Below are 72,089 nucleotides of genomic sequence, written 5' to 3' on the forward strand. Positions count from 1 at the left end.
TAATTTCCACGATGAGGCGACCATCAACCAACTCGCAGAATTTGTAATTATACGCACTTCTTTTTAAACAAATATTAATTGAGCTAAATGTTCACCTGTGGAAGTGTGTCCAACAGTCCGCGGTGACAGCCACATGAAGAAGAGTTTGAAAAGTTGATCGTAAGTTTTCTTTCATCGTGTGGAGGCGCGCATGGAGACGAGTCATGAGCTTGGCACGCGTAAGGACTCTTCTTCCTGGGGTAGTTGCTGTGATGAGTTTTACAAATGATGGCTCTTCTACAACCGAAAAGGGCTGCGTTGCGCTGATGAACCAGCCCGTCAAGCCTCTCTTGCGTCACTGACTGGTGACTGAAGTCCAGCGTTCCCTGTCGCTGATGCTTGGGCGCATTTTGTTCTCGATTATCTATTTCTTCGCAGTATCTCCTTTTTTTTGCGAGCATCTCAAACTCAGGAAGCATCTGCCTGTGCAGTTTCTATAAAATAAATAATAAGCAGTCATTAGAAAAGTCGAAAGGTCAACACCGGAAATTCAACACCGCAAACTAAAATCGAAAAGGCGAATTCGAAAGACACGCTTACCTTCACATGTTTCTTCAAGTTAGAGTTCGAGCACTTTCCACAGCTCAGCAGCTTCAGTTTTGGCAGGCAAAGAAGGCACTTGAAAGTGAAGTTCTCATCTTTGATATTTTCAACAATAAAAAATTTGCTCAATGCAGGCCACGCCGAAGGGGGCAAAGTTGTCGCGGCCATCTTTCGAAGGTACACGAAGGTCCGAGGTGGGCAGACTGCATGCACTCCCTGATGTTGCCCCTGCGTTTTATATTCTTCCAACCCTCGCCCACTTGCTTCCCTCCTCGCAAGTTATTACTTTTTTTTTATTAAAGAGCGTGTTTCCTATTGTCCCCGAGTCGTCTCTTGCTTTCGGGAATAGCTGTACCTGTAACCGTATTTAGCCTAGCCACGGTTACGGCTGTTCGTGTGACAGCTGTATTAGTGGGCTTTGGTTGAAGTAGAGGGACGACAACCAAGCTACTGAGTAAAAAGAAATATTTCACGTTACAAGACCAAAATCCGACGTTTTGCATCCCACTCGCATTCTTTATCACGGTTGGCACTGCAGAGAATACAAAAAAAAAAACACGATTCTTTTGCTACTGCCGTGGGGTCACGTCTCTTGTCCACGACGTGCCGAATTCCGTTGAGGCAGACGCTCGATCGTCAGCGCACCTGCAGACCGGCTGGCGTTACCCGCTGTCGCCTCAATGTGCCAGCATTCCACAAAAATCCGCTTATAATAATTGGCCTCTAAGTCGATGCGGTCGTCCATCACCCCGCTGTGTTTAGCGTGTGCACTCCTCTGTCACTCGAACTTGCGGACGTGTTTTTTATGTTGTCGCAGCCTTTCGGGGAAGTACTGCAGAGTGGGCAAGTTGGTGCATTACAATATCGTACTGGTATAGCGCAGCTCAGTTTGAGCATGAAAGAAAGAGGCAACAGCGGAGAAGGAAACACAGACAACAGGATTAGCGCTCATCCTGTTGATTGTGTTTCCTTCTCCGCTGTTGCCTCTTTCCTTCATGCTCAAACTGAGCTGCGCTATATCAGTACGACTTTCGGGGAAGTCCTTTGCTTCCCCCAGGTACGAAGATTCACATTCAGCACGTGGTATGGAGTAGACCAGTGCTCACGCTTTCTCTTCGGGCGGCCAGTCTTTAGGGCACGGAAAGGCGCAGGTGCCAGCAATCCACCTGCTACAGCCCACTTCCACGAAAATCATGTCCGTACAGTCTCTCATTGAGGAATCCGCGGCTTTCACAGCTTTGTGGGGCGATGGTCAAACTCTCCGCACAGGAAATCGGTGCGTCCTAAAGGCCCGAACACACGTACGCGTTGCAGCGCGTCAACGCGTGACTTTTTGACGCGGCGTCGCGTCCTCTCCCTGTGGAGAGGGAGGGCGCGCAGCTTCGCGTAGCCACGCGCCCTCTCTCCCCATAGGGAGAGGGCACGACGCCGCGTCAAAAAGTCACGCGTTGACGCGCTGCAACGCGTACGTGTGTTCGGGCCTTAAGAAGTTTTCCCCCCATATTTCCACAAACAAAAGCGATTCCACCCGCGCTTTCTTTGTCAATGCCTGGCAGGCCGACAGCAGTCTGACACTGCGACAAAAGAATTCGTCGGGGCGAGCTCTGGGAAACTGGCACCTGCAGGATGAGAAAGTAACGAGTAACGTGACACCTCACGTTACCGAAAAATGTTAACGTAAGTACGTTACCCGTTACAGTTCTGAAATTGTAACGAGTACGTTACTAAGTTACCGAAAAAAGTAACGCGTTACCGGTAACGCCGTTACTTGTAACGCGTTACCGCCAACACTGTATATAAAGGTCCACAATGTTCCCATTTCTTTCCGTTTGTCGAAAATATCGGTCGACTTATAATGGAATATTTTTTTCTTATTTCTCCCAGAGCACACTGTGTAGAGGTCGACCTATATCCGCGTTGAACTTCTCGAGTCAATACAGTAAGCACTTATCGGTCACTTATAGGTAAGCTTATTATGGAAGACGCCTTATATAGCTCATCAGCTGAAACATTGGGCGTCCGGCGGGCTGAACAAGAACGGTAAACAAAGGTGGGCCAATCGCTCGGGTGCTGCAGCACCGGCTGAGCTGAGCAAGAGTGCGCCAAGCGATTGGAAGTCGTAATTAGTACGAGAGAAATCAAACGTGAATGTAGCTGAATTAAATGGAAAGAAAGATGAGTGAAAGGTGAATTACATGTAAAAACAGTAAATTAAAGATAATCCAAATGCGAAAGAAAGCCAATGCATGTACTAGTACTAGTAGCAGTATGAAAAAAGATGAAATCTTTTTCAAAAAAGTGAACGAAACGCTAGAGTGAATTTAACTTAACCAAGTGTAATTTAAGCAGCTTCTCGTGAGAGCATAGGGCTTCGTGTGAGCACTCTATCAGTATGGTGTACTAGAATTGGTTAGTGTCATCTTCGCAGCAAACCAAAGGGAAAACTGTAATAGAATGAGCGCAAACGGACGGGACGCAAGAAGACAAGACCGACTACACTAGCGCTCGTGTAGTCGTCTCGTCTTCTTGTGTCTCGTCCGTTTGCGCTCAATCTATTACAGAATGAACCAACGTGCCCAACAAAGCATTTACAAAGGGAAAACGGTGGTCCCTTTTACGATGATGCCGCCAGGAGGGCGCCATAATCGAACGGTGTGCCCGGCGCGCGAAATTTAAATAGGCATTACTAAAATTCCTGCCGTTCTTGAGTAAAATGTTCACGTAACACGATTGAAACTAAATATATTTGCAAGATTTAAACACTAAAACACATTTGGATGCAATAATGCAATAAATAAAGATTCTTCTGCGTCGTCTGAGCTTGCACAATTACTGTCGCAGAGCAGCGTCCCGGATTGTCTGCATGCTTACTGTTTTGATTCCAAAGGCATAAAAAGCCCATAGCTGATCATTCCATGCATATGTACGTCTGTCTAGCTATCACAGTAATTTGAAGTTATGCGAGGAAACGCACGAGGAGGTCAGGAAGCATAACATTAACAACAACGGGTGAGTTGCATGACCAACCGTCACCTGCATCAACCACGAGAGCAGTCGCAAGGCTTTGGACAGAAAAAATAGAACGCTGAATCACGAATGCTACTCCGTTTCTTTAGAGATTTTACTCCTCAAATGGGCGCCAAAGCGCAGGAATGCAGCTAAATGCACCGCGATATATTCGGTGTGTTGGATTTATCGCATGTGAATAAGCTCGTAGATCCAATCGGTCTGCAAAAACTAGAATGCATCAGCTTCCTGAGTCTGCCATGCACACGAAAAAAATCGCTAACGCGTCATGAAAAACAGAAGGGAACAATCAACAAGTTTCCCACGTGCACGCACGACCCGCGCCGCAACTACAACTACCGATCTCTGAGGCCTTGTATCTCAGCTTATCATAAATTACTTCAGGTGGCGGCTACAGATGGCGACACAGTAGTACGGTGTGCTCTGGCGCCAGAGGCCATCATCACAAAAAGAGCCACGTTTTCGGCGCCAGACGGCGCACTACCCCATTCCAGTACACCATACTATCAGCGTTGGCTGAGCGACTGGGGATTTAGTTCGATATTTTGAAGTGTAAGGCGCTATGCGAGCAGAGACAGAGGGACATGCAACACACACACGGGGCACGAGTCCGTTCTCCCTCTGTTTGATGTTGTCGTTGCGCCTACCATTTCAAAATATGGAGAAGCAACGCGCCCAGTCTTCCACTCTTACATTGTTTTGGTACTGTTGTATCAGTGCATCCGCTTTCAGTTCCTTTTAACCTCCAGTTCTTTACCAGCTCTTTAAAAGCTGTGTATGAAATGTTGAAGTCACCACACCAAGATGACTGCGATGCTTTCTCGCACCCCCAATAGCATCCGCAACCATTCTTTAGGATCAATTTGGTTCTTTAACTGCATATAAGAAGAACAATGACGTATGCGGACTGCAGGACCTGTCAAACTGCATTACTTTTTTTATAATGTCTGTTAATAATCAGATGTGCCCATTTGCTACAACCATCAATCACCCATATTTTTAATTTCGAACGCTGTGTCACCCATTCGATCGCTGCTTCTGCGTTTCTTCGATTCCACAGTAGAACTCCTTGCATAATGATATTCATGAACATTGTGCAAAGATTTACACTGCCAACCAGCTGGGTTGGCAATACCACCAACGCGAATGTATATGCAGTGGTTCCCCTCTCGGGTTTTGCGATGTAGAGATAAATCTGGGAAGGACAACTTGAAAGAGAGATAGCGCGAAAATTTCTATTTAGAGATACGAATACAAAATTTATGCGACTTCAAGCTATTCATCTTGAAAAGCTTTCAGCGCAAAAAAGACAGGGACACAGAGGGAGGGAACAATACCAGCGCTAACTATCAACTGAAGGCTTTATTAGGCCAGAAGAAAACATATATACTCGGACTACGTCACCCGCGGCACATGCGCACGGTCAACGGTGCAAACCAAGGCACTATCTCTCCATACCTATCGTTAACCCCTTTTCTTTAGGAGCGAAACTTCTTTGTTAGAAATCGTTACTGACGGGTGACTGATGCAAGATGATCCCCTGATGTGTATGCGCTAAAAACTTTTCAAGATGAATTTGTACCAACTAGCTCGACTTTCGGTCTTACTTCAAGCTATTGTTGAATAAATAAACAACATAAATTCAATACACCCCAAAACGCGCAGCTCAATTAGCGTAATAGAGTGAACAAAGTCCCATTGTCGTTGTGTATTCTTCAGGAACTGTAATACATCGCTATTAACCTTGTTACTTAAATAAGGTAGGTTCTTTAGCCAACATTTGTTATGCAGTATTGTGCTTTTAACGATTTCATGCGTATTTCAAGGCAGCAATTTCTGCGATCTTGGGCAAGCAACATTTGTATTCAGATTTCATAGCACGAATATATCCGCACGAAAATACATGATTGTAAAGAATCTTGATTTTAGTAATACAATACAATTCAATACAATTCAGCTTTATTTCAGGTATTTCCGGAGGAGACAGAGGCTAAAGGCTTTAGTCGCCTGACGGTGGCCTCTGCACCCCGGGGTTCGCAACAGGTGCAGCACAGAAAGCAAAACAGTAAACCTATACGTTTCCAGAAAATAATTGTATACAAAATGGAATAGTAATGAAATGATACACCGGTAGTAATTACAATGATGCAAAGTGTTGACCACAGTTGAAAAAAAAACAAAAGAAAAAAAAGAAACAAAAAACACTTGCGCGCACACACAAAAGAAACATTTTGTCACATGAAAAATGTTGTTTCAAGACAATTGTCTATGTTCTGCTCATATTCCTTCGCCGCTGCTCATATTTATTAGCAAAAGAGATATATGATGTACTCAACATTCCAGGAGAAGTTTTTAGAACGGGCCATTTTATGGTCACTTCATGAAACATACTGAACTAACAAGAGTTATAGTTTTAAAGTGCTATGGAACACAAGAAGTAATACCTACGAATTTCTAACTTGGAGACAGTACAGAGACCGTTAAGCACCGACTTCAGAAGTTAAGAGATGTGTCCTGAATATATGGTTCGTTTTTTTGCTGAATCAGTCCAGCTGACTATGCCTTCGTATTTATTCAGGAAATGCGCGATTTGATAATGTATTGTCTGTTTTCCGTAATTTGTCCTGACTTTAGGTAGTCAACGTTCAACTTTCCTGAATTTATATCTGTCTCTTTTGGTAGGAGTGTTTTGTTTAAAAGCATTTGTTTTGTGTATATACAGCAATAGCTTAAATAAATAGATCTGATTGGGTTTCAATATGCTATGTTTATAGAACAATTCTCGTGTGTGTAAGTCGCGTATGTCTCCTACATAATTTTCAAATGGTCGCAGTACCCTTTTCTGTAAAACTAATAACCTATTGTACTTGGAGTCCGTAGTTGTTCCCCAGACTAAAATACAGTATGTAAGTTTTGAATACACCAATGAGTAATAAAGCTTTCTTTTTAGCCACAGTGGTATTAACGAATGAATTCTACGAATGCAACCTATGGTTTTGGCTATGTCTGCCGTCAAATGTAGAATGTGTGTATTCCATGGCATGTTATCATGGAACCATACTCCCAAAAATGTCTGCTCCTTTGTTCGTGTTATTTGTGCGCATCCATAATTAATTACTAGACCACCTGCGTCCCGCTTGTTTGGCGGTGCGAATAATATATACTGCGTTTTATTGGCATTTAAGTGTAACTTATTCTGATATAGCCATATAGTTAATTCTTTAGATAAGAGTTTGCCATTGCTTCTAGTGAGTTTATATCTTCTGCCTTGAAAAATACGCTGATGTCATCTGCATACATTACGACGTCTTGTTTATTACCTATATCCGCTATATCATTGATGTAAAGCAGGAATAATGTTGGCTAGAGTATCGAGCCTTGTGGTACTCCGGTTGTGACTTTTAATCGGCTAGAGCAAAAGTTATTCATTGCTGTAAATTGATACCGATGACGTAAATAATTTGTAATGAGTTCTAGTGGAATGCCCCTTATGCCATATTGTTGAAGCTTCAACACAGCACTTCATGACTGACGGAATCAAATGCTTTTCGTAAGTCTAAAAATAAACCCAGCGTGTAATACTTTTGCTCAATTCCTTGAATAACTTTCTACTTCACATGGAGCAATGCCTGCTCCGTGGACTTTTGTTTTAAAAAACCGTACAGGGAGTTGGATATTATGTTGTATTTATATAAAAATTTCATGAATCTTTCATTTATGGCCCATTCAAATATTTTTGAGAACAGTGGTAACACTGAAATAGGTCTCTAATTGCCAAGTTGATTCTTGTTTCCTCCCTTGTAGATAGGAGTTACCCTTGCTATCTTTAGGCAATCTGGTAATGTGCCTTTTTGAAACATTAAGTTCATTATGTAAGTAAGAATCGGTGCTATGACGCTGGCGACATGCTTCACTCGTTCCGCTTTTATTTCATCGTATCCTGCCTAAACGTCATTTGACAGTTTACTAAGCAGCAGCTCCGTCTCTTGCGTGGTGACTGCCTCAAGAAAGAGAAGAAATAATAGAGAAGGAAAGGCAGGGAGGTTAACCAGTAAAGGACAACCGGTTTGCTACCCTAGTCTTACAAGTATTGCTCAGCACGGGCAGGCTATATTTAAGAAACTCGAGAAAGAGCGCTCTGTAGAGTTCCAGCATTGCGTCTACTGACATCCCCCACGTCTTTCATACCAAGAACTTGAGCAAATGGGAAATTGCTGTCATGCACTGCTTCAGGTAGGCCACGTGCGGGCTCCAACAGAGGTCCCTGTCAATGATGACGCCAAGAAACCTGTAAGTTCTGGCATAAGGAATGGGCAGCCCGTTGATTGAGATGACATAAGGTTTCATAAGTTTCCGAGTGAATGTCCCCAGTGCGCATTTTTCTGGTAATATGCTAAGACCTTGTTTACAAAAGTAGCTAGCTGTCAATGTTGTTGCTCTTTGAAGCCGCGCACGTATCTGAGGACGTGTGACTTCCGAAGACCAGACACAGATGTCGTCAGCGTATATTGAAACCTTGATGGTAGTTGGCAAGTAGTCAACTGCCTCAAAAAATATAGTATTTGACAAGGAATTAAAGGCCTGCACTGACAATTCACTATCTACATTTCCACTATCATGTTTTTCCACATTCACGAAATATTCATTTACTGTATCGACTAAAGCTTCGCCTGTTATGACGCAATTATTAGCCACTAGTTCTTCAAGAACCGTAGGAGCTGTAGTTCTTTAGGCGATTTCATTGACAGATTGCCACACATATTAGAGCACTGCACCCGTTCGGGCCTACCCAAAAACCCGAGCCCGGCCCGACCCGTGGACCACGCCGGGCCAAGTAAAGTAGCTTTCATGGCGGGCTCGGGTCGGGCCGGGCTTCGACATTGCTCACTTCCCAAGATTGTTCCACGTACGTTGTACATACATATATGTTCCCATACTGAATCTCAAAAGCACGTTTTTTTACGTGGGACAAGCTATTTGGATAAGTTTTATGAGAAACAAGTACTGAACTTTAGTTGCTTCTTGCATATGGGGCTACTTGACAGTCTAGGCGCTTATATAGTTAAAATCTCACTATTCTCTGTAGTCATGTTTTTCCCAACTAAACTGTTCAGTGCTTTATTACATTCGCTATTATTTTATATCATAAATGTTATTTCGTAATAGCAGCCGTAAGTGTAATATCATAAATTTATGTAATAATGTTGTATCTATAACTTTTCATCGAAAGAGCGATCAGAGAGCTCCAAAGCAGGGCAACGTTCTTGAAAATGTCAGCTAATGCTGCCATTTGAAAGACGCGCCTTTCCCATATCTCATATATGAGTCATTTTGAAGGGTATTTGGCGGCAGGATTCCAACAACATATCATTCATCATCATCAGCCTGACTACGCCCACTGCAGGGCAAAGGCCTCTCCCGATGTTCCGCTAATCAACCCGGTCCTGCGCTTGCTCCTGCCACGTTATACACGCAAACTTCTGAATCTCATCTGCCCACCTAATTTTCTGTCTACCTCTCACTAGTTTTGCTTCTTTTGGAATCCAGTCAGTTACTCTTATGACCAGCGGTTACCCTGCCTACACGCTACATGCCCTGCCCATTTTCATTTCTTCTTGATTTCTACTAAGATGTCCTTAACACCCATTAAACAAGGCATGGGGGAAAATATATTCGCTTAACGAAATATCTGGCTTGAAAAATGACAATTACGAATTCGGTGCCTGGTGTTGTCTCCCCTTATCTCGAACCATATGAATCCAATGCGTAAGCGGCTACAACCTTATTCGCGCCTTTACTACCAAACTGAAACGAATGCCGAAAATAGATCCAAATCCCTTCGTCCATCTCCTGCCAGTCCTACCCGCGTATTCCAATGACCCACTTCTACCACTACGTCATCCTTAGGAAAGCATACACCACTATATTAGGGAAAAAAGAGCATGGTGCAAGCCGTGCATAACATGCTTTAAATTTCAATAGAGCGCATTAAAAACAAAGTGAAGCGAGCGTCCTCTTCTCCGTCTCCTCTGTTTTATTGCGCTCCCTATTGAAACTGAACATATGCTGCAAATCACTTTCCTTGCTAAATCTCCTACAAGACGCTCTTGACGATCCCCATTGTACATGCAGCAAAAATAGGTGCAGTATATCACTGCCGAACAAACATTGTAGCCAGTATGTCCACTCAACTGCTTCCACCGTGAGCCCCTTTTTTAAACGAAATTACGGTAGATTAAAGTAATATTTTTAGCGAAACATGCGCCAACGAAGCGTAAATATTTGCCACTTAAAACACCCTGCTGTCGATGTTCGGGTAACACCACCTAAATGATTGGATCGGGCCCCTTTTGGACCCGATCTGCGGTGGGGCCGGGCCGGGCCGGGTGCGAGGTAGGCAATATTATTGCCTACCTGGGTCTGGCTTTGAGTCACCGGGCCGGGTTCGGGCGGGGAAACTTGAACGAGTTCCTGGCCTGGGCAGGGCCCGGGCCGAAAATCACGGCTTGTGCAGTGCTCTAATTGAGATACACAGATATGACCACTGTCTTAACACATTTAAGTGATGTATAAGGCAATAAAAGAACAGCAGTTGCATGTTTCTCAGGGCGTCGCCATCTGTCGTTTCACTCATATTATAAGAGAAAAACGCCAAGCCTGCGCGGAAAGCGCAAGCACAGTCACAGCGAAAGCTGGAAAAGCGGAATTTCTAGAGCCCGTTGTAAACTCTCTTGGGGCTACCAATACCACTACACTAGCAAGGTACCCACTACGCTATAAATCACACTACTTGTGAAGTTGGGAAGCACCTACAACGCCATTATTCATCATTGTGCGCAGAAGCGAGGTTCCAGCTACACATATGTAAGGCATTATGTGCACTTTGTTTACGTGACGGCTGATGACGATGAAGAATTGTGGCTCAGCTCTTGTAATGGGTTCGAAGCTTTAAACGGCTCACCAGTTACGTAATTCGCATTATGTGACGCCCGGTTGCTATTTCACTCTCCCACCATGCAATATAACATACGTTGACGTGAGAAAGAGAAACAGAGAGAGGAGGGAAGAACTTTATTGAGATCCTGAGGAAATAGATGATGGGCTTATGGGCTTCCTTGGCAACCAATGCAAGTGCACTTGCGAGGAACCCACTACGCTATAACTCATCATAATTTCTGTGAAGTAGGGAAACAGCCACCATGCCATTTTTCGTCATTCAACGGAGAGCCGTGATAACAGCCACCATGCCATTTTTCGTCATTCAACGGAGAGCCGTGGTACCCGCTAAAAACATGTAAGGCATTATGCGCACATTGTTGGTGTTGTGCCTGATGACGATGAAGAATTATTGCAGAGCCCCTTGTAATGGGTTGGAAGCATCCAACAGCCCACTTGTTGTGCAATGCGCATTGTGTGACGCCTGGTTACAGAATTCGCGTTGTGTGGTGCGTGGTTGTTATTTCTCTCTTCTACCACACTAAATTACGTATGTTAATGTGGTTCCTTCTGGACATGAAGCCTGTGTAGCGTCTTCTTGCAAGGCAGTTCCAAGTACCGGCATGGCTCTGAGGTACAGCACTGGGCGTCCACGCAGAGGGCCCAGGTTCGAATCCAGTTCCGTCCTGGAAATTTTTTCTTATTTCGTTTTTTTTTTTCTTATTTCGAGCGATAGTGGTTACGGACACCGGCGGCGGTGGCGGACAACTACGGCGCCAAAAACGGCCGTTGAAGTGATCTCATAACAGCTTTCCCTGTGAAAAAGCTTTTGAGAAATATCTGAAGTCATGTTGCACTCTGCAGTGAAGTACCGCCGCGTACTTCTCCAAAGTGGTGGCGCGTATCAAGTGAGCAAGACCAGGACTGCCGCAGTAATAAATGATGACCGTTGTTTACCCTGTATATCTTTTATGCCCGTTTTAGCGCGTCTCTACGTAATCCTTGGAGGACCACGTGGGATTTACAAAATCACGGTTTGCCCGTCACTCAAAACATATTGACGCACACAGTTACGTTTGAATTCTGCACAAAAGTTCCGCATGCATGTACAAGCCGTACGCAGCCCAGTGCCACTAGCCTTAGTCTAACGTGGCTTGAAGCAAAGAGCGTGGTTTTGTCAATATAAAATCGTTATTCAGCTTCTCTGAAATCTAATGCACAGATCTGATAAGTTCAGTGGACAGTGAGCGTCGGGGCCAATGTACTATGACTGCCTTGCTTCATCATATTTTTGTATAGAGCAGGACATGCGCACATACACACGTCAGCTATTGCTTCCTCGGAATTTCTATTTCGGCATTTAATCCAATCTCTTTTCGGCGACCTTTCAAGATCTAGCACCGCTTTCATCAATTTTCGGTGCTTCAAAAACTCTGTGCCTTCTTGTTCCCGTATGCAAATTTTAGACCAATTCCAAAAGAAATTTGTTTCTCATAGTTTCCAGCTTGTTCATTGGTGACAGAAGAACTATGCTGAAGAGTGTGTAGACTCCCAAAAGGGCATTGCGACGGACAATACGCGATGCCCTACTTAGAAACGCACCGTTAGGGTAGTTGTCTCTCAGCCGTTTAAGCGCGACATCGTTAAAGACCTCGTTTCTCAGAAATTCCGGTGTCGGCACCCGCGTCGTAGGTTCTAAGAGAAAAAATAAGCGTTGGCCATGAGAGAAAATTTCAGATAGATGCAAATAAATAAATAATAGAAATCTTAAGTTCGGGTGAGAATCAAGCCCCGGCCTTCTACGTGGCAAGCACGTGTTCTACCACAGAATCACACCAGTGCTTGAAACTGCTCTCTAATAAAAAAACGCCATTAGAAACTGATGTACTGGGAGTAGTGTTCTTAACGCATGTTAAATGCGTGGCATAATCGTAGAATCGCACCAGACGCCAAAACATGTGAATTGTACAATGAGTGTCTGGTTTAAAACGGCCCAGTCGTTGCAAAGTGTGCAGCATGGCAGGTGTGCGTGGCACCTCACGGACGCGTAGTGGGCACTTCGGCAGTTTGAAAAGGGAAGAATTATATCGTAGTCGGCACTTCGCAACTACACTTGCAGTATATATTCTAGAATAGCTTGAAACGGACATTGTTACGAGCACAAACGGTCATCTGCTTGGGGTGCAGTTGAAGGCGATGCGCACGGGGTCCGATTACGCTATTGCGTTCTACTCTTCAAGGCGAAGCTCAAGCGTTCGACAAGCTTTTTTTCACTCTTTCTGCGTATCTGAAAAAAAGAAACGCACTCAATTTTCAGTCGTGAGCCAATTTACGTAGCACCTCCAAGGGCGCCTAACACGTCTGTTACGCACAGCTGTGTTTAGGAGTAGAACGGAACAGTTTAAACGTAAGCCATTTCCGTAGCAGTTTTATAGTCGGCGTCTCATAATCATATCGGGGTTTTGGGACGTTAAACCCCAGATATTTTTATTGCCACCGTAGCTCAGTTGGTAGAGCGTCGGACGCCTTATTCGAGGGCTGCAGGTTCGGTCCATGCCGGCGGCAAGTTGTTTTTTCGTCCAGTTCCGTTCCTTCAAATTTATTTCATAATTACTCCAAATAGCGTCCGTTATGCTTTCGTTGGCTTGGTTGTCTGTTGGTTGTCATGCACTTCGTATAGCGATTCAAGTGTTTACTGCGGAGATCCTTCTGGAGACGACCCTGATAATTTCATATGGATGACCCTATTGAGCTGAATGACCCTATTTAAACCAAAATTCACAGGTGACATTCAGAATACACTCCTTTCCTTCTGCTCAGCAACGCTAGAGTGCGTAGCGAGAGAGGTATTAGGTCAGAGCAATAGCACCGGCAAAGCACCTTTCAATAAATGGCTGCGCCTGTAATTCTTAAGGATCACTAAATCAGCATCAGTGAGAAGAGAACAATAGATGCCTCAGCTGAAGACACATGATGTTATGACCGTGAGTTGCCTTTTCCACTGTATGAAAGATGTCTGCCGAAACGTTCACTGTAATCTATCTTTCGTTTCTCCTCTGTTGTCTGCTTCAAGACTTCAATTTCTGCTGATATTTTTGCATTGAAGACCAGTAACTATAGGAGTGAAAGACATTCGCCTCTATAAGGCGCGTTTGCGCAGTAATATATCTCCATAGGTTTTAGAGCGTTAACCTTCCCGAAAGCACTGTGTATTTTAATTTCATTCGTCACGGTCGCTCTAGCTCACTGATCTGAATAATATAGTCCCAACTTTATCGCTTTTTTCTTCACATGAACACGATGATATTGCTACTTCAAATTTGAAACAAATGTACTACTGGGTTTTTAGACTTTGTGAGTCAAGCAGGCGTTTTGCTTTAACAGCGAAGCTGTTGTAGCTCGGTGTAAAATGTCGCGACCCAAAATTATCATCATCATGATCCGCCCCGTGCTCTCATCATCCTCTTCATCATCTGCTTCGCTCCCAGAACACGTGCTCCCATTTGTCCGGCGTGTACCAAGGAGGAAGCTTAAAGCCAAGGAGAGATGTGAGCGTGAGGAGGAGGGCAGAGTGAGAAAGGGTGAAATAAATGGAGAGACAGAAAGAAAGAAAGATAAAAAAAGAAAACCTTGGCGAAAAAACCCGCGCACCCAGGACCCGAAGGCGAGCGTCTTAGCCACTGGGCAATCCTTCTTTTTTCTTTCAAGGTATTTATCACAATGAGTATTACAGTGCACAATACGAGCACAAATAAAGCACACAAAAGTACAATCACATAGCGACAATAAGCGCTCAAGCGCTACTAAGGGCACACTCGATGGCTAACACAACGTGCAGTAGAACGGTGAGAGTTCTTCACATCGTGTTATACTGGAAAGGTGGTGAGGCCGAGCACCTCACCAACAGGGGGTACCAGTCCGGTCTAAAGTCCAGGTCGTCATAAATGTGCTTTAGCTGAATAGTCATGCGAATGAAGTGCATGCTTGAAGAAATGGCGGTTTCTGCGTTACGGTCCTGCATACGTGTCATCCATAAGCTATGCATGCCCTTGATGAAGTGCCATATGATATGTTTTTAAAGACGATAGTCTTTCTTGGGATACTTAAACGGAGAAATTTTGGTCTGTCTGTCTTTCTGTTTGTCGGCACGTCACTCGATTCAGCCACTCGGCCAAAGTTGAACCACTTGGCCAAGGGCCAGCCATCTTGAACTGGTACGGCTGTTCATACTTGTGAACGCTGTCGATCAAAAAGTAAATATCACGCATATCTGAGGCACAACATCACTAGGTAAGTATTAGTTGGTGTGTTCCTTTAATAGAAAATGCATACATACGTTGTTCTAAAAACCCTATAGTTTCTTAAGCTGCGCTGAAAATGCGACTGCGCTGAAACTTGCCTTCCTCCGTGCCATCTGCACGAGCTCATTGTTGTGTTTCGGTTTTGGTTCTGTATTGCACTGTACGAATGCCATGAGGCGCCGCTCTGGCATTCCTGTTTTACCCAAGTCGACGTGTAAATAAAAGAGTGTGTGGAGAGTACTAGTTGAGTGCGGACGTTTCTTCTGCTTCAGCGCTTCGCGCCAAACCGCGTGTTCGGGCTGGCTGGCGTCCCCGCCGGTCGCGTTGGTCACCGCCGGTCTTTGCCTGCTGCTGCGCCGGGACTACCAGCCCGCAACACAGCAGTCATGTTTCCCGACGTATTGCCAGATGGCGTCCATATCTCACGCAGCGTCTCTTCTATCGTCTTTAGACGACATTTGCAGCGAAGCACGCAGATACGCGGCCAATTTTTTTCTCCTGGGCAATCCATGCACGCTGACAGAGCATAGCATAGCCTTGTATATTATCGTGAAGCAGGGGTGCAGAAAAAGGAAGGAAATGGTGAGGACGAGACATGTGGGGGTGAGGAAGATGGAATAAAGAGGGGAGAGAGTAAAGCATCGCATATAAAGAATGAGGAAGATAGAAATAAAGACAAACAAATGCAGAAAAAGAAAGAGACAAAATGAAAGAAAGAGAAAGAAAGAAAGAAAGAGAGAGAAAAATATAGAGAGTGAGACAATGATAGGAAAGAAAGTAAAAGGAGAATAAACACCTATAGAAAAAGATAAAAAGAAGAGAGACAGAGAAATAAATAAATTGTAATAAACAGAGAAAAAAGCCAGAAAGAACGGAAAGAAGACAGAAGAAAAGAAGAGCGAGAAAGAAAGAGAAAACTAAAGAGAAGCAAAAAGGGCCGCCCACCTTTATAGAGAAACATAAAGAAACAGGTTGCCCAGCGAACTGCGATGAGCCCGTGCTTCGCTGTGCCAAGCTTTGTGCTACTTAGTGTAAACTTCCCGAATTTCTTTATTATAGTTCGCACGTTCGCCTCATTTGGTGGGAAAATTCGATTTGAGCGATATGACTGCTGAACTTATCATGACTTAGAAGAGTGTCAGTTGTTCTATCATTGCATTTTTTTTTGTTCGACATCGATTGCAACGTTACCTATATACTTCTTCATTCTGCGTTCATCCTAAGAGGACCAGTATTCATATAAATCGCGCAAAAATTGGTGAATCTTGCACTAAACCGCACAAGGCTTGACAGAACGAAACTGGACCATTCTTAAGACTAATCCGGTTCCTTCTAGGTTGTTTGTAGGCCCTAGCTAGGTGATGAGGGTTCTTTCTAGGTTGCTTCAAAGTTGTTACGAGGCTTCAGCTAGGTGATGCTAAGTTTTTTTTCACGTGATTCTCAGCGCAGCGAGGTTTGAGTTAATCTACAGACAGTCAGAGACACGAAACGGATGTCCAACCTCCAGAGACAGAAAATCGTGCTGAAACCAAGCGTTCGCATCTGTTATACATCTATGGGCAGGCTCTCGTTGGCATACGCCTTCCATCGCTTCGGGGTCTTTCCTGTTCTCTAGTGTTGGGCTAACTGTAGCCTTCTTGTTTTTAGGGCACCAGTGGTGAGTGCTGAGATTTACCCAATTTCTGTGGCACATACCCGTTTGTAATGATGATAGCTTTCTGATAAGGCGCACAAATTTTTGTGGCACATACCCGTTTGTTGGGCTAACTGTTGCTTTCTTCATTTTTAGTGGACAGTGGTGAGTAGTGGGACTTACCCTTTTTCTGTGGCAAATACCTGATAGGCCACAAAGGACAGGTCGTACAGAATAGGCGCCACAAATTACAGCTGCGTTAAACAGCTTTGCTTTTAAAATATTTGAATACTCGTGTAACCAGCACACAAGCAAACTTGAATATCTGTGCGTTCACTTTGACGTGATTTAACATGTGCATGCTATGACAGTTAAGCAACGCTACGTTTTGAAGTCCAAATTGTGCAGCTGTCTATTCAGTTAAAAAAGTGTCAATTACCAATCATTCCTAGCAAATTCATTACACCCACCCTTTAGTTTCTTTCGCGAGACATGCAACATATTTCACAATCATGTCCAAACTCTTTCAGTTTTAATAACATAGGGCAGTGCCAGTGCGCATAAGAAACAGACATGTTATGTCAACACTATGAACAACAGAACACAGTGGATGTTCTTGCTATCGATTACACATTGTTTACTTGTACAAAATCGTTTTGGTAAGGCGGGAAAAGTATAGAAAACAGCATCGTGAGCCCTTTGTTTTCTGAGAGAATCTTTACACTGTCATTCTACAAAAAAAAACACATGCATTTACGCGTCTTCTTGCTACTACAGCCCACGAATATGGCTTAGATGCCTATCTAGATGCTTATTTTCTTTTTGTTCGTGTCAGGGTCTTTTTCGCCAGTCGAGGAGAAAAAAAGCATGTTTTCAACCTTTCGATATTAGTTCTCTAGGCCCGCGTCACTCAAGCGTAGTACATACATTTCAGTTGTTGGCTTGCTGAAAATGACTATCCAGGTCTGAAAGACGATTAATAACAAACCCTTCTCAGCTCATCCTTATTGTAAGCTCAGTTAAAATTTCATGGGTCACTCTCAGCTTGTCATTTTCTTTCCTCAGGCTTCTTTTTTTTTCTGCTCTCCTCAGACGTGGAATATCATCGCTGCCGTCGACATTTAAGACCACCGCCCCATGACATATGAACATATATATACTTGGTTGCAACTCTGCCTGTCTTAGATGTGAATCGAATTTCAACCTTCCAGAGCTCTCTAGTATGTTTAAAAAATACTTATGTTTTCTATGCGTCGTCGTGACGCAGCACTGTAGCGGCAACGCAAAAGGTGAGGAAGCTTCAAATGTTTCCTTCGTAATAACAGAGTTATTCTTTAAAGTCAGTCGGCTTCCCTGTTTCCTTCTTGTTTTGTTTTGAGAGAAAGCTTAGAGTTATAATGTGACGTTGTTGCTTGCTTGCTCAAGAACTTGCTTCCATTTACGATGGTACTGATAACAGAGCAGCCGACTCGCGCCCGCACTTACCTCAATTGAAAATCTCCGTGATCGAGATAAAATAACCCCATTATATTCTTCCGCACTGAAACATACTGTGCGGATTAAGATGCCACGAGGAAGAGGAGCAAGAAGCGACCTAATGCTTTCTGTGTTGCGCTTCGTCAAGACCGAACACGTCATTTCGTAGCAGGCAGGCACTAACTACACGAAAGCTACGCCGTACTTCAAGTGACTTCACTTTTGCTTTGGTTGTTACTCCCGTTACAACCACGTAATTGGCCAGAAAATAAAGAGGTGTTTTACTGATGCAGTCCCATCTGCAAGACACGCTGCTTGCAATTCCCAACCTAGTTACCGTACATATGACGAATTAGTAAATGTATTGCTGGAAGGACAGCCGCTGACAAAAGTGATTTTGTAGTCTCGCACGTGTGGTGTGCAGATTCTTGCTTTTTGACACAGCTTATATAATAATACGATCATTGTCGCCATAATTTATTTTAGTATGAACATAATCTTGTGAGTTGACTGTAAAACGAAGTATGATAAGAAATGTATATACCACCGCTAAGTCGCTGATACAATTAACAGGAAAACATAATAAATGAAAAAAAGGTAGTTCACAAGCACGCACCGCACTACGAAAGCTCGAAAAGTTTTAGACAAGTTATTCAGTCGTTGTACGATAACTCTCAAAGGGAATCTATGATGTCAGATTAAAAGGTGAAAGCCGAGCATGAAGAATTATAAATGCGACCAAAGAAAAGGTACACTAATAAGCGAAAAACGCAGAAACAGCATTGGCAACACATGCAACATGAGACATGTATTTTGCCTCTTTATGAAGGACAGGTGCGCTAACCGAAGATTACTTCGTTTGATATACTTCAATCTGCTACGTAACTTGACAAATACCTGTGGCTAAATTCAGTAGTATATTCACCGCATTGCTTTCACACTGCTAATAGAGCGCGGACTTTCTAATAGGCTAGATTAGCTGGCGCACGGTGGCGCATCAAGTAGTCCACGAGGGGGGGGGGGGGGGAGGAAGGGTCACAAACCTATTTGGTTTCATCGGTATATAGATTATTCAAAGAGCCAGGCGATGAATAATTATTATGACCTTCATAATTCATAGGCATTAGTTTATTACTGACCAGTTTCGGTGGGTAGTCTAACAATCATCGCGAGATGCACACAGTTCTTGACGAAAAGATGTTCTACTTCACCCCTCCCCGTTTCCCGCTCAAATAAATGAAGTAGCCACAATTATCTCGAAACAGTGATTCACAATACAAAAAAAAAAAACTGAGTGCGAGACATTCCGGTTCTGATGGTTTTATTCGGTAAAAACTTCAATGAGCAGAAAGAAATGCACACGGGCATTTAAAAGTTACTGCGGCCAAAGTGTCCTTCCTTGGTTTTTGTTTTTCAGGGAGAGCGCGTGTATTGCATATGTAACCGTGTTTTCTTCGGCTCTGAATATGCTGCCTAGACAAACTGTCGACTAATAAAGATAAAACTTAGTCCATATTCACTTACATATAACGTGTAGCACCCGGAAGTGTCATGAAAGTTATTGAGATAAACTGACTAGCAAAACTGTTTCGTGTAATGTATAAACTGTTAATTTTTGCTGTGATTGAGAGAAGGGCCTAAATTACGATTAAAATGCTGCGCCTAATGCTTATGGAATTGCAGCGTGTTTGTTGATTTATTGTGCTCACCTTTATTAGTAGAACATTTACAACTTCTTATGCAAACGAGCAGCACTGCACATTTTTTTACGTAACGTTTATATTCAAGATTTCGCCTGAATTTATAGATGACCTTATAGGCGGTGGCACTTTCTGTAGTAAGGTGGTGCAGTTTGGTCTGTTTCTCACAAGACATATTTTGCAGCTTCACGCCTGCGCACGGCAGCAAACATATCTGCCTTGAATGCGATTTCCACGGTCTACGTGCTGGTAGTAATCACTAGCGTTCTTCACAATCTCACTTAACAAGTTTGACCTTGTGTAATTGACGTATGATATTGTTACAAGCTGCCACTCTAGCGTCTCCAGCGCGAAGTCGGCCACGGGAATGACAGCAGGTTAGTTTGTTCCGTACGTAAACAGAGACAGTGAAGAAATCAGAGACGCGTGAAACAAAACAAAACAACTTTACTGTAGTAATATTGCAGCACAAGGAATCAAGTACAACACTTAATACAAACTAACAAAATACATTGGAAATCAATATATCAGCTTCCAAGAGAGAAGTATTACAAACTACACAAAACTAACAAACAATAGAACTACTGATGAGAAAGTTCGAAGATATCAACAGGTGAAGGCTTATGTGTGATGACCGGCAGCGCTGAGTGCACGACGATCGGATGCGAGAAGTCACAGAGAGTTCTGGCACAACTGCGATGTCGGCGGTGTTGCAACGCTGGCGTTTCCGGGAGGCTAGTGCTTGAAGGTGACCTCGGGCAGGTTGAGCTAACTCGAGGGGAAGTCCCGATGTCTACGTTGCAGACCTGCGATACTTTAGTGGTGCAGGTGGGCACCCTAGCCCTTCCCACATTCTGTCTACGTTGCAGAAGTTAATTTCGCGTCACAACTAGACGAACGGCTAAGTGGCTAGCCGATACAGAGCCACACTAAAAAAAAGTCACAGTTTCGCCGCAAGGGCGAAGCAATGAATGCGATAGCAAGAAAAGCGGCCCGTGATGGACGCGCTGCGACTACCGTGCGTCCATCACTACCCGGCAGCTACTAGACAGTTTTAATTTCACGTACGTAGGGACTACGTACGTGAAATACGCAAACGTGAATACGCAAACGTGAAAAGTACACGTACGTTACGTGCACGACATCTGAAACGCTTTTAGCTACACGCACGCGACGCGCGGTGAGAGCTACCACGTAGCTCCATCTTCTGAGAATCATGAACACTGCGGTAGCTTGTTCGAGCGCCCGCGCGAGCAGACATAATAATAATATCTGGGGTTTAACGTCCCAAAACCACCATATGATTATGAGAGACGCCGTAGTGGAGGGCTCCGGAAATTTCGACCACCTGGGGGTCTTTAACGTGCACCTAAATCTAAGTACACGGGCCTCGAACATTTTCGCCTCCATCGAAAATGCAGCCGCCGCGGCCGGGATTCGATCCCGCGACCTTCGGGTCAGCAGTCGAGTGCCATAACCACTAGACCACCGTGGCGGGGCCGCGCGAGCAGACAGCGGAAGGGCAAGCTTCTCGCTGCGCAAATATAAGAAGCGAGAGAGCTGGCCGACGCCTTTAAGTGCGCCCGCGCGCTCCTAGCGCCATCTCGCTGGTAATGAAGAAACGCTTATAAGCGCCTCCGTCTCGGACGACTGCAAACGGTAAAGGGTGTGTATATAACGCTCGCCGTTAGCTGCCAGAGGGATGTACGCTTTGTGGAGTAGTGCTTAGCGCACCGCGCTGCGAATTCAGAGGTCGCTGGTTCGATTCCGCGCTTCGGAAGCATTTCTCTGATTTATTTTTCTTTGGGATATTGATGTATATATACATACTTATACATATACGCAGCATGACGGCGGCGACGGCGACGGCAAAAATCAGCCGAGACTGTCTATATAATTGCTATCGCAATGAAACTTCTAGAAGGGATATTTGTTGATCTGCTTCTACACCGCAACTAGACTGCTTAGCAGGGCAAAATCCTGTGCTTAAATCCCCCTCGTGTCCCTTCATTCTTTTCCTGGGGGAAAAGAGACCTCTACATGGGTTCAATCATATGCGTTTCATTGTTAGAAACCCCGCAATACAAATATATTGACCACACCTCTTTTTAATTAGGAGAGGGTCCTCAACTGAGCGAGAGTGACAACCTGTTGGGGTGCCGTCATACGGCTTGTCAACCAGAAGTTGTGCCCGTGGGAACGGTCAGTTTGCTTGGCTCTCAGGCTCTCAGTCTTGCAGTCTACAGCTTCTTTGGGGCGCATTGCGGCCTTCCACGAACCTGCCGACGCCGCCGTAGGTACAAAGAACACCTCATTCAGCACTTCTCCGCTCTTTTCGTGAGCAAGCGGTTCCCACCGTTCAGCGGGGGAGTGCGGCGCCCGTTAATTAGCCGTGACGCCGGGTCGCGAAAATGGCAGTCCGTGACAGATACCCTGACTAAACGCGGACAAAAATAAACTCAGAACTAAAACGACGAAAGCACTTAGTATGTCGTGTTTCTAGTTTCTCTTGGCCTTGTCTTTCACTGTTGCGATTTGACACGTGGAATGCGCATATATTAGCCGCTTTCGATAAAGGCAATGTGAAACATCTGGCGTTAGCTTGGCCGCCCACGCGGTTCCCATCACCGCTACCTTCACCAATCAATTGCAGTAGGGTGTCCCCGAATAGGTAAAATGGGTAATAATTTCCTGTGTTACATTTCTTCCTTCCCTTATGCAGAGTATACGTCTTAAGAAAATTCTTAATAAAATTGAAATGAAATATATTTGTAAATTGCCTTTTCAGCCACTACCAAATCACCGGACAAGATTGGCGAGAACGTTACTGCTCAGATATATGTCTACTATAACTCAACGTATCTGCAAAAAGCCGGTGAGGCATCAGAATCACAGGAGAGTTCAGCAAGCACAGGAGAAATATCGGATGTATTTGTAAAATTGTTTCAAAAGGTGAAAGTATGAACTTTCTTATACGAAGCTTCGGCTCAGCTTTCATAACGCTACAATATTTCTCAGCTGTTTTCAAGATACGAAAGAGCAGCCACTTACACACATTAGGAGGTACACTAAGACAACGCTTCTTAATAGGAACTGAAAAGTGCAATAACTTTATCATTTTCCGCTTCATTGTACTAATTCGAGTGAAAAATTGAGGCACATATTAGGTTTTGCGGTCAAGCCGGAGATTGTTAAGGTGCATGCTTCAAGTAGGGTCCAACTGCTTTTCTCAATGAGATCGTTGAGGAAAAACATGTTCACTTCAATCTGGTGTTTCGGGCACACAAAGCGTTTACCTCCTTACGTATGCTTTTAAGAAAAGTGTGAAATGTACAATCGTAACACGAAACTCTAGGTCAGCATTGTAGTGGCTCGCAGTAGACTCTTTAAATAAACCTAATGAAACATGAAAACCAAATTCTGTCGTCTGCGGCAAGCAGGGTTTTTACTTAAGCCCAAATAAATATAAAAACTACAAAAAATGATAAGTTGCAAATTGAAGTACAAAATTTTTAGAATTCTACTAGTGAAAAGACAGAGGTCGCACATTTTTTAGGCGCATCTGTCGCCGTTTCTTAATTGGAGAAATGTGATTCCTCAGTTAATAGCTTACGAAACAAAATATAAATTTTCTACGTGGCTGTGGGAAAGTGGTAATAAATATGGAAGAATTTTTTTCATAATCCTGTGCTTCTTCCTATAAAAGTGACTATGAATACTAGCACGTCGTGTTCAAAACGGTTTAATAACTCTGATCTCATAGGTTTTTTAGTGCCTCTAAAACTCACAACTTGGATTCTTGGATTTTCCTTCTATCTAAATACACGTGACGCAGCCGTGAATTAACGGGCAGTCTGGTGCTTAACGACCATAAGTCATAGCCGCTAAGCCACCAACGACGGTGCCGTAATCTGATAGTCATGAAACAGTGGTCACCTTACCGTTATTGTCCAGAAATCAACTTCGTTCCATTCTGGGCATGTCAGTGCTGTTACGCTGTCTGTCTTGTATACCTTCCAACGATCCCGGATCACGACGACATCACCATGAAACCATCTTAGAGCGATAACTTTACTCCTCACGGTAAAAACCAATAATACACCTCGTTGCGTGCTTCTGACCTTCACGCTTAACCAACATCAACGCAGGGAAAATAGCTAGTGCGGCGTTCACGAAAACGCCTGCGGCCAAAGGTATGATTTCGTGCAGCCACCGCCATGATGCTGGCTACATCCAAGCTCGCTGCCTGTTCGTGTCTGCACTCTTAATCTTGTTCCACATAGGTTCCACTTAACACAGTGTTCGAGGTGAGTTAACCGTAACAGACATGGGTCTTATGTGGAACTGGGTTAATTAACGTGCTTTATCCGGAACATTAGCTGCTTTTTCTTTTAGTTTTTGCTTAGTTAAGTGGAACAGGTCGTATTTAACCTAAAGCAACGATTGGTTCCAGTTACCGAATGGCGTGCTTTGCCACTTGTTCCACTTAAGACGCTGAGGCAACGTCGTATTTGGATCGTGTGTTCCATACATATACTTAATGCGGATATGTGTAGACTTTAATCAAGGATGTGACGAGTCGGCCAGTGTGGTGTGCCCCGAGACCGCATGCGCAATTCCTCATGTTACACCTAACGTATACTTCAGGTATAATCAGATATAATAGTACGAATACAATACATGTGGTAAAGATCCCCACCCAAGCACTCAGCACAGATGGTTAACCAGCGAACCTTAAACGTGCGGCCCCGATGTTTATTACGGGGTTAATCCCGTCGACTCCTTAAAGCCTTTCTTCATTATTAGTCACGTCTGTCCAGAAATTTTAATTGGCGTTTGACGCCCGTGTGCTCCCTTTTTCATATTCAGTGGACCAGTGGTGACTATAGCTTGCCCACTTTCTGTGGCACATAAACGTTAGCAGTTCTTGCGTACATATATACACAGGAAGGACTACTTTTGGTTTCACCTAGCCACATTCAACTTCGCAGAAAAACTCATAAATTTAAGGGAAAAATCATCAATTTAGGAACAAGTGAATAGGCTTAATAATATGAGCGCTTGGCAGCATCTCCCATGCATAACCGTGCAGCTTATATTTCTGAGCGCTGAATTTTCCACTTCATGAAGGCTACATAAGAATAGCAACATGCGGAGACGTTACTGCATTGTAGATGCATGCCAGAGCGAACATCTATGTCCATGGATGCCAGCTAGTTTACTAGCCAACGCGATGGCTTATTTAAATTTTGACAATTTCATACTGCCTTTTCAGCTGGTAATGCTGATCACATCTTACTTCATTAAGACTACTTTCCCGTTCGCTAGAATTGTGCAATAATGTGCGCTCACGCTCTATTTTTTTTTCGAGATTATATCGAAGAAAAAATAGATTATCTACGCCTTTCGCCTTTTTAAGCTTGACGACATAAAATTATAGTATACAAAAAAAAAACCGCCGTGGATTTCTCATCTCCGCCGACGTAAGTAAATTGTTATACCAGTTCTCACCTTTTTCTCTTTCCTTCACATTATATAGAAAACAGAAGCTCTAAATACAAAAGCCAATAAGACACACCGTTTGCAGGTTAATGGGGACATGAACTACACTTTTGATAAATGGCTTATGTCGTATCTGCCTCAAACGGTCCTTCGTGCATGTATTTTTACTCATTTTGAATGTTTAGCCGCGTGGCAATGCAAGCGAATAAAAATGAGAAAAACAAAACTTAATTAAACCGTGATATGGTAACCTGCTTACGCAGTCGTGCCTTCTACAAAAAATGCAACGTGCCCGTCCGTACGAAGATTAAACTACATTCAGCGCACCCCTTTCTCCGATTACGAAACCACTACAGTGCTGCAACGAAACAAAGCACACCAAGATCTGGACTGACGCCGGAAAAGAAACGACTGCAGCGCCGCCGTGTCTCTCTGCAGCGCATTTTGTGAGAAAAGAGCGCGCTATAGCCGACAAGCGTTTACTAGCGGAGCGTTGTGGAGACTACACAGTTACGGTGCCAAATGCTTCTCTAGTTCCACTTACTGAGACACAGCACTATAGAAGCAATAGAAGCCTGCCCGAGCCCTGCCGCCCCGCCGTTTTCTGTGCCGGTGAACGCGCGTGCTTTGTCGAAGATTTCATCACGCTTGTCTACATAGTTCCGGATATCCTTGGACCATCGTTCACAAGTTTTTCTGTTTACGCTCCTGGCGTTTCATTCAGCGGTCACTTCAGGTGAGTGGTGAACGTTTATACTGCTTCTAAATTAGTGACGAGTCGGGGAATAAATGGGGATCCCCGGCATGCTTTCCGCCATTCTGCCCGCTGGCTTTCAGCTCGTAATGTTTTGTGTGGCTTCAACTTTTAAACGACCGCAGCATGATGAAAGAAATTTATACGTGTTGTAGAAGGCTGCGTGAACGCACAGACAATTGTAAATAGCGTATTTGTAGCACCATGTAGCTCTTTTATGTGCAAAATCAGCTGAGAAATTGCGAACTTTAGAATGCCATTGACGGCAGGGAGAGTGTTCCGATTAGGTGTGCGCAGCTGTGAACTCGGGTCACTGAGAGGTTTGCTATATTAAACAGTTCTTGTAGGGGAGTTTCAGTGAATTACATCGTTTGCTTCTATAATAGCGCTCGTAAGCGAGCTAGCAGAATTCGCGCTGGCCTTTCTTGCATTCCTGGCTGACCTCGGCAGTCTTTCTAGCGAAATGGTACGCATCGCGCTCAGAGACTTCATGACTACATTTTTTTGTGAGAAAAGAGCGCGCTATAGCCGACAAGCGTTTACTAGCGGAGCGTTGTGGAGGCTACAGAGTTACGGTGGCAAATGCTACAACGTAGTGCTCAGCGTAGTGTTTGATGCGAGGTTCGACTTTTTTATTTGGCGTGGTATCGTTTGGTGCAACTGCTGCTGCAATCTCTTCAAAAAGCGCTCGAGCCTAGCGCGAACTTATCTGAGAATAATAACCGAAAATCATTTTTTGTAGCTCTACTTCCCACACAACCATTATACGTTTTTAAAGCATTCAGTTTTGTTATGTGAACATGTTATCGCCCACTACAGCTAACGTAATAACGAACTCGCTGTGGCGGTACCGACTATAGAGCACGGGTCGGCAAACTTCTGAGGCAAAGGGCCGAGTGGCACGAAGTCGATACGGCGGGTCCGGACGGCATGTCTAAGGCGGGGAGGGGGAGGGAGGGGGGTGCCAGAAAACTGGTGAATTTACAATAATGTACAAAATTGAAGTAAAAATCATGTTTATTTTCAGCACGCATGTCACGAGGTTGCAGTTTACAAACATACGCTAACAGCAAAAACCTCATTTAAGGCCAACACTACCATGTCGACCTCCATGAAAGAAGTGACGATGTAGGAGAGGGGGGGGGGGTCCTCGTGTCGAGAGGGGGGGTTCTCGCGTCGAGTTGGGGGGTCGTCGGGTCGTACCGGGGGCCGCATCATACTGTCCCGTCTAGACCTTTGTTCACGCAGGCTTGCCAGTTTCTTCACAAAATTCTGTTGGCCGATCAGTGCAAAAAATAATGTGCGACAATGTTATTCCTAAAATGAACGACTGAGGCAGCTTCTGGAGATGCCGGGTTTTTTGAAAATAGTCAATATTGTTCAGTTTTTGAAGCAGGTATTCTTTGTTTGCCTTGTTATGGTCATGGAATTTTTTTACTCAAATTTGAACTGTTTTGTTTTGAGGGAGACAAGCTATGAAACAGTCACATCTAATAAAAAAAAGTTTTGCTGCTTTGGCCTGTGTATGTATACGAGCATGGTTGCATTTTTTATTGTTTCTCGCGGTGTTATGCTTCCTTGCCGTAACAATTGTCCTACAATTTTTTAATCAGCATTGTACTTGGCTATTGTTAGGCTCTTTCATTAACGGCTGCATCTGGCAAGTATTCATTATTTTGTTGAGTGGATTTATGTAAGTTCCGTGCACAAAAAGTGTGTTTGGTTATTAATAATTTGAGAAAGTGTTTCATCATACTCTCAGCTGTATTTATCTTTCGTAGTTTAAGTCAAACATTTGGAGCCTAAGTAAAACTTGACCAGTGAAAAGCTGTCTCTGTAGTATTCATCCATATATCATTGCTTGTGAAAATACTTCTGTTGACAAACGTTACTGTTAACGTTTTTCAGATGTCTTGTTTTAAAATAAAATGACTATGAACTATTATTTAAAAATTTGTGTCACTTATTGTGTTTATTATTCCATGCATAGGAAACCAACAGGGAACCTTGTCGGAAGTTGAATAAAAGCTTCCCTCTTTCTCTACGTGCTTAAATCCACTGCTTCATGGCCAAGAAATGCTTACTATGGCACGCCGCCGCATGACAGCACACCTAATAGATGAAGTCACTGAATTGCTGGAGTGAGTAAAAATTGCATAACTTGTCCTGGGAGGCGTAGTCATAGTTAATGCACTTCTTGAGCATTACACAAATTCTGTTTCAGGTAGAACAACTTGATTGAAAGCTCTAACCCTGCTGCCGGAAGGTGGAACTACTGTGCCTTTGCAGAAACTCTACATGAAGCTTATCCACGAATGGTATGGAAAGGAAAGGAACTTCAGCAGCTTGGATGGGTGAGCTTGGTTGAAGCATTCCTGGCCGTTGTTATCAAGAAGCGTTAGTTGCTTTGTTTTTAAATGAAGTGGCTGCGTGATTAGAACAGCTGTCATGAAGCACAGTGAAAAATCAATTTAATGTTGCAGCTATATCTTGTTCAACGTGGTGTTCTGCTGCCGAAAATTGGCCGCAGCTTCAGTATATAGTGAACACCGAATATATTTGAAAGTGCTATTCTGGCATGTAACGATGAGAAAATATTTGGTTTCTTGGCATTTCCAAAAAGTTGTCACAAAATAGCAGGTTTTTTTATGTTAGTATTTAATATATGTTCTTTTGCAGATTGGGTTCATGCGTTCAGTCAGCAGCTCAAGAAAAACCCGGAAATTGCGAATTAAGCCACGTTTTGCACTGAACCTTTAACACTTCTGAACTAACAACTGATATCTCGTGCGCTGAAGCACAGCGTGAGCTAAGGGTGAGGGCCACAATTTTTAGCCAGTCCTGCCGGTCATTTTCATTTGCTCTGAGAAAAAATTTTTGGTTTCATATTAAGTCAGCACTGCACGTATACCATTGTTTCTGCAGATGCATTAATGGCATGCATCTTGGATGCCATTGTTTGAATAATTATTGTGACCTAATTCACGGGTATTTGTGGCATAGCACTTACGTAATATTTCTTACTGATTCACAGGCATTTTCAGAAACTGTCACAGACCCAGATCGAATTGATCTTTCAAGAATGAACATGCTGCTGCGTGCAACCATTCAAAGACGGCAGCAAAATCCAGTTGAGGAGCTCCCTGTATACCTTCTGAATGCAGCTGTGGTAAGCATATCTCCATAAACATGTAACATTATGCATGTATGGCTTCACATTTGTGAATTGTCTTTTTCTTAAGCTGCTACTGAACGAAATGTTCTTCCATTAAATTTTCATTTCACTACTGAAAAACAGCAGCGTTCACACCTTTGTCCGCATGCTTTTTTCAATGCACAGACTCCTGAGTATACATGCTTAGTGCATAGTACATTTGCAAAGCACGGTGCATGAAAAGCAAAAGGCGGGAAACATCACTAGAACAGGCCAAATCCCAGTGATTCGTACAGTTATGCTGTAAGCAAGAGAGCAAAAAAAACATAGATTCAACGTAACCGTTTTTCGCGAAATATAGATTGTTGAAAAATGGGGCTTCTATTACAAAGTATGTAAGCTTCACTAATTTAAAAAGAGCTCATAGAAGTTTTCAATGTGCCCAAGAACAAACCACCTTAACTCAAAAACTTATACACTGAGTGTTTCTTAAAACATTTATTTTATGAAAAGCTACGAGGGCGGTCCGATAAGTACTTAGCCTTCAAAAGAAAAACAAAAATTTTGGAATGGTGTCGATTTATTTCTGAACGTAGTTCCCTTTCAACTCTATACACTTGAACCAGCGATCCTCCAACTTCTTGATCCCGTCAGAAAAATACGTGTTGTCCTGAGCTGCAAAGTAGGCTTCTCTGGCGGCGATAACTCCTTCATTCGACTCAAATTTTTGTCTGGCGAGTGACTTTTTCAAGTTGGGAACAAGAAGAAATCACTCGGGGCCAAATCTGGAAAATACGCTCGATGGGGCACCACTTCGTAGCCCATTTCAACCAACTTGGCCGTGGCGACGGCGCAGGTGTGAGCTGGCGCGTTGTCATGGTGAAAGGGTACCTTCTTCTTCACCAAATGTGGCCGTTTTTTTTCGCAATTTGGCGTTGAATCGGCCCAGTAATTTGGCGTAGTAGGGTCCTGTCCGCGTTTTGCCCTTCTCAAGGTAGCAGACGAAGATCACACCTTGAGAATCCCAGAAAATGGTGCCCATCACCTTTCCGGCCGATGGGACAGTCTTCGCCTTCTTCGGAGCAGGTTCTTCGGGTGCAGTCCACTGTTTCGACTGTTCTTTGGTCTCTGGTGTGTACCAGTGGATCCATGTTCCATAGACGGTCACAAAACGACGCAGGAACTCCTTCGGATTACGCTTAAACAGCTTCAAACACTGCTCTGAAGTGGTCTCACGGACGCGCTTGTTGTCCGGAGTGAGCACACGCGGCACCCATCGTGCCGGCAGCTTTCTCATGCCCAAACTTTCGTGCAGGATATGACCCACGCGGTCTTTTGAGATGCGTACTGTCTCAGCTATCTCGCGCACCTTCAGTCGGTGGTCTGCCAATACGAGGTCGTGGATTTTTGCCACGTTATCGGCCGTGGTAGCCATTTGCGGGGCCCCTGGGCGAGGCTCATCAAAAACGGACGTGCGACCACGTTTAAACTCGTTGAACCAATTTGTGACGGCTGCCATCGAAGGAGAAGACTCACCGTAGACGGCATCCAGTCGCTCTTTGATTTCGCTGTGCGATTTCCCTTCCAAAAACAAGAATCGGATCACCGACCGATATTGCTCTTTTTTCATTTTTAACGGACACACGAAAATCACCTACTTCCTGAAGCAGCCAAAACAAAACTGCGAGTTCGATTCGACTGGACCTTTGCATGTGTCCCCCTAAGAGAGCGTACTCAACGTCAGTATATGTCTCATGCGATAGCGTCGCGCTCTCAAGGTGAGGCTAAGTACTTATCGGACCGCCCTTGTATGTGCGTATTGAATGCGACATTTGAGTGCCGTGTGTACAGTCTTTTCAGTTGGCATGGAGGTTGAGATTAGGTTTGGGCCATCATTGCACCCTATGGAAAGTGAACTTCATAGAATGCTAGAAAAGGTCAGCTTGAGCAGCTCTGTTCATATTGACAGCTACCTACGTCCTAAAAATCAGAATTTGCTTTGATATCTATGGTGAGCACCTGGGAGGAAACATAAATAAGGTGGCATTAATTCATTGCACTGAGGTGCTTAATCCTTTCTGGGAACAATGGCTAATAAAAATATAATGCCAGTGAGCACACCAAAGGGGCTTTGCTACAGATAAGTTTGATATTCAGAACAGCTTAAACATACTTAAAAACACCTTAAACTGAATGGTCCTTTGCAGTACATTAAGTTTTATGGTGTGTGATGAAAAATAGCGCGAATAAGCGTAAGACAAGACGAAGAAGGCTACAGCACAAGCGCATACTGACAACTGAACTTTTATTAGAAAGACGAAAATATATAGGAAGCCCAAACCACATGTTCACCACGAACAGAGCCAAAACCCCCAGATGTGCGCATCCAGGTATCTTATCCCTGCCTTATTTAACGCAAGGGAAGGCTTTGCCACACAGTCATCTCCAGCTTTCAAAATGAAAAAAAAAAGCTTCAACGAGCTCACGTGCCGTCTGGTCCCTATCACGTGCGACCACTTTGGCATCAGACAAGCGAGGAGTACACCTACACTCACGGCAGTGCAGGGCCAAATTTGAGGAAGGCTGACCATTCAAAGATCGGCGGTGATCTGGCAGGCGCGCATTCAGACAGCGGCCTGTTTGTCCTATATAGCATTTACCGCACGTGAAAGGCACCTGATACAAAACTCCCTTGACACAAACCGAAGGGCTGTCCCTGTGTTTCACCTTACATTCATGCCATTTCTGCACAGTGTTTCCCATCCCTTTCTTGCACGGTGTTTCCCATCGTCTCAAGAAGGTTGGTGCTAGATATGATATTGATGTTGTTTTTTCGGCTAAGAATAAGCTTGGTAGAGTATGCGCCGCGGTTGAAAGGAAGGTGGACGGGACTGCGCAGAAATGGCATGAATGTAAGGTGAAACACAGGGACAGCCCTTCGGTTTGTGTCAACGTAGTTTTGTATCAGGTGCCTTTCACGTGCGGTAAATGCTATATAGGACAGACAGGCCGCTGTCTGAATGCGCGCCTGCAAGATCACCGTCGATCTTTGAATGGTCAGCCTTCGTCAAATTTGGCCCTGCACTGCCGTGAGTGTAGGTGTACTCCTCGCTTGTCTGATGCCAAAGTGGTCGCACGTGATAGGGACCAGACGGCACGTGAGCTCGTTGAAGCTTTTTTTTTAGGGGCGAAGCTCCTTAAGGCGGCACCCGTTCGTCCCTCGTCGTGCTCGTAGTAGTGAGTAACAAGTCTTACGCTTTGACCTCCAAGGTGGTGCCGGTGGGAGATTTCTCCTGTGCGTTGTTGAACAATAAAAAGTTCGCAGCGTGCGCGTTAACTAAAAGCCGAATTCTTCTGTCTCTCATTCCCCATTAGCAGCCATTGGCATGTTCCAGTAGGAAATGTTAGTAGAAGTAGAAGTGTAAGTGTTAGCTAAAAGCCGACTTCTTCTGTCTCTCATTGCCATTAGCAGCCATTGTTTACCTCCAAGGTAGTGCCTGGTGAGATTTCTCCTGTGCGTGATTAAACAATAAAAATTTTGTTCAAAACGCCGTTGATTGATGAAATAAACCAACGAAAGACGCCAGATGTTTTGTAAAAGCAGAACGAAAGAACGCCAGATGTTTTTCTTAAAGTGTAGTAGTAGTAGTTGTATGTAGCCACCTCGCCCGATCGTCAACGGGCGAGGTGGACCGGCAACGGCGCGAGGACCCTGCCGTACGAGAGTTAAATCACACTAAAAGACATACTTTGCGGGCGATACACTCTAGTGAGCTTTCAACTTTTCGTCTTAATGTACATGATAAAGAAATTATTTCTACGAAAAACGCAAGGCACACCTTGAGCAATATGTTTGGTTTTGGGACGCTAAATGGAACCATGAGGCGATGCGAAGCCGGAGCACTTGCACGATCGCGTTCCGTTGGCTTTCGTTGGGCATGCTACCGACCTCGCGTCGTGGAACGCGCGTCCTGTCTTCCCTCTAGCCTTGCCTTTAATTCGCACAGGGCGAGCGGGGAATGCGGTCGCTCTTGGCGCTCTTTCGCTCGGGAGCGGACTTCTTCCTTGCATTTCACCGATCACAAGTGATAATGAAGGGACCACGTAAACCAACAGTACAATAAATGTTTGATGTTTAATATATACACGATGTTTCACACTCTTTATATTATGTACTGGGCGCATTTCACGGAAGAGTTTCACGGTTTACAGATGATTCCCTCCGTAGCTTCGCCCCACTCATCATCATTCACCCCGTGGATATGCTGTGATTTTTTTTTCATTTTGAAAGCTGGAGATGACTGTGTGGCAAAGCCTTCCCTTGCGTTAAATAAGGCAGAGATAAGATACCTGGGTGCGCACATCTGGGGGTTTTGGCTCTGTTCGTGGTGAACATGTGGTTTGGGCTTCCTATATATTTTCTTCTTTCTGACAAAAGTTCAGTTGTTAGTATGAGTTTGTGCTGTAGCCTTCTTTGTCTTGTCTTACGTTTGTTCGCGCTATTTTCATTCATCATGAATTACCAACTCGCCAAACAGTCTAGTCTTCTAAGTTTATGGTTTATGGGGCCTGTCATAAATGTATAAAGTTGCCCTGAATAACAATAAGTAAAAACGTAACCCGCTAATAAGCTTCTTTTTCCACATTTCTTGTTGTTATTCAGTGTAGATTGCCACATGTGACTGAACATATTTTATTATTTGAGGGGGTTAATGTTTATCTGCAACCTTTAAGAGTGGCTCAAAACAGTGCGCTCGTTATATTATGGTGGAAATGTTATAAAACTGCTACATGATAAGGCTTTACATTGGGATGCAATAAACTTCTTTTAGCACCAGCATGATACCAGCAAGCTTCTTCTAGGGCCGTGTGTTATCATGGAACCTGGATCAGAAAGAATTGTATGCAAGAAACAGACTGTGTGCCTTGTGCCTGGATGTTCCGTTGAAGGTGGACTGATTCTGTGTTTGACTTTTTGTTTCATACTTGATCTCGTATCCGCATGCGTTTGGACAAACTTTAGGGTTGTTGCAAACCATCCTAGTAAAGAACAACACATTTGAGCAATGCTTTATGTGACATCGGCTGAAAGCTTTGTTGAAGCAGCTGAAGAGCTGCCTCACGAGGACAAGCCACAAGGCTGACCTGGCTGTAAGCTGAATATGCAGGTTTCGTGTTCATTCCAAGTGTGCTGATGTTCATCGTACTGACTTGTGTACTATAGTTTACTCATGAGTTTCTAGTCTGGCCTTGCATTGCCTGTATGTGCTGTACTTGTCTCCATCTCACCATGCTGCAAAAGGTCTTCTGGAAAATAAAGGAGTCAAAAGTGTTTTCCACACATCTTACTGATGTTGTACTGCGAGCCGGAATAGCAGGCCTTGTTAGCAGTACTGTTATGCTGCGAGTAGTATTTCATAGGGTTGAGTGCCATCAGCAATAGGCTTCAGCTTTCAGATCATGCCCATGTGAAGCATGGGCGAAAGCTATCACAATTGTAGCCTCACATAGATTTCGTAACATTGCGATTTCTTTAATATATATATATATATATATATATATATATAATATATATATATATATATATACATATATATATATATACATATATATATACATATATATATATATATATACATATATATATATATATATATATATATATATATATATATATATATATATATATATATATATATATATATATATATATATATATACATAAACGTTCTACAAAGAGCGTTGAATAGGGCTATTAAAACTGACCTAGCTGCTGGAACTATGATCCAGCTAGTAAGTGGGACGCTGGAGCGCGTAGGGCCCAGTGCAAGTAACCGAACACTGTTCCGCATAGCTGAGCTTTATCTGGAGCACTAGCTGCGCCTACGTAAGCGGAACTTTTTTGCAAAAAAGTTCCGCTTACTAGCTGGAACTTATCTGGAACTAGATTAAGAGTGTGGAACGCCTACAGTGCAGCGTCTGTGTATTGTGATGTGCAACACGTTGGCTCCGTTGTCGCGGCGTGTAAATGAAGCGTGTGTACTTCTCGTCAGCCTTGCATAAACCCAAACGTGCAATAGGGCTGTATCTTTAGTGTTATTCTTTCCTGAGGCAAACAGAGCTGTCGCTCAGACGAACTTGGTTTAACCGCTTTCAACCACAGGATTTTCATTCGGAGGAAAATCTCGCACAAAAACGGGAAACAACTCGCCACAGTGGTCTAGTAGTTGTGGTACTCGACTGCTGACCCGAACGTCGCGGGATCGTATCCCTGCCGAGGCACCTGAATTTTCGATGGAGGCGAAAATGCTCGAGGCCTGTGTACTTAGGTTAAGGTGCACATTAAAAAACGCAGGTTGTCGTACTTTCCGTCGCCATCCATTACGGCGTTCCTCATAATCATATCGTGGTTTTGGGAAGTTAACCCTGACAATTTTTATTATTACAAAGACAGGAAACACGAAAAAAAGAGGTGACACACATGCATAAAGTGGACATGCAGTGCCTTCATGCTTACTTGAAGTGACTTCGTATTGGAGGCGTGTAAGGGCTTGCCACGTGATGTCTGTAGCCTTTGCTTTTATATGTTGTGGTTTCAATAAATAACTGTCAATTTGCAGTTAGCGCTCGTGTCGTCACCTCTTCATTTCTATTCCCAGTTTTTTATCCGCTTTTTTTCTCCGACTAACGTACCAACTCGCCCACAGTTCAATCCTCCTAAAGCATTGTTTATCGTACTTATGCCTTCTTCATCGTTCTATCGTCTATATTACGTCGCCGTCATACGGCCATCATGCCACCGTCATCCTTATGGAATTATTGTTTTTCCGTTGTAGTCAATCAGGCGTCGTCCTTCAATTGCCCGTCATTCAGGTTCTTTTGGCGTTTGCAACTTAAAATATGTCAAACTTGCTTGTGTGCTACATCCTTGTAAGATAATGTAATAATTGTTGGGGTTTTACGTCCCAGAACCACGATATGTTTATGGGGGGTGCCATATTGGAGGACTCCGGAAATTTGGACCATCTCGTGTTCCTTAATGTGCACCTAAATCTAAGTACACGTGTCTCCAGCATTTTCCTTGGCATTATTGTCTGTTAGTTCTCATTATTATTGTGTCTAACAAAGAAAAACGAGCCCTTAAAAGCCATCTTCTTTCCTATATATTTATATATATGTACATAAAGACATATATAAAAGATATGTATGCCGCATCCATAGTTCTGCCACTGGCAGTGTCTATTTGCGCATTCGTTTTACGCAATAATAAACAAGCTTGCTTGTCCGTTTCAAGTAAAGAAATTGGAGTGTTTCCGTCCATGCAAGACGTGGCCACAGCGCAGACTTTGCCTGCAGTTACGCGCTCATTCTGCTTAAGTGAGAGCTTTTATTATGGAGCTTTAGCAGTGTCAGTAATGCCGCCCCGTTCACAGTCTGATATTACCATTCAGTGTTACACCATTACGGTCCCAAAAAATTTTAGCTGCGAGAGTTTCTCGATGCGATTAGTTACGTAAAGAGGTGATCTGAATTGCTAATAAGAATTAAATAGCTTTGTGTCTACCATAATGATATGGTATTCTCATACATAACATGTGGTAAACAAGCACTGCTAGACCATCCTACGATAGTACAAGGTATTACAGCATGAATATAAAAACGCGCATACATAAAAAGAGATCTGATCGCAAACACGTAGACTTCAAACGCGCGCGACAATGACTGATTGCTTATGCGTTGCAAGTATCAAACAATAAAGTGATTAGTGCTTCTTTAGGGTAAGATTGAAAGGAAAACTTATTTACATGCCTCCACCACTTTCAGGTACAGAAGTATTTTCATCAAAAAAATGTCACAATAAAATTCTCCGTGAACAGTACCGAAGAGGTGAGAATTCTTGAACGACTGCCGAAAGCTCTCCAAATCCCACATTGCAGATTGTTGTCTTCAGGGGTTTGCACACTGTCTTATTATCAAATATTTCTCCCATGATTTGAATGGCTTTTTACGGCACGATCACTTAAACATTTATTGAACCGAACTGTACAAAATATTCCAAGGTATAAGCACTGGTGACAATAATTGTTTTACGTCCCAAAACCACGATATCATTACGAGGGACGCCGTAGTTGAGGGCTCCAGAAATGTTCAACATCTGGTCTTCTTTAACGTGCACTTAAATCTCAGTACAAGGGACTCTAGAATTTCACCTGCGGCCGCCACGGCCTGGATTCGATCCCACGACCTTCAGGTCATCAGCCGAGCGTCATAACCACTCAACCACCGCGGTGGGTCGCAAATGCATTCAATATACATGAAGCTATAAGAACCAGGTTGCAACCTAATAACGACTAGGACAAAAAAAGTCACAGTTTCGCCGCAAGGGCGAAGCAATGAATGCGATAGCAAGAATTTAATGCTATACGAAGTGAGGCTCGCCAATGGATACTCTCAGTTTGAACAGTGTTCCTGTTGCAAAGGCGGCCGAAGCAGCGAAGGAAACTAGCGTGCTTCAACTGTCAAGCTGTGACACTTCATAGTTCGCGCTCATCTTCTGTTTGTTCGTTTAGCGGCGTCCCTTCAGCTCAAGTGACTTTCGTACGCTCGGTAACATGAGCGCGGACATCACGGTGAAAGCGTGAAACATTCCTCTTCCCCTCACCGCGAGAGAACCGCGCGAGCAGACAACGGAAGGGCATTGTTCTCGCTGCGCAAATATAAGAAGCGAGCGAGATCGACGACGACTTTTAAATGCGCCCGTCGTGCTGCTAGCGCCATCTCGCTGGTAATGAAGAAACGCTTATTATCGCCTACCGTCTCTGAGTCCGTCCAGCGGTAAAGGGTATGTATATAACGCTCGCCGTTAGCTACGTGGAGGATCCGCGTTTCGTGGCGTAGTGGATAGCGCCACTCGCTGCGGAGCAAGAGGTCCCTGGTTCGATTCCGCGCTTCGGAAGCATTTTTGTGAATTATTTTTCTTTGGGGCTTTTATATATATATACATACTTATACATATACGGTGCATGACGGCGACGGGGACGGGCATTTTCCGGCCGAGACTGTCCATATAATTGCTATCGCAATAAAAGCTATTGCGCCGGAAGATTTATTTGAGCACATCGACCACTTTCTGAACAGGAAAACGAAATTCCGGACAGGTAAAATGGAAAGCAGGCTTAGTAACATCTAGGTGCGAATAAAATAGCATGCGTTCTGTGTTAAAGAAATCTGCATTCGCATAAACACCAATATTCTCGTGGAAACATTGTCCTCACAATTTTTTCAAGAAACAAAACAGTCTCTAAGAGAAAACTCATTGACTAGTAATATGATGACGGCTGTGGACGTTCACCAGTCAGCTGACCAATATGTGAGTCAGTCGTACATAACGCTAAGTAATAATTCATTTGGACATTCCTAAATGAAAGTGGTGTACTTTGTTAAGGTCTCCTGTATCTTAATTGGATTTGTTCGCTTATGACAGCACAAGATAACAACAGGTACCCTGTGTGTTCATTTCACAAATTTTATAGCTGCTTATAGAGCAGCGCTTAAGCGACCCTTAAGGGATACTGACACGATTTTGAGACATCGCGAAAGGGACATTTTACGCTTCCTTAGTACGCAGTGTTTATGCTCTCCACACACCGGAGCCAGACAACACGTATAAAATATTTTATTTTGATTTTAAAGTGTTTGTCACCGAGCATCAGCAAGCCAGCCCCACCGCAATAGACCTTATCCCGGCGAGTCAACACAGTTCGACTGAATTGGTGAATTCTGCGTCCCGCATGCAGCCCAAATCGTAAAAATAACTGCCGGGGTCGCTGGACGCAATTCACTCATCGTTGTTAACGTGCACCACGAGAATCATGATAGATCTACCGCTAGTAAGTCGCGAGTTGCTGTCTCCACGTGACGTCACACTGGGATTATACGTCACTGAGACGCCGCCCCCTCTATATCGAAACCGAAAGTGTTTTTCAAAGTTAGTGGTATTAAAACTATATTCGATGCATTCCCAGGCACCACAATGCTCTTTTTAGGATTCTCGACTCCAGTGCTATTGTTTAAAGGAACAATCCGAAAATACACAAAATTCCTGTCAGTACTCCTTTATACGTTTCGCTTCGCCGGCGTAAACGAACGCTCTATCGGCATCGGGGCGAGCGAAAGAGAGCGAGCGCGGAGCCCGCGTGAAATGAATGACAGTAACAGCAAGGGGCGAAATACGCAGGAAATTTCAGCGGAGGCATGACGGGAAAAGCGGAGGATGAGTGTACCCCTCAAGGAAACAGCGTGGTAACGAGCAGAGCTTTCCACTGCAGTGATGCTCTCGTCGTTAAAGCGTACGCCTCCATTGCGGGAGGTATTGGGTTCGATTGCTAGTGTCGCCGAGCACCCACCGGTTCTTCTCACGGGGAGAGAGGTGCCAGGTCAGGAATTCTGGGCTGTGGGTACTCATATATCGGGAATCTGGTCTCTCCTTTCCGCTCCCTTCGTTCGCTCCCTTTTACAGCGAAAGCTGTTATGAGATAATTTCACCGGCCGTTTTTGGCGCCGTAGTTGCCCGCCGCCGCCGCCGCCGCCGCCGCCGCCGGTGTCCGTAACCAGTATGGATCGAAATAAGAAAAAGAACGAAATAAGAAAAAAATTCCCAGATGGAACGAGGTTCGAACCTGGGCCCTCTGCGTGGGAGCCCAGTATTCAACCTCTAGCCATGCCGGGGCTTGAAACTGCTTTGCAAAAAGGTCCTATACAGGCTTCATGTCGGGAAGGAACCACATTAGCATATGCAATAGAGTGTGGTAGAAGAGTAAAATAAGCACCAAGCGTCGCACAACGCGAATTCTGTAACCAGGCGTCACACAATGCGAATTGCGCAACGAGTAGGTTGTTGAATGCTTCCAACCGATTACAAAGGGCTCTGCCATAATTCTTCATCGTCATCAGGCACAGCATCAACAAAGTGCGCATAATGCCTTACATGCGTTTAGCAGGCACCACGGATCTCCGTAAAATGACGAAAAATGGCACAGTGCTTGCTGCCCTACTTCTCAAAAATTACAATGATTTATAGCGTAGTGGGTTCCTCGCAAGTGCACTTGGATTGGTTGCCAAGGAAGACCATAAGCGCATGATCCATTTCCTCGGGGTCTCAGTAAAGTTATTCGCCCCCCCCCCCCCCGTCTCTCTTCCACGTCAACGTATGTTTTACAGCATGACGGGAGAGAGAAATAGCGACCGGGCGTCACCCAATGCAAAGTACATAACTGGTGGGCCGTTTAAAGATTCCAACCCTTTACAAAGGGCTGAGCCATATTTCTTCATCGTCATCAGTCGTCACCTAAACAAAGTGCACACAATGCCTTACAGACGTGTAGCTGGTGCCACGCTTCTCCGCAGAATGACGAACAATGGCTTAGTAAGTGCTTCCCAACTTCTCAAAAATTGTGATTTATGGCGTAGTGGGTACCTTTCTAGTGTACTTGTATTGTAGCCCCAAGAGAGCTTACAACAGGATCTAGAAACGCCGCTCTTCCAGCTTTCGCTGTGACTGTGCTGCGGTTTCAGCGCAGGCCTGGCGTTTTTATTGACAGCCCAACACCGGTTAGCCTTACAGGCTACAAAAACAAGCGTATTTCTTCTTCTTAAACCACTGAAAAAAGAATAAGTTTTGTCTTGGGCGACTAAGAAATGGCGCCAGAGTGGTGCGCCAACGTCCGTTGCCTGATGACTGCATCAGTTAAGGTGTGTGCTGAGCGTGTACGCATAAACTATGATTGAAAACCAAGCGTTGCATGAGCGCTGGTCTATCTGCGGCAACTTTTGTGAAACGCGCTCGAGCATCTGTGCAACCTAGCGCACAGCATGTTTTCCGTGCTATCTGTGCTACTCACGGCGTTCTCCTAATCTAAGTGCAAAATAGACTCAGCCAGTTACTTCTGGCAAATGACCAATGCAATCAGTGGAAGTTCATTGTCTGCCGCTGCTGCTGAATTAGCTGCCTCGGCACCGGTTCAGCCGCGCTGACGCGGAGGTTCGCACCACCGAAGCAGAACATTATGGCCCGCTGCCGAGATACATATGTCTGTCTCAATTTCTTTGCCTTGTATATCGCAGTCAGAACACCTAAGCAGTCACGCTGTTATTTTGCATCATGGAGCAGCGCAATCGTCACTGATTTTTTTCTTCTCTTTACATGTTCCGGCCACTCGCGCCGAAGTAATCATGCATCTTATTTGAGGTAACGCGGTATCCACGTCCCTCTTTGCATAGCATACTATTTTAAAACAGCGATGCTGTTCTTAGTCGAGGCTTTCATGTACGCGGTCGTGGTAGCGGTGAGCGCGTCTGGCCTCGAAGTTTGGGTAGAGTGAGGCTTAGTAGGAAGGGGAGGGCTGCATGTGCTGCGAGAAGCATGGGCGTGCTGCGAGAGGCGAGGGTGAGGGCGGAGGATGTCAAGGGGTGAACCTTCGATGCACAAGCCAAGATGGAGTGACGGTAAGGCGCAGTGGAGTATAAAATAGCTTGCCAGTATCAGTGTTCAGGAGTGCTCGCGCTTTCAAGATGGCCAATATTTTACAGCGAAAGCTGTTATGAGATCATTTCACCGGCCGTATTTGGCGCCGTAGTTGTCCGCTGCCGCCGCCACCGCCGGTGTCCGTAACCAGTATCGCTCGAAATAGGAAAAAAAACGAAAGAAGAAAAAAATTACAGGATGGAACGAGGTTCGAACCCAGGCCCTCTGCGTGGGAGGCCAGTATTCAAGCTCTGAGCCATGCCGGTGTTTTTATCTTTATTTCCTTGCATACCAAGACTATTTACATACTCACAAAAACAGGGTAGAGCTATACAATTACAAAGTGAAATTATGAACCGTCAGCACTGAGCTGCACCAGAGTGGATTTCACGAGTGGAACTATTGTTGCTCTGAGCCATGCCGGTGCTTGAAACTGGTTTGCAAAAAGGTCCTATATAGGCTTCATGTCGGGAAGGAACCACATTAGCATATGCAATATAGCGTGGTAGAAGAGTAAAATAAGCACCAAGCGTCGCACAACGCGAATTCTGTAAACCGGCGTCACAAAATGCGAATTGCGCAACGAGTAGGTTGTTGAACGCTTCCAACCCATTACAAAGGGATCTGCCATAATTCTTCGTCGTCATCAGGCACAGCATCAACAAAGTACGCATAATGCCTTACATGCGTTTAGCAGGTACCAACGCTCTCCGTAGAATGACGAAAAATGGCACAGTGCCTGCTGCCCTACTTCTAAAAAATTACAATGATTTATAGCGTAGTGGGTTCCTCGCAAGCGCACTTGTATTGGTTGACAAGGAAGCCCATAAGCGCATGATCCACTTCCTCGGGGTCTCAGTAAAATTACAATGATTTATAGCGTAGTGGGTTCCTCGCAAGTGCACTTGTATTGGTTGACAAGGAAGTCCATAAGCGCATGATCCACTTCCTCGGGGTCTCAGTAAAATTACAATGATTTATAGCGTAGTGGGTTCCTCGCAAGTGCACTTGTATTGGTTGACAAGGAAGCCCATAAGCGCATGATCCACTTCCACGGGGTCTCAGTAAAATTACAATGATTTATAGCGTAATGGGTTCCTCGCAAGTGCACTTGTATTGGTTGACAAGGAAGCCCATAAGCGCATGATCCCCTTCCTCGGGGTCTCAGTAAAATTACAATGATTTATAGCGTAGTGGGTTCCTCGCAAGTGCACTTGTATTGGTTGACAAGGAAGCCCATAAGCGCATGATCCACTTTCTCGGGGTCTCAGTAAAATTACAATGATTTATAGCGTAGTGGGTTCCTCCCAAGTGCACTTGTATTGGTTGACAAGGAAGCCCATAAGCGCATGATCCACTTCCTCGGGGTCTCAGTAAAATTACAATGATTTATAGCGTCCCTATTGCAAAAACCAGCGCCCTTCCAGTACCCCCAGCGTGATACCAGTACGTTTTTTGGCGCTGGACCGCACTGGGAACACTGGTATACGCTCGAATTCACTGGGACGTCGGTGAAAGCACTGGGAGAGAGCTGGGTCGCACTGGTAGAGCCACTGGCTTTGCCGCTGTGACGCTGGCGCTCACTGGGAAGGGCTGGAGACGCTGGAATTCTCACTGGCGTGCGCTGGCACATACTGGAGCCCGCACTGTTCTGCCAGTGCCGAGCGCTTTGGTATCGTTGCCAGTGCCGAGCGCTTGGTAATGCTTTGGTATCGTTGAATATGGAATGTCTGATTCGATGGTACCGATAGATGCTATCCTAACGGGTCCCAAACATGTGTCACAAATTCTAGCTTTGCAGAGCAAGATGAGGAGATGCGCACTATTTTCATAATATATATATTTGTGACATCACGGTCACTTTTATTGTTTCCCTGTCGAATATGGAGCAAAATATGTTAATAACCCAAAGCAGCCAACACTAATAATATTGCTTTCTACCACGCTTTTTTTTATACGACTTAACGAATTAACGACTTCATTGGCACCAGTGCCAATGAAGTCGTTAATTTTTGCGGAGCACGTACCAGCAGTGAGTACACATTTCGTGCATGCCGCTCATATATATCAGTTTTGCATTCGTGATGTGTTGCGGTAATGACTTCATATTTTAATGTTTATAAGTCTGGAGGCATTGGTCTGAACAAACAGAGCAAATTGTTACATCGCCGTGCAGTTGGCAAGAAGTAAATGAGCTCTGGCTTCGCGACCCCTCCGAACGGAGGCCAGAAAAACAGCCGTCGTTCGATATCGCCACACCGGAAACGCATCTCGGGCAATTCTCGCACTTCCACTTACTTCAGCAATACGTTAGGTAACAGTTAAAATGGTTTCGAGGCTAAAATGCAGAAACTTCAACCATCGCAACTCATTTGCGCCGAGATCGGTCCAACCCAGTGCGGCTCCCAGCGAGTGTTAGGCCTAGCGTACCGGCCGAGTCCGTCTACATGCCACCGGCGCTTCTTCGTTTAAGTACACGCAATTCCAACGTGTAAGATTTACTGTAAAGTATAGTCTGGACATCCGTTAACCTCAATTAACCATTTTTTCTTGTGTACGGTGTCCGCACAAGGAGCGATGACCATCGATGCGACGCGCTTTCAGCAACGAACGCAGGCTCACCGAAAGCAGCCGGCCGCACTCGCCGGTACTTCTCTGACTCATACGTCAGAACACATACGTGTCAGCTGGTACGCGTTAGTGAACTAACACACTGGCATCTTTTTTCAACTAATTGTATTTGTTTTTGCGTAGCGGTTTTATAGTTGTAGTTATCGATAGAACTGCAAGTCAGAATACAGACACGCCCGCCCGCAGCGATATCGTCGCTCGCGCGAGAAATACTCAGTATGAATTCATGCAGGCGCGTGTTTATCGAACGAGTCATCATAAAGCTTCTGTGCATGTTCATCATTAGCAAGGGCGAGAAACGGCTGCTAAAAATCGGCAGTAACAGCCGTCAAACTGTACGCTGGTCCTCGATCCATTTGATATTTTTCGGAGTGAAAACGGGAATTCTTAAAGAAACCTAGCGCTCTTCCTATTTTGGGCATTTCATTCGTTTCCGGCCACCCTTTGTTTGTGTCTAATAAAGAAGCAAGCGTGATTTGGAAAGGAAGATCGCGTCTTCCTTGTATACGCGACACGGAAATATGAAACGAAACGCTGTCTTACTGTATTGACTAGCCCTTTTACAGCGATGTTCACGTGTTTCAGCGTGGCGCAGTGGTAGAGTACTCGCTTGGGGATTGAGAGGTGGCGAGTTCGAATCCTGGTGGTGGAGTTTTTTTTTTTTTTTTCATACGGCTTTTTTTTTATTGCACTAATCCTTTCTATGTGACTTTCTTTAGTAATATATTTATGTAGGGCACGTAAGCACCGCCGTTTTTACGCTCTAGAGCCGTTTTGCACTTGCGTACCCAGCGCCTCCCAGTAAAACTCCGCTCCAGCGGCCCAGTATCCAGCGCGACGCTGGGCCCATAATCAGGCATGGCACTGGACGCTGGTACCCAGTGGCGCTGGGTTTTGCAATAGGGGTAGTGGGTTCCTCGCAAGTGTACTTGTATTGGTTGCCAAGGAAGCCCATAAGCACATGATCAATTTCCTCGGGGTCTCAGTAAAGTTCTTCACCCCCCCCCCCTCCGTCTCTGTCCCACGTCAACATATCCCTATTGCAAAACCCAGCGCCACTGGGTACCAGCGTTCAGTGCCATGCCTGATTATGGGCCCAGCGTCGCGCTGGATACTGGGCCGCTGGAGCGGCGTTTTACTGGGAGGCGCTGGGTACTCAAGTGCAAAACGGCTCTAGAGCGTAAAAACGGCGGTGCTTACGTGCCCTACATAAATATATTACTAAAGAAAGTCATATAGAAAGGATTAGTGCAATAAAAAAAAAGCCGTATGAAAAAAAAAAAACTCCACCACCAGGATTCGAACTCGCCACCTCTCAATCCCCAAGCGAGTACTCTACCACTGCGCCACGCTGAATTTTTTTTTTTCTTTAATTCATGGAAATATGACCCGTTATTGCTGTGAACCACACACTACATACTTCGTCACATTAGAATTACCTTAACATTCAGAACACCCACATTGTTGCCTACAGTAAGAGGCTGTTCAAAAGTCAGGCAAACACACACAAGCGTCCAAAAGTGCAAGCCACTCCGGAACGGGCTCAAAAGTCTCAACAACACTGCGCACTTGAGCAGCTTCTTCTCGGAAGACAGACCTCGTCGATCGTGGTGGCTCGGCGTGCCTGTCGATCATGCGATTTTTCCATAGCGCATAAAGTCCTAATAACATAAATAAATCATACGGTGTATTATTGGTGGGGCTTTTTTTGAAAGGAAGGAACCGAATACCATGAGATGTGATTGGAAGGTCTTTTCTGATTGTTCTCTTTAGAATGTCCCAGAAATAAAATGCATCACGACAATGGATAAAACAATGCTCTATCGTCTCAGGTTGGTCACAGAGTCGACAATTTACAGTCCAGGGCACATATATTGCTTTTTCATTGAGCCATTTCTTCACTGGTAGAGTGGATGTGTGCAGTTTAAAGAAAAACGTTTTCGCTGCTGGCGATATGCACATCCTACGTACACGGAATAATACATCATGGCCAGGCAAAAGCAAATATGACAGTCGGTATACAGGTTCTGGGAAAAGGCTATTCACAAGTGCAGCGGTTAGCGTTGTTCTGTCTATATTATATAAATACTCTAATGTAAATCTGGTTTTCAAAAAGTTGACAGTATCAACAATTTCTTTTAAGAATCCCGACAACTGCGATTCCTTGGCAACATTTGTAGTGACATAAAGAAAAGGAAGATGATAACTCAGACGGTTTCGAAGAACTGCCAACAGAAATGGGTGACAGACGTCTTTAAGATAAAAAAACCGCAACACCAACTGTCGCACAAACAAATGCACCAGACTGAGGCCGCCCTTCTCAAGTGGAAGAAAAAGGTTGTCTCTTCTCATAGGTTCCCATGAAGAGCCCCAAATAAAACAAGCAAATATCCTGTGAAACGCTTGAATGTGCACACGAGAGCAGTGCAATACCTGCAAAACATAGACAAGCTTTGATGCAAGAAATACATTGCACGCTTTAGCTCTTGAAAAAATGGAAAGGTCTCGTCCGTGCCATGTTGACACCTTTCGACGGATATTAGTTATCGCGGACGTCCAATGTGGGCCGCTGTTACGATAGTTATCAAGAGGCACACCAAGATACCGCATAGCAGTCGCATTCCAATGGATATTTGAGAACACTGAGGGAGTTTGAGCCCACATTCCCAGCCAGAACCCTCTGCTTTTATCAAAATTTATACTGGCTCCAGCGATTTCACAGAAGCGTAACGCAGTGTTTACTGCTTCTTGAACACTAGGTTTATCGGTGCAAAAGAAGGCGATGTCGTCGGCATAAGCTAGAACTTTCTTGCCGACCCCGCTGTAAAAGGGCTAGTCGAAAGAGTAACACAGCGCTTCATTTCCTATTTTGCTGTCGCATACTCAAGGAGGACGCGGTTTTCCTTTCCAAATCAAGCCTGCTTCTCTATTAGACACAAACAAAGGGTTACCGGCAACGAATGAAATGCCCAAAATGGGTAGAGCGCTAAGTTTCTTTAAGAATTATCGTCTTAACTGCGAAAAATATCAAATGGCCCGAGTAGCAGGGTACAGTTTGACGGCTGTTACTGCCGATTTTTGATAGCCCTTTCTCGCCCTTGCTAACGATAAACGTGTACAGAAGCTTTATGATGACTCGTTCGATAAACACGCGCGCAGATGAGTTCATATCGAGTAGCTCTCTCGCGCGAGCGACGATATTACCGCGGGGCGGGCGTGCGCCTGTATACAGATTTGCAGTTCTATCGATACCTACAACTATAAAACCGCTCAGCAAAAACAAATACAATTCGCTGAGAAAATATGCCGGTGTGTTAGTTTACGAACGCGTACCAGTTGACAGGTATGTGTTCTGACGTATGAGTCAGAGAAGTACCGGCGAGTGCGGCCGGCTGCTTTCGGTGAGCCTGCGTCAGTTGCTGAAAGCGCGTCGCATCGATGGTCATCGCTCCTTGTGCAGACACCGTGCACAAGAAAAAATCATTAATTTAGGTTAACGGATGTCCATACTGTACTTTACAGTCATTCTTGCACGTTGGAATTACGAGTATTTAAACCAAGATGCGCCGGTGGCATGTAGACGGACTCGGCCGGTACGCTAGGCCTAACATTCGCTGGGAGCCGCACTGGGTTGGACCGATCTCGGCGCAAATGAGTTGCGATGGTTGAAGTTTCTGCATTTTAGCCTCGAAACCTTTTTAACTGTTACCTAACGTATTGCTGAAGTAAGTGGAAGTGCGAGATTTGCCAGAGATGCGTTTCCGGTGTGGCGATATCGAACGACGGCTGTTTTTCTGCCCTCCGTTCGGAGAGGTCGCGAAGCCAGAGCTCATTTACTTCTTGCCAACTGCACGGCGATGTAACAATTTGCTCTGTTTGTTCAGACCAATGCCTCCAGACTTATAAACATTAATATATGAAGTCATTATCGCTACACATCACGAATTCAAAACTGATATATATGAGCGGCATGCACGAAATGTGTATTCACTGCTGCTACGTGCTCCGCAAAAATTAACGACTTCATTGGCACTGCATGAATAAAAAAAAAAGCGTGGTAGAAAGCAATATTATTAGTGTTGGCTGCTTTGGGTTATTAACATATTTTGCTCCATATTCGACAGGGAAACAATAAAAGTGACCGTGATTTCACAGATATCATATATATTATGAAAATAGTACGCATCTCCTCGTCTTGCTCTGCAAAGCTAGAATTTGTGACACATGTTTGGGACCCGTTAGGATAGCATCTATCGGTACCATCGAATCAGACATTCCATATTCAACGATACCAAAGCATTACCAAGCGTTCGGCACTGGCAACGATACCAAAGCGCTCGGCACTGGCAGAACAGTGCGGGCTCCAGTATGTGCCAGCGCACGCCAGTGAGAATTCCAGCGTCTCCAGCGCTTCCCAGTGAGCGACAGCGTCACAGCGGCAAAGCCAGTGGCTCTACCAGTGCGACCCAGCTCTCTCCCAGTGCTTTCACCGACGTCCCAGTGAATTCGAGCGTATACCAGTGTTCCCAGTGCGGTCCAGCGCCAAAAAACGTACTGGTATCACGCTGGGGGTACTGGAAGGGCGCTGGTTTTTGCAATAGGGATGTTATACAGCATGACGGGAGAGAGAAATAGCGACCGGGCGTCACCCAATGCAAAGTACATAACTGGTGGGCCGTTTAAAGATTCCAACCCTTTACAAAGGGCTGAGCCATATTTCTTCATCGTCATCAGTCGTCACCTAAACAAAGTGCACACAATGCCTTACAGACGTGTAGCTGGTGCCACGCTTCTCCGCAGAATGACGAACAATGGCTTAGTAAGTGCTTCCCAACTTCTCAAAAATTGTGATTTATGGCGTAGTGGGTACCTTTCTAGTGTACTTGTATTGTAGTCCCAAGAGAGCTTAACGGGCTCTAGAAAAGCCGCTCTTCGAGCTTTTGCTGTGACTGTGCTGCGGTTTCAGCGCAGGCCTGGCGTTTTTTCGCTCTCCCGAGGAAGAAGCCGCCCGACGTGAGCATGAGCGATTGTTGACGAGAGGAAGTGCATGTCGTCAACGAGCCAACCGCGATGTTCGCGCAAGAGAGGCCGAAGCTATGCGCGAACAAACGGAAGACTTGAAAAAACAGAAGTATGATAAAGCCTGATGGAGGACGGCCATAAGCTTTGCCATTTCGACAGTGTTCGCGAAGTGCAGCTGGCTGAATTTTTTCCCATCTTGTTTATGAGGAAGGCGTTTCTGCGCGTCAAATTTACACTCATTTTGAACAGCTCGAGCTTGTTTACACGACATCTCGGTAGTTCATGGCTCAGGCAACTGAAGTCAACAAAGGAGAAGATGGCAAAGGGCTTTTCCTTAAGGCCCATGAAACTATAAATTGAATTGTTTTGCTTTCCACTCATTCCCCAGGCGTTCCAGTTAGATCTTGAGTACCTGAAACCCGACGACAACTATCTTCTTACATTTAAAGACATTAACCTATTAAAAAGATAGGCATCGTCAATACCCACCTCCTGCAAGTAACCTGTGCCAGGCTAATGAACGCATCTTGCTGCGACTTTTCACTAACACTTTATTGTGCGCGGCAATCCTGAAACATTGCGATTCTTCTTTCACTGGCAAGTGTCGATACCCTGGGGAGGTGGCTGACACCTACCACATGGGTTGGGCTTGCCAGCTGAACTCAACACTTCCCCCAACTCGAACCCAACCTGAGAGGAGTGGGAGGTGACCCTGCTAGATTGCTCAGACCTTCAGGCCCGCAGGGCCTTGACCGGAGGGTTAAGCTAGCGGCTGATGCTAATAGGGTCCCGGAATAGGGACTGCCCCATTGCCGAGCCCCTTAAGGGATGCGCCTCTCTCTTGTTTTCAATAGAGGTTTTCTATCAAATTCCGAAAAAGCGGTGCTATGCCCCACAGCAATTCTGAAGGAAGGCACAACCATCGAAAATTAGATGTTGAGGAGCACACGATTTTTAAATGTAATGGTTCCAGTATACGCAAGCACTGATTGCATGACAGAATCACAACAAGGCATAGGAATCAGGTACAGTCACTTTCAGAGATAGATGGTAATAAAAGAAGATTAGCAGTGGCTTTCACTGACAACCGGGCTACATACGAAGAAAAATTGGTGGTGGTACACTACAGTAGAAGCGTCACTAGGAAACAGAAAACCGGCCTAGCAAGTGTTGCATCTTATATGTGTGCACGTCCAATGAAGTAAAACTCGCGGCGTCCTTTATGCATTCGCCTAAGACTGCACGAACGCAAACGCCATAATCGTCACCATCGGAACTTCGGACATCACGTGACTTTTTGTGCCGCCCACAACGCCTTAAAGGCCAGGGTCTTTATAGATTATGTGGCTGATGATGGTGACGAATTACAGCTCCGCCCTTTCTAATGGGTTGGGCGCTTTCAATGACCTACTACTTACACAATTCGCGTAGTGCGGAGCTTTCTGCAATTTTACGCTTCTGTTACGCAGTATTACATCTGTTAACGTGACCCCTTGCCGGACATGACGACTGTATTGGGTCTTCTTCCATTGCCGTTGTAAACACTGTCGTGGATCTGTCGTAGAATAGCTGGCTGCCATGCAGAATACCTAGTCTCGATTTCGGCTGAAACCCTGATTTCTATTGTGATTTTTATTAAGATCACGCGAGTTTTTCTATCGCACGCTGCAGTTTTTCAAATCATGCGTCTGATGAGGGCCTTAAGGCTTTCGCTTTGAAACCACATTCTGCGTATCTCAAACAATGACAGCGAATTAAAAATGTTTGTTTTTGTGTGTGAATGCGGTATTTGACTGGTTCCACTTGCCAGTATACTCTCGTGCAGAGCTGTTGAGCCGTCCGTGTCGGAAGGCACCTGGGATCCTCCAGTGGGAGATTATGATTCAAATGCGGCCTTTGAGAATATCCTGCTACATCGGCTATTGCAGTGGGTTACGCGCGGCACCTATCCCAGGGCACTTATACAAGCTGTGTGCTTTTACACAGCCTGTATTTGCTGTGTTTTGTACCACGGCCATTTCAATACGAAAAGAGGAGGAAACAAGAAGGTCAACAATAAACTGGCAACATGGTAGCAATTCTAGGAAATTGCAGAGAAGCTGTGCTAGAATTCTCAGAAAGAAATCAACTTCGTATGATGAACACCTTCTTTCGGAATTAGATAAACCATAGAACGTGGACATGGAAAAGGTTTAACGGACAAACAAAAAGAAGATAGATTCCATCCTTTGCGGAAATCCATGGATATCAGGTGATATAGGCGCGACAGCCAAGGTAAATGTAGTGATCATACGTAATAGAGAACAAAGATTGCTCTCAACCCGAATAGAGGAAGAAGATTAGTGATGTCTTGCTAGCGATAACGGTTTCATTAATCATTATGCCTCGCATTGCAATCGTTCTCGCTTCAATGTAGTACTTTTTTCTACGCATAACCCACTCTGTTTTACAAATAAACAGGGTCGCATAAAATGGAGACAGCTGTATTATTAAAGCGTCCTTCAGCCTGCATCTTGCGGAGATAAGCAAACTTATTTATTCGTTTTCCGACATTTAAAGAGCACGAATCAGACCATATACATGGCTCAGTCTTCGTCCTCACAATGGTGCGCAACAACATAACAATGAATAGATATCCACTGGCCCAAGCAAATACCCTTATAACATATACTGAATGAAAGCTCACATGTAACTGCTAATACTGGTACGTGAAGAAGCTCTTGTCGAGGCGTTATACAACAAACCGAAGGCCTTGATCACCAATCACAAAAGCTGGTGGGGTTGGTATATTTCTGTGTTAGCAAATACAGTGATGCACATCCGCAATATTACTTTAACTCTTCGGCGAATATATTCTTCAAATAAAGTGATTTTAGAGTCCGTCCTTCAGTAGCGATTGTTTAACTACAAGTCCAAGGTTGAGTTCGTCAAAATGTGATTTCAATAAAAACAATCCACCGGAGAGGGGCACGACGTCAGGCGACAGTACGGGTAAACTCTGTACAGATTTATGGAGGCACATTATAAAGCTGCCAATTATAAATTCAAGTCCGACAATATAAAACGTAATTGAAAAAATTACAAAGTAATACCCTAGAAATAAAGAGCACTCAATTCTCTGAAGACATAAAAAGCAGTAAAATTTACAAAATTATCTTCTTTATAGGTGCACAAATTAGATCTGGGAATATAATCTAACGCTATCACATAAAGTGGACAAGAAAGTTAACGTAAGAAATTACGTGCACGTTATTATAACAAAAAATTGATTACGACAAATATTGCAAAAGAAAAACCCAGCGAAATACCCTAAATAAATGCACGCAAAGTTGGCTTGTCCATATACAAAAGATGTTTGCTTTAGCGCTTCTTATTGCAATGATTTATAAACACAGTTTCTTGTGAATTCTCTTTCCTCGTTGAGAATTTGACAAACGAAAACCGTTCACGCTTTTTTTTTGCAACAGGATGATAATATAGCTGTTAACTACACTGGGAAGAACGCGCTAAATGCGTCTGGCACTCTCGAAAACCTTTTGAAGCTAAAAAATGAGCAAGCGACGGAGCCTACAGGCATCGTATTCTACTACACCAAGTAAGTACAAACTTTTGTATTGCAAAGCAAAACGTTTAAATAGATAGCAGCGTGTATCGTATTTTTTGGCTAATATAGTGGTCACATACATTATTATGCAGGGCATGTAGCGCGTAGGCAAGATAACCGCTGGTCAATAAGAATGACCGACTGGATTCCCAGAGAAGGCAAACGCGCGAGGAGGAGGCAAAAAGTTAGGTGGATAGATGCGATTAAGTGTTCGCGGGTGCAACGTGGCAGCAGAAATCTCGGGGCCGGGTTGATTGGCGGAACATGGGAGATGCCTTTGCCCTGCAGTGGGCGTAGACAGGCTCATGACGATTATGATGATGATGATGATGATACATTAGTATAGCTGTGACTTTACTGTAGTCATTAAACTCATAACAGAGCATCCCTCTTGCATATGAAACACCGCCCTAACGTATGGCAAAAATAGTGAACAAGACCAGCCAGCCAAGTTATCAAGTGAAAGAAATGTTCTGAAGCACCGATTCACTGGTCGCTTATAATAATTGTGAAATTAATAGGAAATTCGGCTCTGAATTAGTACTCAATCTATTTTGTTAGAAATTTTTCCAATCGGGGCTTATCATTTTCAGTACGCATGGTCTAGTGTTCATCACTTATAGACATAATTTTTGAAGCGTCTCTAGTTGCACACTAAGTTACTGAAACACTTTTCGACAATTTTTTTAACCGAGGAAAAAGAAAAACTAAGGATCACCGCGTAACATACCATGTTTATTGCCTTTTCGTCCTACAACCTAAATATTCTTTCGTTGCTATTTTCGCAAGCTTATAAGTTACATCAAGGCGCAACTTAACAGTGCCGGGTAGACATATTTTGTTCATAGTTCCTGATCTACTTATATTTAAAGTACGCCATATTAATGCTTTGGATAATCAATAAAAACTTCGAATATTGACGTATGTCACGAAATATGTGCAGTCTTATTTCGTTTCGCAAATGTTCCAGCCTTAGCACCGGGACTTACACACGTACCAGCATTGTTATATGTCAAGGAATTATAATTGCATGAATGCTCCTATGTGAGACTTTGCTACGCCTTGACGCCAGAGAAATAATACACGTCCTTAATTTCGCTAAATTTATAAAGTTAATTGAAGTAGTGGATATATCATTTGCATTACCACTTAACTATCTGGTTTGAAAAAAAAAGTAATTTGAATTTTGTTTCTCAATTTCCCATCAAGTGCATTTTTAAACAAAAGTATTCGAATATCATCGCATGATGTTCAATGTAGTTGAACAACTGAACGTTCCTAGAGAGCGATTACCTTGAATTAAAACGTGATGCGCCGTTAGTCTCATGAATGTTGCAGTGAGAAGATTTAGTAGAATTTTTGATTCTCAGATCACTCAGTTAAGTGAGTAGCCGTCAACAACCGCACCTACAGCGGTGGTGGGTTCCTCGTAACCGCCAAAGAGAAGGCTTCAGCGTTACATTTTGAGGCACCCCAAGACGATCACCCATCTTTAAGCGCTAAAAGGCTATATTCACATGAGATTTAATACTTCTCATCTTTAGGACAACGCCAAATGCACTTGGCAATGCGCTTGGACCACAGAGCGGCACCTACACTGATATGACTCTCGTGAACGGAGGATACGACGACCACGCACAGCACTTTCGACAAGTGCACTCACTGATCTTATTACAGTACATATACAGCCAGTCAAGGCCAAATGCTTCTTTACATCGTGTGAGGCATCCATACGAGCGGTTAAAGTAGCACTAACGCAGCGGAACAAACCGCCTTTTGAGGACCTGCATGACGTACGCGCGCATGCAAACACAACGTGGCTAGCAGACGACGCATGGAGCAATTCACACTAGACGCGGTTCAGCCAGAAGCCGCCAGGCGGCGACTCCGCTCGATCTCGCGGCCAATAGGCCCGATCGTTCGCTTCGCGCACGGAAAACTCTGTGGGCATAGTATGAAATCACGTCTGCAACGGAGTCACTTTTCACATTTGCGTTTACACATCGTGGTAGTCATTCAGCAATGGATGTCCAATAATTTTTTATATTTGTATCATCACCGCAAATACCAGACTAAGAAGGCATTCTTTAATGAAATATGCTTTGGTGGTGCTTGCAAGAAAACTTACCCGTTCGTCAAACCGCACACCACAAACGACCGATTACTAAACCGCAACAACCAGATGAGGATGCTGCCATCAAAAGCTTTCTTCTAGCGGAACTTATACCGTAATACAGGGCTAATGACATTTCGAACAATAGGAAAAGATCTGTACTTATACACTGTGTGCTGTGTTTTTCTGTGCTTCGTAATTCGAAATTTACGTTGTTGTTTTTTTTTTTTACCTTGCAGCTCCACCTTGCTGAACGAACAACGTCGTGGTGATATGATTCCCCAAGAAGTGCAGTGTGCGTACGCTTAAACATATTTTGATATATTTTACCTGAAACTTCAGCAGACTTCAGTACAGATTTACCATGCAAATGTAGAGTACAAGTCGAGAATGTTTATTTTAGAATGCTGAAGAAAATATTCTCCTCTTTCGTTTAGCAATACGATGGCGTATCGGTTTACTATAAGAATGACGAACGAAGGAAAAAAAAAATCGGAGAGGGCGCCACGTCCCGCCAGGAGCCACAAGTGCAGCTATTTTGGTGGGCTTTTCCTTTAGAGATTTCAATCAGCATGCCTGAGCCCCTGGGCACGATGAAACTTCAAGCTTGTGCTATGAAGAGATGCCGGCCTCTGGCACTGCTGACGTGGTGTCAGAACGAAAGCTGTCCCCTTTTTAAACTGTTTAATGAAAGAGACGCACGCTTGAGTTTTTATCCCACATTTAAAAAGATATCGAAGACTCGCTCCATGATTGCGCGACAGCGTGATTTGCTGACATCGCCCGCACAGCTAAACAGGTCCACGACAGTCATCAAGCTTACATACTCTACTGCAAACAAAGTTCTTCTGGAGAATGGTTTTTGTTGTAAGCCCACGCCAAGACCTGTTATTTCACTTTTTTTTGGCTGGCCGAGAGAAGGGAGCATAAAGAAGTCCGTTAAAAAACTTCATGGGCCCGTTGTCCACAGTATCCTAGGTTTCTTGGACTGCCGATCTCAGATTTCGCTACAAGAGAGAAGAAATAGAGAATGAAATGCAGGGAGGTTAACCAGTATAGGACAACCGGTTTGCTACCCTACACATGGGGACAGGGTGGGGGAGATTTAAAGATGGAGAGGAAAGAGAGAGAGAGAAAGATAGAAACATAGCACATGACACAGCACACATAGTATCAGTCGGTCACTCTTGCGTGACAGTTGGTCACTTTTCCGTGGTACGCGACATTTCTGTCACAGTCGCTTGGCCAAGTTTGTCGCTCTCAAAAACCTCAGCAGTGCCTTCGTCGCCTTCAGTTGTGATGTCTTCTGTTGACAACATGCAAGTATTGTTTGAACAGACATTTGTCTACTGTCAAGGCGCGCTAGAACGGACGCCAATGACTGTCTCTGAGCATTATATACCGGACAGTCGCACAGGACGTGGTGTAGCGTCTCCTCGCAACGACAGGCATCGCAGAGAGCGTTGTCGGCCATTCCAATTCGAAAGGAATAGTATTTCGTAAATGCCACCCCAAGCCACAAGCGATAAAGCAGTGTGGCCTCTCTTCGGCGGAGTCCAGTTGGCATACAGATATGCATCAAAGAGGACAGGTGGCGTTGACGATTAGTCCGGTTGGTTTGGCTGCTTGGTGGGCACCATAGAGCGAGCGTGATCTCCTGTGCAAGGCCTCGAAGACTGCTGGCAGCGTCAGACCTTGAAAATGGGATGGTATCTTCCTGTGTGCTTTCATGAGCTGCCCGAGCGGCATTATCGGCCTGTTCGTTCCCTATGACGCCGCAGTGACTTGGCAGCCATTGAAACGTCACGTGGTGCCCTTTCTTATATGAAGAGTGGAGAAGACCTCGAATTTCAAATACGAGCTGTTCGTATGGCCCGCGACGCAGAGCAGATAGCACAGATTGTAGGGTGGCCTTTGAGTCGCTGAAGATAGACCAATGTTGAGGTGGTTCCCGATTAACCAAATAAAGTGCAGCGCGCAGAGCAGCTAGTTCCGCAGCTGTCGACGTCGTGGAGTGGTCGGTCCTAAAGCTGATGGTAATAGCTCTTGCTGGGACAACCACCGCACCGGACGAACACTGGATGTTTGTGGAACCATCTGTATATATATGTACACTGTCCGCATACTTCTCGTACAAAAGAAGCAGAGACAGTTGTTTCAACACAGGTGACGACACCTCAGATTTTTTCCGGATCCCTGGTACACTGAGTTGAACTGTGGGTCGAATAAAACACCAAGGGGGCATCGGTGGTTTAGATGCAGTGGTGAAGCCCGAGGGAAGTTTGTCGTTGTACTTGACGATAGTTTTAGAAAATGATGCTTGGCGCCTCTCTGAAGGCAGTGTTGCAAGGTGATGACAGGGAGCATGTGCGAAATGTCTGACGTGCGTTCTCAGGACTTCCACCGTAATGTGAGTTTGCATTGGATGGTCACGAGCAATCGCAATAGTTGCCTCTATTGACGTACATCTGGGCAAACCAAGGCACGCTCTGAGTGCTTGAGCTTGTACTGCCTGCAGAACACGAATATTGGTCTTACAAGTATTACTCAGCACGGGCAGGCTATATCTAAGAAAACCGAGAAAGAGCGCTCTGTAGAGTTCCAGCATTGCGTCTACTGACATCCCCCACGTCTTTCCTGCCAAGAACTTGAATAACTGGGAAATTGCTGTCAGGCGCTGCTTCAGGTAGGCCACGTGCGGGCTCCAACATAGGTCCCTGTCGATGATTACGCCAAGAAACCTGTGAGTTCTGGCATAAGGAATGGGCCGCCCGTTGATTGAGATGACATAAGGTTTCATTAGTTTCCGAGTGAATGCCACCAGTGCGCATTTTTCTGGTGATATGCTGAGACCTTGTTTACACAAGTAGCTAGCTGTCAAAGTTGCTGCTCTTTGAAGCCGCGCACGTATCTGAGGACGTGTGACTGCCGAAGTCCAGACACAGATGTCGTCTGCGTATATTGAAACCTTGATGGTAGTTGGCAAGTAGTCAGCAAGCCCAATAAGTGCGAGGTTGAATAGCGTCGGGCTGAGAAATCCGCCTTGAGGAACGCCCCTGGAGGTATAGCGTCGTGTAGTTGGGCCATCGTCTGTTAACACAAAGAATAACCTTGCAGCCAGGTAACTTGCAATCCACGAAAAAATTCGACCACCGAGGCCAACCGCCGCAAGTGCATCGAGAATAGCCTCATGTAATACGTTATCGTATGCACCTTTCACATCTAAGAACAAAGCTGCAGATAGTCGCTTACGGGACTTTTCGTGCTGAACATACGAAGCGAGATCAACTACATTGTCGATGGAAGAGCGGTCACGTCGGAAACCAGCCATGGAATTCGGGTAAATCTTGTAGTGTTCAAGATACCACTCAAGGCGGCCAAGGATCATTCTTTCCATCATCTTTCCTACGCAGCTGGCTAGTGCAATTGGGCGGTATGAGGCGAGTTCGAGGGGCGCTTTGCCCTGCGTCAAGAGAGGCACCAAGCGGCTTACTTTCCAGTCGTCGGGAACATTGCCATCCTGCCATGAGGAGTTGTGCTACAAAAAGCACATTACTTCTACCGTACTTTCTTCAACAGCCACACAGTGGCTAAGACCTCTTCCGAACTTTCCCTCCCCCCCCGCTAGGTTGGGACGACGGCCCCAGTATTCTCGCATACCATATGCAGTACTGCTAACTCCAGAAAACGTTGAACGTGGAGTGGACATCGCATTTGAAGTTTCGTGTGTGCAACCTAAATTTTCTTATGCGAGAAAGGTCAAACGAGAAAAGCCAAACTAGTACATTCTTGATATTTAGACGGAAAGCTCCGCCACGCCATGTCTAGGGCGTCATTCATCGTGTCGCAATGACTTCGAGCCGCCGGAGCTCGAACCACCAGAGCGCAATTGTTGCCGGCGCGACGTCACTTCATGTGATCTGCTGCGGAGAGACGCGGCCACTGCGCTCGTTCGGAGCCTCGCCGCTGCAGTACCACGTCACTAGGCAAAAGTAAACCACCAACAGATGGTCGCATGCTCCGCTTTCCTTGTCGCTACACCGAGTGTCCATCGTGACGTCACCTGTTCGACGTGCTCCCAACTAGGGCTGCGGAAATAGCTTCTTTTCCTCTCCTCAACCTCTCCTCCTATTCGTCCTCCAAATAGGTGATCTCAGGAGCAGCAGACGTTGTCAGGTGGCCAAACAAGAACCTGTTTATCTGCTAGCAGGTACGCGCGCTCCCTGTTCTTTTTCATCCCAGGGCGAGGAGAATCACTCTGAGAGGTAGAGACATGAGGCGATGAATGGCGGGTAGCGAAGAAAGGACGGAACGAGCAAGGGCCTTGTTTTTATTATCAAACACGAGTAACACCGCTAGCATTTGTTGTAGACTCATGCATAATTGCAACACCACAGCTTAATTTCTATCTCTAGGTAGTTAAGGGGTTTTTGAACGGCTGCTTCGCCTATGTTTGGCCGCTCAGCCATCCATGGATGGTGCGCCGCCTAGGCCGTCTCTGCAAGCTCCTCAGCGCAAGCAACGACTGAGTTCAGTCAACCAGCAAAATATCTAGTTGGCAGGCCGCGAGTTCACAAGAAAATGCAAAGTTACCTTCTGAAACATCGGAGCAAAGGAATGCCAGGTTAGCACGTTATAAATAAGCCAAAGTTGCCGCCATTGCTAACAACTTGACGGACCATAAGGCCGTCTTCGTCAGCATTCAAGAAACACAAAGAGCCACAACACCAGATTTGCAATGAAGCCTAACCTTGGTGAGATACTTTCTGTGCGTACCTAAACATAACAAAGTTTGCAAGATTTAAGCCTCAGCCAAATTTTTATACAACTTGCTACTACGCGACTTGACTCATTCGAAGGAAAGCGGCACGGACCACCGTCGCTTGGGTGTTTCATCCGTACGTTATCCACCTAATTTAGCTACAACATTCGCTCTTGCACTCTTCATCGTGATCTCGTTATGCTATAAGGCCTGCGCAGAATACGCCGGTCCATAATGCCGGTACACCGGCATATTGAAGAACGTCCTTTTCGACGCAACATTTCAGAATTCATACGCTCATTTACAAAAACACAAAGGGACAAAAAAGCGTTCCTTAGTCGCTCCAATGAGGCCTTTACTTTTTACACAATAGCCAATGTAAAGAAAGCTGCAGGAGCTCAGGCTCGGGTAGAGTTACCCTTTTTCCGTACACCTGGTTGTTTTGTAAATTTGCATCTACGTAGACATAAACGAATAAATAATTTTGTAGTCCTAGCCTCTGTGTGGACAACAATTACGCTGAACTGTTTCAATTTTACTTTCCTTATTCTGTTCTATGTAGCTCAGCGCTTTACATTTTTTTTGTTCTATATCTATGCTGCTCATTTTCCACTTATCTTTCACTGGTATGTTTGTATAGCCTTCATTTTTCGAGCCAAATACAGCCAGGCATTTATCTCGACACTTCTCACCCGATGAGTGTTCCTGTAGAATTTATTTATTATCTCTATCTATAGTGTGCTCTTTTCCCGACAGTACATCCTGCGGTTTTTGTAGTATATTTGTAAATGCAGCTACGCATCCCAGTTGCATATCCTTAGCAGCCCACACCAGTTTTTAGAAGCATACCGAGTGGTGCATGCCCAGTGATGGAAGTTGTCGTCGAATAGGCTCAATGAGCAAAGGCGCATGCCCTATTCTATATACAGCGTTGGAAGCAGAAAATTTCAACCCTTGGCCAGTAGCCGAAGAAAGCTCACCACACAGAAAAACCACATCCACGCGCACTGCTGAGCGTAACCTATGAACAAGTTGGGCATGTTCTGATGTGCTCCGAATAGTGTCCGTTCAATTACTTTTTTGTGGTCTAAACCAAGCACCTATTCTAGGCCTTAATTTTGAAAACAAAGTATCACTGATTATACATATTGTCCTAACTAGCAACCACGACATGATAAGTGGCCCACCAACAGTTTCTACTAGAAATCCGAACGTATCCTCGCTATCCACGGCAACTAAACACGCGGCCTGTTATGCTCCTCCTGGGAGGGATGCGAGCATGGTTAAGGCAGCGAGACAGAGGGGATGTGCAGCTACCGGAAAGAAGCAACCCCTCTCTTATCTTTCCTTACGTGAAACCTTAAAGGGACCCTGAAACGGATTTTTTTTTCTATTTTCTCAGCGTTTAGTCTACAGCATCGTCAAATCATTTCTACTACAAATTAAGCTACCCATCGCGTACCAAGGCAGCTACGGGCAATTATATTATAACCTCCTCCTCACTACGGCCTTGCCCCCGCAACTAACTGAACACCATGTCGTCGCTGCCGACTGAAGCGCACTCGATAGGATGACCTCCGTCGAGTGCTCCAGGAAGCGCGTGTATGGCAGCAGAGACGAAGCGTGCAAAGTGGTTGATATCTGCTCCGCCAGGTGCCCACACGCTACCAGCCATTCTTATTTCATTGTACTGTCCGGCGACAACCTGCATAGGAATGCAGACAAACAAAAAGTATTTGAGAACGATCACCGACAAGCGCAAAATCGGGAAATGTGGTTGTGTCTTCAGGGGTGAAGTTACAGCCGCAGACGCGTGTGTCCTGGTGTTGACCGGATAACGAGAGCCCGACGCTCACTGCAGCGACAAGCTGGAGCGACTCCGCCCGTCAGATCCCTTACGAGCCTTACGCGATGTCGCAGCTTTACAAGTCACCAATCGCTAGATTTGTGGCACACAACACAGCTGGGGCAATTCATGGTGTCCGAGAAAAGAAACCTCGAGATGAACACACTTGATCAGCTCTCCTCAATGCGGAACACGTAACACAGGCAGACAATGCTCGCGGCCAACTGGAGGTTCAATGACGTAGACAGAACATACCCAATCAGATCGGTTGCGGCGTGCTGCGTAACATGGAACAATCCTATGCGGAAAGGGCGTGATAAGTGTAAAACTCGTTCGGCTGAGCCACTGCGACCTGTAGCAAGTCACATGTTTAAAGTCTTGTAATAAATTACACAATTGACGCAAAGAGCTTACATTGGTCTGCAAATTAATCTTAGGACTTGCTTTACCGGCTCAATGCCTTTATAAAAAAGAAACATGGCTGATCCCTCTGTCATAGCAATCGGTACAACATGAAAGTGAAACGTGTCTTCACAGACGCAGTTGAGCTTTTGTTGTGCATTGTTTCGGCATAAAGGCGAAGGAATGAATGCTATTAGCAACAAATTGTAATGTCACGCGAAGAACGGCAAGCAGCTAAAAACTCGCAGCGCGCTGGTCAAGCAGAAAGGACGCACGGAAAGAACGTACACAGAATTAGCGCGAACTAACTGTCACAGCTCGACAGTTAAAGCACGCTGCTCAAACACAAAGCAGGACGCACGAAATGATCACACAAGTATACACAGGGTGAGCGCGCACTAACCGTCACAGTTGTAACTTATTTTTATGTGAGCAGCATGCTCCTTTCGCAAAAGCGGCCACTACAGTGAGCGAAGTGACCTTCTTGCTCTCTGTAATTTCAACGCAAACCTGCGGTGCGAGCACAAGACGTACAAACCACCTCCATCACGAAGTAAGCGCGCGCGCATCACAACGAGCGGGGTGACTATCTTTAAATCGTGCCCTTCAAGCCCCTCGCGCAATCTGGCAAGCGATAACGAAAACAAGCTGAAGTGCCACCGATCTCTGAGTACCGCCAACGGTAAATGGTGTATAAAAATAACACGCCTTTAGTATGCTGAAGAACGTGCCGTTTGGGGCCACTTAGTTCGCGCCGGGTGCTTCAGAGCGAGGGGACGTAGGATCGACTCCCTGCGATGGAACTTAATCTTCTAGTTTTTACTTTGGCATTTGTTAGTGTTGTAGAGAAGCATTGGAACGCTCTAATGGGTCGTCCTCTCAAGCGCCTCCTAGTGGGTCACCCTGTTCGCCTATCCTCGGAGAGCAGGCCCCTCGTGCTCGTGCTCGTGAGAGTCTGCGAGTCTGCGCTCTGACGTTGTGCATCGTCGCCGTCAATCTCGCCGTCAATAAACGTCTTAACAAAGTGGTGGAGAGTGCTGTACCGTCACCACAACTTCGGTCTCCATTCGATGCCCCTGGAGCTTCGATCCCGTACCGTGCCATCTACCATGCCGCAAGACGCCGCTCAGCAAACGCCGCCTCCTGCTCCGACCGCTTGTCCCGGTGTCCCCCGCATCCGCGACCCTCCTATCTTCACCGGCGCGGATGGCACCGACGTGGAGGACTGGCTCACGATTTACGAACGGGTGAGTGTCCCAAATAAATGGGACGAAGCAGGCAAGCTGAGCAACTTGGTTTTCTACCTCGCGGGTGTGGCAGGCATGTGGTACAACAACCATGCATCCGATTTCCCGACGTGGTCCGATTTCAAGACCGCCATCGTCGACGTGTTTGGCCGCCCTGCCGTCCGTAAGCTGCAAGCCGAACATCGGTTGCGTGAACGGGCACAGCAGGCCGGTGAATCGTTCACGAGCTACATTGAAGACATCCTTGACTTGTGCAAAAAAGCCGACGCGAGCATGCCGGAGTCTGAGAGAATCAGGAATGTTATGAAAGGCATCGACGACGATGCCTTCACCATGCTGCTGACCAAAAACCTCGCACAGTGGCAGAGGTCATCACGCTGTGCCAAAGTTACGAGGAGCTGCGCCGGCAGCGCTTGATGACCCGTCGACCGCCATCACGCGATGCTGATCTCGCGGGCTTGTCGGCCATTTCCGACCACTCCACCTTGCTCGCCGAAATCAAGTCGTTCGTGCGTGAGGAAATTGTCCGCCAGATCTCTCTACTGGCTTTCGCTCCACCGCAGCGTGTTGACCAGCCGCCCACTACCCTCCTGCCTCCTCTCCGCCGAGCGATTCAGCAGGAAATCGCAGAGGTCATTCCTGAATACCACCAACCGCCTCCAGTGCATGCGCCACTAAGCTACGCGCAAGCTGTAGCCAGGCCGCCCCCAGCGATTCCTGTGGCTGCATCGCGAAGTTACGCCGAAGCCGTCGTCGGACCCCAGGCCTTCGACGCGCCTGTGCCGCCTACGTACGTCGACGTCGTCCCCAGGCCCCGACTCCTGCCCACAATGCCCTCATATCAGCAGCCGTGTCGTCCGTCCCGTTCTGCGACATGGATGGGACCCGCGAACCGCTGGCGCACTTCCGACAACCGCCCCATCTGCTTCGCGTGCGGTTGCGCCGGTCACGTCGCACGCTACTGCAATCGCATGGAGCCGCCTTGGGTCGCATCAGCCCTCCCCAGCCAATCAAGCCGACCTTATTATGACCAAGCGCCGCCTATGTCACCGACGTCCCGCGCCGCAACATTTACCCGCCGGTCACCGTCTCCACGACGTCGCTCACTGTCGCCCATGCGGCCACGTCCGGTCTCACGTGACCAGGAAAACTAGTCGTCGCAGTCCACGAGGCAAGGGCTGCGACGCTATCGAACTGCGAAAGCCCTCAGCGAAGCCCATCGAACGTGATAGACGTGTTTGTGGACGGTGTTCGCGCATCTGCCCTTATCGACACTGGAGCCGCCGTATCCGTCATGGACGCCAAACTTAGCCGATTACTGCGAAAAGTGACGACGCCACTTTCCGGTCTCTCCCTCCGTACAGCCAGCGCCCAAAGTATTCACCCTACAGCGGTGTGCACCGCCCGCGTCATTATTCAGGATGCTCTGTACGCCGTCGAATTGATCGTAATTCCAGCCTGCTCTCACGACGTCATCCTAGGATGGGATTTTCTCTCCCTCCACGACGCCGTCATTCATTGCGCACCAGCCGAAATAGAGCTCTCACCGTTCCCTGATTGGACGCCGGCAGACAATCCATCGGCTGCGGGCAAGGTACATGTCAAAGACGACACCAAGGTGCCTGCAAACTCGTCAACGGCGGTGTCAGTCTACTGCGCAAGTCTTTCCGACACCGTTGCACTCCTCTCGCCATCTGACCGTGTTTGCACGAGGAAAGGCTTGCTGGTGCCTTTCGCGGCCGTGCAAGTCACTCAGGGCAGCACCTCTATTTTTGTTATCAATCCATTCCCGTACAGTGTCACGTTGGTGCAAGGGGAATGTCTCGGTAGCGTGGAACCCCTCGAAGACGCACAAGTTATGGACGAAACAGATGAAATGCACTGCCACAGTTCCAGTACGCTCGGTGCTGTTTCCACGTCTGGTTCATCACCCGCTGATGTATTTGGTTCCTCCATTGCTGACAACCTTACGCCAGTCCAGCGTTCCCAGCTTCTGGGCCTGTTGGAAGAATTTCGCTCTTCTTTCGATGTCGCTCAAACTTCTCTCGGCCGCACGTCCGCCGTTACGCATCGCATCGACACTGGCACCCAGCCGCCACTGCGGCAACGTCCATATCGCGTATCTCCCACAGAACGCCGTGTAATCAACGAGCAAGTCGACGAGATGCTTCGCCGCGATGTTATTCGACCTTCTAACAGCCCCTGGGCGTCTCCTGTCGTTCTTGTGGCGAAGAAGGACGGTTCTGTGCGGTTCTGTGTGGACTACCGACGACTTAACAAGATCACTCGCAAGGACGTGTATCCACTACCGCGAATAGACGACGCAATTGACAGCCTACAAGGCGCAGAATTCTTTTCATCTCTCGATTTGCGCTCAGGGTACTGGCAAGTACCCATGGCTGATGACGCTCGACCGAAGACCGCCTTTGTCACGCCCGACGGCTTGTACGAATTCAACGTCATGCCGTTTGGGCTGTGTAATGCGCCCGCCACCTTTGAGCGCATGATGGATACCGTTCTGCGCAACCTGAAATGGCACACATGCTTATGCTGCCTCGACGACGTCGTTGTTTTCGCTCCGGACTTCTACACGCATCTTCAACGCCTGCGGCATGTTTTGACGCGTTTGAGCGAGGCCGGTCTGCAACTGAATCTAAAGAAGTGCCGATTTGCAGCACGGCAGCTGACAATACTCGGTTACGTCGTGTCCAAGGATGGTATTCTCCCCGATCCAGCCAAGCTTCGGGCCGTGACCGAGTTCCCCAAACCTACGTCCGTCAAGGAACTGCGCAGTTTCGTAGGACTGTGTTCCTACTTTCGGCGCTTCATTCGAAACTTCGCGACTATCATATCGCCGCTGACGAAGCTCCTCGGAAGTAATGGGCCGCTAAATTCGTGGTCGTCAGAGTGCGACGAAGCTTTCGCGAAGCTCCGTCGTTTGTTGACGTCGCCTCCCATACTACGCCACTACGACCCTACGGCCCCTACGGAGGTACACACGGACGCCAGCGGTGTTGGCCTTGGCGCTGTCCTTGCGCAGCGCAAGCCAGGGTTCCCTGAATATGTCGTGGCATATGCAAGTCGTACGCTTACCAAAGCCGAGACTAATTACACTGTCACCGAAAAGGAATGCCTGGCGATTATCTGGGCCCTTAGGAAGTTCCGACCTTATTTGTATGGTCGCCCATTTGATGTCATCACCGACCACCATGCACTATGCTGGCTGTCATCATTGAAGGATCCATCAGGCCGCCTCGCCCGCTGGGCACTTCGCCTACAGGACTACGACATCCGCGTGCTGTACCGCAACGGACGCCAGCATGCTGACGCCGACGCACTCTCGCGCTCCCCCTTGCCTGACGACAATACCCACAGCTCAATGTCTCACAATGCCGTTTCTTCCATCGACATTCACACCATCGCTACCGAACAGCGCAAGGATCAGTGGATCGCTTCACTGATAGACTTGCTCACTGATCCATCGGCAACACCATCCACTCGCGCGTTGCGTCGTCAAGCCCATCATTTCGCCATTCGCGAAGACCTCCTTCACCGACGCAATTATAACGCCGACGGCCGCCAGTGGCTACTAGTAATACCCCGCAGTCTCCGTTCTGACATATGCGAATCGTTCCACGCTGATCCGCAGTGTGCGCACTCTGGGGTATCGAAAACATACCACCGCATTCGCCAACGGTACTTTTGGCGAGGGATGTACCGCTACGTGCAGAAGTTCGTTCGCTCCTGCATCGATTGTCAGCGCCGCAAAGCTTCAACGCACCAGTCACCAGCAGGTCTACAGCCTTTACCTTGCCCTGACCGGCCGTTTGGGCGCGTTGGCATCGATTTGTATGGGCCACTTCCTCTGACGTCGGCTGGTAACCGCTGGGCCATCGTCGCTGTAGACCACCTTACGCGATACGCCGAAACTGCCGCCCTCCCCGCGGCTACAGCGCGCGATGTAGCCTCCTTCCTGCTCCACCGGTTCATGCTGCGCCACGGTCCGCCCCAGGAGCTGCTCAGTGATCGAGGCCGTGTCTTCCTGTCGGAAGTCGTCGAAGCCATCCTCAGAGAGTGCAAGGTTGTTCACCGCAAAACTACTGCTTACCACCCGCAGACGAATGGCCTCACCGAACGCTTTAACAGCACGCTCGGCGACATGCTATCGATGTACGTCGCCGCCGATCACACAAATTGGGATTCGATTCTGCCTTTCGTCACCTACGCCTACAATACCGCCCCTCAAAGCACCACTGGTTTCTCACCCTTTTTCTTGCTGTACGGCAAGCACCCGTCGCACACAATCGACACCATCCTTCCATACACGCCGGATCGATCGGAGTGTGCGCCTATTTCTGCCACAGCCAGACTTGCTGAGGAGTGTCGCGAGCTAGCCAGGACCTTTACTACGCAGGACCAAGAGCGGCAGAAGAGCATTCGCAGTGCCACCAACACTTCTGCAACCACGTTCCTCCCCGGAGCGCTCGTATGGCTCTCGGTTCCTACCACTACAACTGGCCTCTCTTCCAAACTACTACCAAAATACGAAGGCCCCTACCGTGTCGTCGAACGCACCTCCCCGGTCAACTACCTGATTGAACCTATTGAACCATCTTCCGACATGCGCCGTCGAGGGCGCGACATTGTCAACGTGGAGCGCCTCAAGCCCTACCATGAACCGCTCATAGTGACCAGCTGTTAGGTCGCCAGGCGGCTCCCTTTTCGTACCCGGGGTAATTGTAGAGAAGCATTGGAACGCTCTGATGGGTCGTCCTCTCAAGCGCCTCCTAGTGGGTCACCCTGTTCGTCTATCCTCGGAGAGCAGGCCCCTCGTGCTCGTGCTCGTGAGAGTCTGCGAGTCTGCGCTCTGTCGTTGTGCATCGTCGCCGTCAATCTCGCCGTCAATAAACGTCTTAACAGTGTATATTTTTCAACTTTATATCCGTGGAGGCTAGAGCCGTCGTGGACCCCGGCATAAAACACTTTCGGGTTAAAAATCGTCAAAACCATTTCACAGTCCCTTTAAGAGAAAATCTAGGATTATTTCGTCTTGTTTTTCCAATGGGTTAGCACTTCAGCGATACTGAAGCATGGAAAACATCGGCTGGACTGCGTCTTTAAACTGCGGTACCGCCGTCACACTGCCACAGTCTCCTACGAAATCAGCATAAAACCACACCGTGAGAAGTGCGCTTAGACGGGAATTAATGGCGCGGATCAAGCAGGACAAAATAACACTACGTGTTATTATTCAAACAGAGTGCTTGATCTTTTAGTCAAAGTAGAAGAAGTAAAAAGGTGAAACTTAATACGAAAGTACAATGGCTGACCACTTGTCACTCAGTGAGGTTTTAAAGGGGCCCTGCTACACAAATTAAGCATGTCGTTTTGAACGCTTGTTCTGGTACTGTGGACTGCGCCGACATTGTTGCGCAAGTAGCATTGCCGAAAAGCAAGCTGTAATAACTTTATGTCACCGGACAAACTACCTTGATTTCGGGCTACAGCGACACACATCGGCTATTTTCGTTATAGGAAATGACGTTCCGTCATGTGGCAGCGGCGGCAAAGGCCGTGCGTTTTGATTGGCTTGACGCGACAAGTAACATCTAATATGCATATGGTGGTAGCTAGGCCATATAACTGAGCCCTCAAAAGAATAAAACGCCTTTTTTATGCTTTCTCAGAAACAAATAATTTCTGTTTCTAATCTGACGTATTTTCAAAGCAACGGACACGATGCTAGGTGCGTTGTGGAACTGGCGGGAAGGGTAATCAAACGATACTCTTCCGCGTTTTGCATTTTGCGGCATCGGGCGACGTCGGCCACACCAGCGCATGCGAAACAGGCAACGCTCAGTTCGGCAAAATGCTGTCAACGAACAAAAGAAAAATTCTAAACGCTTACCAACCGACGCCTTCCGCGTCATCGGGCAGTACCATTTCGTTCGGGCCCTCGAAGCCATCCTCGCGTTGCGCGGGCTCAGCGACGCACTTTCAATTTGCATTGACGTGCCCGCATACGGCACTACTTGCAGGGCATTGCTACGTCGCAAGATCTCGCGCTCAAGGTTTGTAAAATCACCTAGACTCATTGTCTCCACTACACGACAAACCATGGGCCCGTCTGCTAGGTGACGTACGTAGTTCATCGCAGCCATGGTTGCAACGCCGTCAAAAAGAGCGGCGGCATGGCACTGTGTGAAAGCTACCATGAGGCTAGACTTCCGTTAAGTCTCTATAAGAGACGCGTGGTGATTGAAAGCGGCCTCTGACGTCAGCGTGAGAATGAAATGAGAAAGGGAACATTTCTTGTCTGCTCGAGTTTTGAACTTTGAAGTCTAATAACTGTAGTTTTCGTGCACCTCTTTTCGTAATTATTTTTGCGATCGTCTCGGCATTCCCTACTAGACGCGTTCGAGCGCTAACAATGACAGTCACAAAAGTGTTGCAGGGCCCCTTTAATCAAATGAGTAGTAAAATAGCTAAAGTAAAGTGGTCTCTAAAAGCTGCAGAGGATTGCCCGACATCAGATTGCTAGTTTCGACTGAGCAATAGTAAGACGCATGCGGCGAATATGGCTTATATTACGGATGCTTTCCGGCGCCGTAATATTCGGCTGTTAAACTTGCAGTTTCCTACGCTGCACAACTAAACGAACAGTCCTATGGTAGACGTATATACACATGAGAACGGTTGGGTCGCTGCATTAGAATTACTTCGCGAGATACAAAAATGAGAGAACATTAGTTTAACAGCCCAAGGTAGCCGTGCCCATGTGTCTTACGTAAAATCATCTGTAAACAACGTACTGGGATTCGAACAGAGGCGTGCTGGTATGACAATCTGCATAAGAAGCCATAATGACATGCCAGATTTCGCTTTATATCATTCATTCATTCATTCATTCATTCATTCATTCATTCATTCATTCAGTCAGTCAGTCAGTCAGTCAGTCAGTCAGTCAGTCAGTCAGTCAGTCAGTCAGTCAGTCAGTCAGTCAGTCAGTCAGTCAGTCAGTCAGTCAGTCAGTCAAAGCTCCTTCCTGTCTGCAGTAAAAGCACCTTAGATGGCACGCAATCGTCGTCAAAGCTGTTGCGCGCGTGTGAAGTGTACGTTGCTCGCCGCAGCTCTGACGATTTCGCCGGAAATGTCTCGGCTGTTCCAATGCTATGGCACATTAAAAGACTACTCACGGAGACTCATATCTTTGCATGTTACGTGGACTAAGATGCCAAGTAATTCTCGTATGTTCGCACTTGTATCTTTGGTATATTAACTTTTTTCCAAGAAGCCAAAGCGGAACCAGCTGTCTTTTATTGTGCGTCATTCAGCAATGCTTGAACAAGCTTCGACTTGCCTTTCTTGTTTTTATGTCACCGGAGACATTTGGGCCTCATCTGCAATACCATGTTGGTTTCTAGGAATATTTTGTCTGCCCCACGCATACTTTTTGTTTGACTTCTTTATAGACCAGTCAACTTGGGGTACTTTCTGCACTAAAAGCCCAAGTGGCGCGGTTGTTAAACATTATCCTAACAACACCAGCCGCATTCACAGCACGGTCCTTGCAGTTACAAGAATGTAAGTACAGCTTCATGTGGATGTTGTTTCCCCATAGTAAATGTTGAAAATTTCTTCCAATAAGCATAGAAGAGCAGGAATACTCCGTAATGCGTGATTATTGTTATCGCTCAATACTTACCTGTTCAGAACATTTTGCGCGGGATAAGCACCCGTCAAAATAGAATATATATGTATGCTTGAACTAACGATGTTTCGCAATTATCTGTTGGCTCGAGCTTCCAAAAGACATTTGCGTCAACGTGCTGAAAGTAAGAGCCAACAATGTTCTAATTCAGATACGCCAAGGAGCTTACGAAAAAAAAACTATGCACAGCTGCATCTGACATAACGTCACAAAGGCTGATTGAACGGCGCCGTTGGTGGCATCAGCGCACCTTTCCTCTTATTTCGCCAACGTTCGGCGCACCCTTCCTCCTCTCTCACCAGCGCCACCTCTGCTCGAGCGTGTGCTACGATTGCTCGACTCTTTTCACAGATGCAGCCAATCACGCTCCTGCTATCTTTCCTCTCCACACAACCTGCACCAATCCCGCCGTAGTTTCATCTCTGCTCTGCTCCTCTCTGACCAGCTTCACCCTCTCCATGTCGCTACCCTTTCTCCGCCAGAGTCAACTCGCTACGTTAGGCTTCCCTCTCATCCACTTCGCTTTACCCACGATCTCCCTATCGTCAGGCTTTGCACTCGCAGCTGAGATAGCAAGTGCGCACGACGAATCCCTAGAGAATTAGCTCGGCTTTGCTCCGCTGTTTAAATGGGTCGCTTTCTCTTGAGATACGTAGTATGAAAATGAGATAGAAATATAAATTCCTCTAAATTCTACGTTAAAATTTCATTGCACGTGTACTTTTGTTTCATAGCTTGGGCGCCTTCTACACACCAAAAGGAATTCACCCCTCGCAAAGAAAGGCGTTGAAAGAAAAATTCATGTAAGTAAATACGACCTTCTCATCTTTCAGCGTTTGCTGTGTTTTTCTTCTCAAAATTTCTAGGGTGCATGAACGTCTTTTTCAAATACCTTCACGGGATTCTAGGCAATGTACGTTGCAGTTGGTAGAGCGAATAAAACATATTGTGCGAGTGTTCAGTGAAGGTTCCTCCAATAGAGGTGCCCGCGTTTAGTAGCTACAGTATAGTGCTGCAGCTTCATAGCTGGTAGTTTCCTGGGGGTTGTACAGTGGAACTAACGGCTTTAAAACAACAGCGCTTGTAGTGGTTGGGCTCCTCCAGCTGCAAACCCAGATAGCGCCTGGTTTCACCTTCAATCTCAGCCAAGGTCAACGCAGGCA

The 72,089-nt window shown here is 45.8% G+C and overlaps 1 long non-coding RNA gene across 1 annotated transcript; it reads left to right on the top strand.

The window, feature by feature from the left end:
* The first annotated feature begins 25,837 nt into the window (after positions 1–25,837).
* LOC119402707 (uncharacterized) lies at positions 25,838–28,260 on the top strand. The gene is made up of 3 exons (XR_005185889.2): positions 25,838–25,893; positions 27,902–28,052; positions 28,136–28,260. It is a non-coding gene; the product is annotated as an uncharacterized LOC119402707 (long non-coding RNA).
* Positions 28,261–72,089: the final 43,829 nt, after the last annotated feature.

The sequence above is a fragment of the Rhipicephalus sanguineus genome, chromosome 8, assembly GCF_013339695.2.
Source record: "Rhipicephalus sanguineus isolate Rsan-2018 chromosome 8, BIME_Rsan_1.4, whole genome shotgun sequence".
Classification (NCBI taxonomy): Eukaryota; Metazoa; Arthropoda; class Arachnida; order Ixodida; family Ixodidae; genus Rhipicephalus; species Rhipicephalus sanguineus.